Source organism: Chenopodium album, chromosome 6, assembly GCF_948465745.1.
Source record: "Chenopodium album chromosome 6, dcCheAlbu1.1, whole genome shotgun sequence".
Lineage (NCBI taxonomy): Eukaryota > Viridiplantae > Streptophyta > Magnoliopsida > Caryophyllales > Amaranthaceae > Chenopodium > Chenopodium album.
This window is the reverse complement of record NC_137839.1, coordinates 64,864,579-64,936,667: the sequence shown is the minus strand read 5'-3', so window position 1 is coordinate 64,936,667 and position 72,089 is coordinate 64,864,579. Positions and strand designations below refer to the sequence as shown.

The 72,089-nt window shown below is 38.6% G+C and overlaps 2 protein-coding genes across 2 annotated transcripts; one reads left to right on the top strand and one right to left on the bottom strand.

Annotated features, from left to right (window-relative positions):
• The first annotated feature begins 32,128 nt into the window (after positions 1-32,128).
• Positions 32,129-33,520, top strand: LOC145637063 (uncharacterized). Its single transcript, XM_081688576.1, has one exon. It carries the CDS (start codon positions 32,129-32,131, stop codon positions 33,518-33,520), a length of 1,392 nt encoding a protein of 463 aa, XP_081544702.1.
• Positions 33,521-48,359: 14,839 nt separating this feature from the next.
• LOC145637062 (dynamin-related protein 3A-like) lies at positions 48,360-56,890 on the bottom strand. Its single transcript, XM_081688575.1, has 20 exons — positions 56,378-56,890; positions 55,229-55,511; positions 55,089-55,117; positions 54,902-55,002; positions 54,674-54,743; positions 54,526-54,585; positions 54,255-54,372; positions 52,526-52,582; positions 52,153-52,262; positions 51,939-52,031; positions 51,762-51,854; positions 51,519-51,656; positions 50,918-51,004; positions 50,706-50,802; positions 50,031-50,082; positions 49,895-49,970; positions 49,545-49,691; positions 49,412-49,464; positions 49,117-49,216; positions 48,360-48,891 (listed from the first exon to the last, which is right to left on the bottom strand). The coding sequence occupies exons 1-20, from the start codon at positions 56,888-56,890 to the stop codon at positions 48,730-48,732; spliced, it is 2,439 nt and encodes an 812-aa protein (XP_081544701.1). The 3' UTR covers positions 48,360-48,729.
• Positions 56,891-72,089: the final 15,199 nt, after the last annotated feature.

Genomic DNA, 72,089 nt, shown 5'->3' with positions numbered 1-72,089 from the left:
ATCAGATACAATATGGCCAAGGACTACTCCCTCTGTCACCATAAAGTGACATTTTTCCCAATTAAGGACTAAGTTGCACTCTTCACATCTTTTCAAAATTTTAGCGAGATTAATTAAACATGAATCAAATGAAGAACCATATACGCTAAAATCATCCATAAAGATCTCCATGATAGACTCTATGAAATCAGAAAAAATACTCATCATGCAACGTTGAAAGGTAGCGGGTGCATTACATAAACCAAAGGGCATTCTACGATATGCAAAAGTGCCATAAGGGCATGTAAAGGTAGTCTTTTCCTGATCTTCAGGGTGAATCGGAATTTGGAAAAATCCCGAATACCCGTCCAAATAGCAAAAGAATTTGTGATTGGCTAACCTCTCAAGCATTTGATCTATAAAGGGAAGAGGGAAATGATCCTTTTTAGTGGCGATATTTAATCTACGATAGTCTATGCACATACGCCACCCTATTACAGTTCTAGTGGGAATTAATTCATTTTTTTCATTTGTTATCACAGTCATCCCACCCTTCTTCGGTACTACCTGCACAGGACTTACCCACTTGGAGTCAGAAATAGAATAGATAATACCTGCATCAAGTAATTTCATCACCTCCTTCTTGACTACTTCCTGCATGTTGGGATTTAATCTTCGTTGGGGTTGAATGCAGGGCTTGTAATTTTCCTCTAGATGAATCCTGTGCATGCAAAAATCAGGACTAATACCCTTGAGATCATCAATACTGTACCCTATAGCCTTCCTATGGGTTTTGAGGACCCCTAGAATTTGGGAAGATTGTAGGTCAGTGAGTGCAATACTGATGATCATGGGGTGTAATTCCTGTTCATCTAGAAAAACATATTTTAAATGAGAAGGGAGAGGTTTTAGCTCAGGTTTCTTGACCTCTGCAGGTTTTGATTCCTGAACTAAATTTACTACCTTCATTGTCTCCTTGGGGCTTAACTCTTCTAAGGAAAGAGCCTTTTCAATATCCTGTACCTCATTACCCCAAACGCTTGCATTATTGCTAGATAAATTCCCGCAGAGAACTTCCTCTAAGGGATCCTTCGCAAGAACCTGTGGCAAGCTATCATCACAAATATCGTCCATTATATCAATTGTATCAATGTAGCAACAATTTTCCTCTAACATAGGCCCTTTCAAAACCTTCCCTAAATTAAAGGTAACATTATCATCACCTACAGAAAGGGTTAGTTTACCATTTTTCACATCAATAATCGCTCCTGCAGTGTGGAGGAAAGGCATACCTAATATAATGGGTATTTGTGTGTCCTCTGCCATATCTAAAACAACAAAATCAACCGGAATAAAAAATTTACCAACTCTAACAGGTACGTCCTCTAAAATACCTAAGGGGTATTTTACCGAACGATTTGCCATTTGCAAAGTTATATTAGTAATTTTTAATTCTCTCATATTTAATTTAGCGCAGATAGATGATGGCATGACACTGACACTAGCACCCAAATCACACAAAGCTTTATCAATAAAAACATTCCCAATGTGACAAAGGATAGAAAAACTATCGGCATCCTTTAATTTAGGAGGGGATTTATTTTGCAAATAAGCGCTACACTCCTCTGTGAAAGCTACAGTTTCTACTTTATTAAAGACCATTTTCCTAGTCAGAATGTCTTTCATGAATTTAGCATAAGCAGGTACTTGAGTGATTAAATCAGTGAAAGGAACTGTTACCTGCAGGTTTTTCACAACCTCTAAAAACTTACCGAATTGTTTATCAAGCTTACTCTTCAGTTGTCGATTAGGGAATGGGAGCTTGATAACTGGGCTCTGCGCATCTCCTCCCTTATCCTGCGATTTACCCTGCACAGAAACATTAGTAGGGTTAGTATCTATTTGTAGCCCTGCAGGGCTAGCAGGATTACCGTTTGGTATAGAGGAATCTAGATCAAGAACTGGTCTATCTTCCTTTGGCATAGGAGGTCCATCATAATGTGAACCACTTCTTAGAGTGATTGCATTAGCATGATCTGTAGGATGGATAGGTTGTGATGGTAGAGCTCCCTGCTGACGGGATTGTAGGGTAGATGAAAGTTGTGCAATTTGATTGTCCATGATTTTATTATGGGCTAGAATAGAATCAATTTGCGCATCCCTACTCTCCATATGCTTTTGCATATTGGCAAGCATTGCTCTAATTTCTGTCATGGCAAGGTCGGAAGATGATGAGGGTGATGCTTGGCTTTTCTGGCCGGCATTAGGATGATAATATTTTTGCTGTGGTGGTGTTTGCTGTTGTGGTTGTTGTGGAGGTAGAGGATTTTGTACATTGGTACTCCGGTATGAAAGATAAGGATGATTTTTATAACCGGCATTGTAGGAGTTGGAATAGGGGTTATTTTGCCTATAGGTTTGAAAGGCATTAACTTGTTCCATAGAGCTCCTACAATCTTGCTCCCAATGACCTACAATTCCACAATTTTCCCAGAAAGCTTCATGGTTAGCAACAGCAGAAACATTAGCTACAGAGTTAGGAGCAATAGTAAGATTATCTAATTTTTGACAAATAGATGTTAGTTGAGCTTGCAAAAAGGATACGGAATCGACATTATGTTTTCCTTTATTTGCAAACCCCCTCGGATTCCCATATTGGGAATTGTGTATTGCCATGTCTTCGATAACTTGTCCTGCATCATCCACATTTAAATTCATAAACTTCCCACTAGCTGCCGAATCTAGTACTGATCTAGAAAAATTTCCAAGTCCATTATAAAATGCTTGGATCAATTGCCATTGTGCTAGATTGTGGTGGGGGCACTCTCTCTGTAGATCCTTGAACCTCTCCCAAGCCTCATATAATGTTTCGTCGGCCTCTTGAGCGAAGTTCTGAATAACACTCCTTAGCACCGCTGTTCTCTCTACAGGATAATATTTATTATAGAAATTCAAAGCAAGAGTTTCCCAGTCAGTAATACCAAGTGCAGTTCTATTCAAACCATTAAACCATAATTTTGCTTTGCCACATAATGAAAAGGGAAAAAGAATCTCCCTGATTTGGTCTTGCGTGACCCCGGCTTGTCTAATGGTGTTACAATATTGGCAGAAATCTGCGATGTGAAGATTGGGATCTTCACCCTTAGCTCCGTTGAACTGCTTCCTCTCTATCATAGTGATAAATTGGGGCTTGATCTCAAATTGAACACCATCTAGATCCGGAGTGGGAGTAAGGTGCGGGAAATCTGTGAGCTTCGGTTGCGAATAATCACTGAGTTTCTTCTAGGTCGTCATCTCTGATTCTGAATTTGAAGGAATATCTGTGTCACTAGAATCAGGGGGAGGATCTCTTCGATCGTTGTCCTCCTCAAAACCCGCCAGAATTTGTCTATAGAGTCTCCTTTGCCTATGAAAAGAACGCTCGATCTCAGGATCAAAAGGGATGTCACCTGATCTGGAACACCTGCGCATAAACAAAGAACTAAAGACAAATATGAGATTTGCCTCAAAGAACTAATGTTCTCTGAGGCAAAAGGGGGGATAATCTAGACTACAAAAATATAATCAGAAAATAAAAATAAAACCGTTTCCCCGGCAACGGCGCCAAATTTTGACAGGGTAAAGTCGTATCCCCTAATAAAAAATAATTACCTATATCTCTAACTAAAGTAGATAGGGAAGTAGGGTCCAACTCCACAGGGAAAAGGTCTTTTTAATTCTAGTTTATTATTATAATCTAAATTATCTAAGTAACCAATAATTTTAGGTAAGAATTCTATACTACGAAGAATAAGTTTAGGGAGAAAAGAATCAATAATAAGGAAACCTAGGGTCACAGGTTCACCAATAATTAATATTCCGGGATAGAACGAAGTAATTAATAATTAACAATGCATAGATAACATGATTAACAGGCTCTCGCAATTTATTAATCAACATAGATCTAACAATCTCTCGCAATTTACTAGACCTAAGTCCCTATTAAAAATAGCCTTTAATATTAAATCAACATCTGCTCGATTCATCAATTCAGTATTGCTAAACATTCACAATCAAATTACATCTGCTCGATTCATAATCTAATTGCAAAGAATTAAAACAATTCAAAAGGAGATTATCATGCAATATCAATAATCAATAATAACAAACTATCCCTTCATATTAATTATGGATCCCCATAAACCCTAGAATGGAACTACTCACTAATCATCATAACTAAACCAATCAAGTAATTAATTAAAAGCATAATCAAGAAAACAATTAAAATAGCTGAAATTAAAAAGGGAAGAAATTGTACCAAAAATAAATCTAGAATTTAAGGAAGTATTAAGAACAAAAGTTTAGAGAGAATTTAAGAGAGAGAAAAAATACTAAGTAGAGAGTGAAAGTCTAAGGAAAGAAGTAAGTAATAATTCCGTACAAAACGTAATTTAAACCTCTCCTAAAACAAGAATTAAAACTAAACTAATCAGCTTCTAAGAAAACACGCGCCCAATCGGGCGAAGGGCCGCCTGATCGGGCCCGCCTTTTTTACAATGCCTTTACTGATGTGCCGCGCCCGATCGAGCTTAGCCTACCCGATCAGGCGCGCCTCTTCCTTGAGGGCCCTTATGCCTATAGGTTTGAAAGGCATTAACTTGTTCCATAGAGCTCCTACAATCTTGCTCCCAATGACCTACAATTCCACAATTTTCCCAGAAAGCTTCATGGTTAGCAATAGCAGAAACATTAGCTACAGAGTTAGGAGCAATAATAAGATTATCTAATTTTTGACAAATAGATGTTAGTTGAGCTTGCAAAAAGGATACGGAATCGACATTATGTTTTCCTTTATTTGCAAACCCCCTCGGATTCCCATATTGGGAATTGTGTATTGCCATGTCTTCGATAACCTGTCTTGCATCATCCACATTTAAATTCATAAACCTCCCACTAGCTGCCGAATCTAGTACTGATCTAGAAAAATTTCCAAGTCCATTATAAAATGCTTGGATCAATTGCCATTGTGCTAGATTGTGGTGGGGGCACTCTCTCTGTAGATCCTTGAACCTCTCCCAAGCCTCATATAATGTTTCGTCGGCCTCTTGAGCGAAGTTCTGAATAACACTCCTTAGCACCGCTGTTCTCTCTACAGGATAATATTTATTATAGAAATTCAAAGCCAGAGTTTCCCAGTCGGTAATACCAAGTGCAGTTCTATTCAAACCATTAAACCATAATTTTGCTTTGCCACATAATGAAAAGTGAAAAAGAATCTCCCTGATTTGGTCTTGCGTGACCCCGGCTTGTGTAATGGTGTTACAATATTGGCAGAAATCTGCGATGTGAAGATTGGGATCTTCACCCTTAGCTCCGCTGAACTGCTTCCTCTCTATCATAGTGATAAATTGGGGCTTGATCTCAAATTGAACTCCATCTAGATCCGGAGTGGGAGTAAGGTGCGGGAAATCTGTGAGCTTTCGTTGCGAATAATCACTGAGTTTCTTCTGGGCCGTCATCTCTAATTCTGAATTTGAAGGAATATCTGTGTCACTAGAATCAGGGGGAGGATCTATTCGATCGTTGTCCTCCTCAGAACCCGTCAGAATTTGTCTATAGAGTCTCCTTTGCCTATGAAAAGAACGCTCGATCTCAGGATCAAAAGGGATGTCACCTGATCTGGAACACCTGCGCATAAACAAAGAACTAAAGACAAATATGAGATTTGCCTCAAAGAACTAATGTTCTCTGAGGCAAAAGGGGGGATAATCTAGACTACAAAAATATAATCAGAAAATAAAAATAAAACCGTTTCCCCGGCAACGGCGCCAAATTTTGACAGGGTAAAGTCGTATCCCCTAATAAAAAATAATTACCTATATCTCTAACTAAAGTAGATAGGGAAGTAGGGTCGAACTCCACAGGGAAAAGGTCTTTTTAATTCTAGTTAATTATTATAATCTAAATTATCTAAGTAACCAATAATTTTAGATAAGAATTCTATACTACGAAGAATAAGTTTAGGGAGAAAAGAATCAATAATAAGGAAACCTAGGGTCACAGGTTCACCAATAATTAATATTCTGGGATAGAACGAAGTAATTAATAATTAACAATGCATAGATAACATGATTAACAGGCTCTCGCAATTTATTAATCAACATAGATCTAACAGGCTCTCGCAATTTACTAGACCTAAGTTCCTATTAAAAATAGCCTTTAATATTAAATCAACATCTGCTCGATTCATCAATTCAGTATTGCTAAACATTCACAATCAAATTACATCTGCTCGATTCATAATCTAATTGCAAAGAATTAAAATAATTCAAAAGGAGATTATCATACAATATCAATAATCAATAATAACAAACTATCCCTTCATATTAATTATGGATCCCCATAAACCTTAGAATGGAACTACTCACTAATCATCATAACTAAACCAATCAAGTAATTAATTAAAAGCATAATCAAGAAAACAATTAAAATAGCTGAAATTAAAAAGGGAAGAAATTGTACCAAAAATAAATCTAGAATTTAAGGAAGTATTAAGAACAAAAGTTTAGAGAGAATTTAAGAGAGAGAAAAAATACTAAGTAGAGAGAGAAAGTCTAAGGAAAGAAGTAAGTAATAATTCCGTACAAAACGTAATTTAAACCTCTCCTAAAACAAGAATTAAAACTAAACTAATCAGCTTCTAAGAAAACACGCTCCCGATCGGGCGAAGGGCCGCCCGATCGGGCCCGCCTTTTTTACAATGCCTTTACTGATATGCCGCGCCCGATCGAGCTTAGCTCACCCGATCATGCGCGCCTCTTCCTTGAGGGCCCTTATGCGCGCAGCCGCCCGATCAGGCGTATGCTTGCCCGATCGGGCCCGGTCTTCTTCTTCGAGGCTTGAACTTCGATTGGGCTAGATTTCTCAGCCCAATCCATATTTCCTCTCGGGTCTCGAATACTTGGTCCAAATGCCTCGTGATCCCAATTACCGAGCCCTTAATCACCGGCTCTCACCGATCTTGGGCTCCAAAAGTGGTCGTGTCCTTCTAGCTTCCGTAGTCGATCCAATAAAGCCCGGGAAAATGCTCCAAGAGTACAATTTCCTGTAAAATACAACTAAAACTACGAAAACACTAGAACACACAAATTAGTAATAAAAGTGGCCCAAAAGAGCCAAAAACACTACTAATAACGACCAAGGGACGGGGATAAAACGCTATATAAAATAGACATATCAGATATCCAACCCCCATTGAGCAAATGGAAGCGGATTCAGCACCGGCTGAAGCTCTTGGGCTGGCTGATGGATAACTGGCGCGAATTTTTGGCATTTTTCGCATTTTCTGACCAGCTCCTTAGCGTCTGAGATCATGGTGGGCCAATAGTACCCCGCCCTTAATGCTTTGTGGGCCAAGGTCCTTCCCCCAATGTGGTTCCCACAGATGCCGAGATGGATTTCCTGAAGGATATAATCTGCATCCGTTGGTCCCACGCACTTCAGTAATGGGGCTAAGAAAGATTTTCTCAGCAGCTCCCCGTTGAAGACGATAAACCTTGAACTGGTCCGTTTCAACTTGGAGGCTTGAATTTTGTCTTCGGGAATTTCTCCCCGAAGCTTGAAAGCTAGGATGGGATTCATCCAACTTGGCTCTCGGTCAACGCAGCACACTTTAGGTGCTTCGTCGACACTTCTTTCCCGGCACACTTCCAGATAAACGGATCGGTTCAGCTCAGTGAGAGTTGAACTAGCGAGTTTGGAGAGTGCATCGGCTTGAGCATTCTGACCCCTTGGGATCAGCTGAACTTCAAAAGTTCTCAGCTTTGCAATAACTGATTTGATCTTGGCAAGGTATGATATCATTGAGGGCTCTTTAGCCTCGTAACTGCCACCAATCTGATATGCAACTAGCTGAGAGTCTGTCTTCAGACAAACATGTTCGGCTTCCAGTGAGATGCACAATTCTAGGCCGGCAATGGCCGTCTCATATTCGGCTTCGTTATTCAAAGCTTTGAATGAAAATTTTAGTGCGTACTCGAAGGACTTGCCTTCAGGAGAGGTTATGACCACCCCTGCCCCCGAACCATTCACGGTGGAGGATCCATCCGTGAACACGGTCTAGGTTTTCTTTTCATCATCCAGCGTTTCCTAGTACAAGCATTCGGCCAGGAAGTCCGCCAGAGCTTGAGCCTTTATGGCTGCTCTCGGCTGGTAGCTGATGCTGAATTCTGTGAGCTCGAGAGCCCATTTGGCCAGCCTACCAGATTTTTCAACCTTGCCGAGAACCTTTTCCAGCGGTTGATCGGTCAAAACCACTATCTGATGACAATCGAAATAAGGACTTAACTTCCGAGCAGCTACCACCACTGCATAAGCAACTTTTTCAAGTAAGGGGTAACGGGTCTCGGCATCCGTCAGAGTGTGACTGACGAAGTAGATCGGTTGCTGAACCTTATTTTCCTCCCTCAGCAGCACTGCACTGATGGTGGCTGGGCTGACAGCCACGTATAAGTACAGGGATTCTCCCTCCACTGGGCTAGCCAGCGTTGGGAGTTGAGCCAGGTGCTCTCGAAGCTGCTTGAAGGCTTCTTATCCGAGGCCCTGGAGATGAACCTCGAGAGGACTGCCATTCTTCTGGTGAGCCGCTGAACATCCCTCTTTGTTTTCGGCTCGGGAAGATCGAGCGCTGCCTGCACCTTGGCGGGATTGGCATCAATCCCTCTTTTGCTAACCATGAACCCAAGGAATTTCCCTAACTTCACGCCAAAGACACACTTCTTTGGATTCAGCTTCATCTGGTGCTTTCTTAGGGTGGCGAAAGTTTCTGCTAGGTCCTTAACATGGTCTTCATCTTTTTTGCTCTTGACGATTGAATCGTCAACGTAGACTTCCAAGTTTCGGCCTTTTTTCTCCGCAAAAACTTGATCCACCAATATTTGGTATGTTGCCCCTGCATTTTTCAATCCCAAGGGCACCATTTTGTAGTTGTACATCCCGGCGTTTGTAACGAATGTCGTTTTTGCTCGGTCGTCGGGGTGCATGAAGATCTGATGATACCCAGAAAATGCGTCCATGAAACTAAGCAAGGTGTGGCCACTTGTCGAGTCGACTAGCTGATCGATCCTCGACAAGGGATAAAAATCCTTCGGACACGCCTTATTTAGGTCCGTGAAGTCAACGCACATTCTCCAGGTGCCATTTGCCTTCTGAACCATCACAACATTAGCCAGCCATTCTGGATACTGACAGGGTTCGATGAAGCCTGCATCCAGCAACTTTTTGACCTCGGCTGCAATATCTCGGTTCTTATTTGCGGAGTAGTTCCGCTTCTTTTGCTTAACTGGTCGACACGTGGGGTCGACATTAAGCTTATGGGAGATGAGGTTTGGACTTCTCCCAGGAATGTCAGCTGCCGATAAATCAAACACATCTCGGTTGTCCCGAAGGAGTTTGATGAGTTTAACGCGGACTTTTGGATCAAGATCCAATCCGATTGTAACGCATTTTTTGGCGTCTCCTTCGGTCAACTCGACCGTTTCGGTCTGATGGTCCAGCTCCATTGCCGTGGGGCTGGACTCCTCATTATCTGGCCTGCTGTCTATGTCAGTAGGAGTTCCAGATTTTTTCTTTTTCGGCTGGCTCTCTGAGTCTTTCGGCTCAGATGATGAGCTAGCCTTTTCTTTTCCTAGCCCTTTTTCTTTGGCCAAGTCACCTTGAGCCGAAGCACTTAGGCCTTTCGGCTTTTTCGCGTTCGGCTGATTATCTTTCTCCTCCTCATCCTCGTCGTCCTCTTTTGTACGACTGGTGGACGGCTTGAGGTAGTTGCTCCTTCGGGCCTCCTTTTGGCTGCCCTCGATCCTCTCGGGGTAGCCGGCATCCGAGACATAGATCATCAGCTAATGGTATGTCGAGACTACCCCTTGGATCTCGTGAATAATGGTTCTCCCCATGATCACGTTGTACACGGAAGGAGCATCGATGACCAAGAATTCGGTCATGACGTTCCACGCAGCCTCATCGCAGCCGATGGTGACAGGAAGTGTTACCTTCCCGTCTGGATAAGTTGAGGCCCCGTTGAATCCGGATACCGGGTAGGGTACCGGCGTGAGGTGCTTGGGCTTCAGCTTAATTTGATTGTAGGCCTTTCGGAACAAGATTTTTGCTCCGCTGCCGCCATCAACAAGAACCTTGCTGACGTCGTGGTTGGCCACCGTGGCGATAATCACCAACGGATCCTCGTGAGGGAACATCACCCCTCGACAGTCGGCAGCTGTGAACGTCATGTTCGGCACCAGCGACTGAGGAGGCTGAATGCTGGCGTTGTTCACCTGATGGGTCAGAGCCCTAAGGTGACGCTTGTGTTCCCTCCGAGAACATATTCCTCCCGAGATAACATTAATTGGAGGAAATTTTCCCTCCGCATTTTTGTTGTTCTTCCGGGGGAAGTCAAGTTCTTGCCGAGAGTCCTTTTCGGATTTCTCAGCCTCTTTTTTCTCGCGGTGATCCGCGATATATTTTTTCAAGTATCCTTTCCGAACCATATCTTCAATTTGGTCCTTCAGCCAGATACACTCTTCAGTGTTGTGTCCCGGTGATTCATGGAACTCACACCACTGATTTTTATTTTTTCGCTAGTACCACTCGGGGAGCGGTCTCGGCTTCCTATAACTCTGCTCTTCCTTCGTCACGCTGTAGATCTTAGCGCGAGGAAGGGCCAGCGGAGTATAAGACTCATATCTGCCTGTGAAAGGGGCAGATTTTTCCATCTTCGGCTCACTGGCCGAAGATTGCTCTGAGGCTTTCGCCTTTCCTTTTGTCTTCTGGCCCTGGCCCTCAGATGATTACTTTTGCTTCCCACTCCCAGATTGGGTTTGGGACTTCGTCTTGTTCCATTCCTCCGCTCGGATGAATTTATCCGAGGCGTTCAGAGCCTCCTCCAGGGTCTGCGGGGTGTGCATGACCATGAAGTCTAAGAACTTTCCAGGCTGAAGGTCGTTCTACATAGCAAAAACGGCTAGCCCTTGGTCCAGCTGAGAAACGCTTGATGACTCGTTACTGAAACGAGTCAGGTAGTCTCGGAGACTCTCGGTCTCCCCTTGCTGTAGGCCCATGAGCTCTGCAGCGGTCTTCTCTCGGCGGTTTTCCTTGGAGAATTTTCTCTTGAACTTGGTGGACAGGTCGTCCCACCCCGTTATAGAGCCTTCCCTTACTCCCTTGTAGATCCACGCTTGCGCGACCCCCTTGGGAGTGGTGGGAAAATATTTGCACCAGGTCGCTTCGGACCTTGGGTAAAGATGCATGTGCCCCTCGTAAGAGGCGATATGGTCCTTCGGATCCGAAGTCCCATCATATCTAATGTGCGACGGTATTTTAACCGGAGGCACATGCTCTTCCAGAATCCATTGCTCGAATGGAGAACTGGTGGGTAGCATCACGGCCTTGCCTTTGTTCCTGGCCGAAGGGACCGCGCTCCGCCCTCTTAGAGAGGTAGGAGTGGTTTTTGTCCCTGGCTGGGAAGTTCGGGCCTCGGCTACAGGGAATGAGAGGCGGCTATGCACACTCGGTTCCTTGCCGCCGAGTCGGTCGAGCACGCTTCGGCGAACAGTCTCAAGTCGCTCTCGGTGGGCAGTTTTCGGCCGAGAGGCTGAGCTGCTGCTCTTATGAGTTTCTGGCCGAGGGGTAGAGAATCCTTTGAAAAATTGAGGGTTCTTTTTCCTCTCCCTTTCGGTCCTCCAGGTATCCTCTTCCCACTCTTCCAGCTCCCGGAAGGAGGGAGGCTTCCCCCCTTCTTGGTCGAGCTTCCTCCGCTGATGCCTGGTATGTGGGGGAGTTCGGTCACGAGGTGGAGGCATATTTTGTTCCCTCATTGCCTCCATGAGCACCGCCAGCGCTCTTGCCACTTCTTCCTAGCTGGGCCCCGTTAAAGGGGTCCTCGGCTGAGTGTGAGAGTGAGAGCGGATGGTCAAAGGTTGGCTTTGAGGCACTGATTGAGTCCTACGATCGGACTGACTTCTGTTAGACCGAGGGGGACTCGGTCTATGATGATAGTTGTGAATTACGGGAGAAAGGGAATCCTCCTGGTACGATCCTTCCCCCAAACTAGCACCCTTCGAAGAGTTCCGGTCCGGCGAAGGTGATGGTGTAGGAGTTTTAGGCCTTTCGCCCGCTCCTTGACTTAGTCTTTTGTTCTTGCGGTTCTTAGCCATTGCTACTAAGATTTTTGCAAGATGATTTTGATTGGCTGAAAGATTCTTTGAAAGTCTTCCCCACAGACGGCGCCAAATTGTTTCGGGTGAAAACAATGGGACCTTGCCAAAGGTCCAATGAAGTGGATGAAGACTGGTCCGGTCCAAATGATGCTGGGCCGAAGGTTTCCTGCACAGCAGACACACGTAAACTAGCCTCGGGGGTGGATCCGAGGAAGACCCCTCCGATGCCGAAGTCAAACAGTGTTTAGAGAGAGAAAGTTATGCAAGAGATTTAATGCTTGAGGCTTTACGTGAATATCCGACAAATGATGTAATTGAAGGCTTTTATACCTTTGCATACAAAGAGAGGAGAATAATTGGGCCCCAAATAATCATGGGCTGACCATAACAATTTGGACCAATTGACTTATTGCTGACTTGGCTTGATTGGAGGCTTGGGTCTTGACCTTGGAATATTGGATCATTTAATGACTAGGCCCAATTAGCTTAATTGGACCCAAACAACAATTTTTCATTGAAGATTGAATTGCACAAATCAAGCAATTCAAGATCGAATTTGATAGATGCAGCATACACTTGATCATCTCGACCAGCAGTTTTTATTATTTTTGAAAGCAGGAAAAGGATACATATCTAAACTATTTAATATGTTTGTTACAAAACAACCTCCACATTCTAGGAATTCTTAACTTCACTAATACTCAATCAATCATCAGTAAGAGTATCAAACTGACACATACAAATGCACAACCGATGAAAGCTTGACTTATACGGGCTGTATAGCAATAATGGCTTCACCACCAGGACAAAATGAAAACTTCTTACGGTTTCCAATGCTATAGAATGCTTTGCAGAAGAGCGCAATATCACCAAGCTCTGGGATGTTAATTTGGATCATGACAGTCTTTGCTGGTTCAGTAAGAAAATATATATGACACTATGACAGGGACCTTGTACAAATAATGCAATTACTGACAACGTATGCGATTTGAACCATACATGATGATTCTTCCCTGCTGCCATTTGATCATTAACCTGTGCAACCCACAAGAAAAAATAAATTAATATCATACTACATAAATAACTTTGTTCAGTCCTTTGTAGTTAATAAAATGATGTTTGATATGAGATTTGAACATTACGTACTCTTGGATTTTTATACATCCAATTAGTCTGCAGAGTTCTGGCTGTCACAAATGTTCTTGGCATGTTCACCGAAACTGAAACTGATTAGACGACGAAAAAAGTACAGATTAGAAACAGGTTTAAGGCTTTAAATTGATGACATGGTAGACTTGTACATTTAAGTTTATGATAAGGACCTATTTTAGGCGCCTTAAGTATATCGAGTTGGTCGAAGATCATCTTCCATAGACATGGAAAACTAGTCTCACAGAAGATTTTGATGCTAGGAATCCTCTCAATTTCGATATTAATTTCGGTAAATGCTACACTGATTTCTGAATCAAGATCTGCACGGGATATACCGGTAGTATCATAATATGCCGGTAAAAGAGTGTCGTGCATCTTAAAGCCCTCGTTAATCATTGAATAATTCATGTCCTTACCGGCATTAGTCTCTACCACGTGGAGAGCTGCTTCTCGGAACGTGGCGTGTCCCACTGATACGTGGAGAGTTGCTTACTGTCGCGTAGGCACCTGCTATTTACAAGGTCGGTGTGCCACCTATCTATATAGGTGGCACCTGCTTGGTTGTGTTCCTATAAATACCCAAGCAAGTTCTCATTTCAAAGGTAGAATCTCTCTCTCTCTAAAACACTTTCTATCTCTTCTTTCACTTTCTTCACTTTCTTCTCACAAAGGTACTGACTTTAGCATCGGAGTGGTTATTCCCGGATAACCCCCCGGGCTATCTAATCTGTATTGGCTGTGTAGGTGAGCAATTGGACGGTAAACCATTACCAGCCCTCAGACATTAACGGAAGCAGAATCCAGCAGGAACAATTGGCGCTAGAAGGAGGGGTAGTAATAACTTCTATCGTCCAACAGGACCTCTCACAGTCATGGAAGGAAGTAAGGAAACTTCAGTACCGGTGCCAGAAGTTGATAACCGGCAATACGATAACAATGTCCTTAATGCTAACACGAATAAAACCGTACTACCAGAAATCATGGTCGAAGATGAAACTCATCTCCTTCACGGTAACACAATGAACAGGCCCATAACACCTGACCGTAGCAGAGCAGTGACCCCAGATCCCTTGGAAGGGTTTACCCCGGAGGAGCTGAAGATAACGGCCAAGGTCATGCGGGCTATGTCTAAGAAAAGAAAGGAAGCCGAGTTAACGGCAGGGGGAATGCGGGATGAGGTACCAACAAAGCCGCTGATAGTGAACTTGGAAAGTCAGTTCAATTAGGCGGGACAACAACAACCGTTAAGAAGCCGGGGCCGAGAGACCACACCGGCCGAGCGCCAACTCACACAAGGCGCCCAGGTGGGGGATTCAGGTTCTTATCGGCATGAGGTTTCTAGTGGCTTGGAAAAGCGGGCAGTCAGGGCGATCATCAGGCCCAGAATATCTCCGTTCACACAAGAGATACTTGACCAACAAATGGAGAAAATAAAGATGTCGTCCTGTACGTATGACGGTAAGGGGGACCCAAAGCAGTATGTGGCTGCGTTTGAGAGTCACATGTTGCTATATACCGACACCGATGCTGTGTGGTGAAAAGTTTTCCCTACGACTCTTACCGGTGCCGCTTCGGATTGGTTCTCCAATATAGAGCCAGGATCAATTGACTGCTTTGAGACCCTGGTGGAGTTGTTCACAGGTCAGTACATAAGTAATAGTGCGAGACAAAGGACATCTGGCGAGCTCATGGCTATTCAGCAACGAAAGGATGAGTCACTCAGAGATTTCGTTAGACGCTTCAACAACAAGGCTAACACTATACCAAAATTGCAGCAAGAAATTGCCGTGATGGCATTGATGAATGGGCTAGGGGATAACGACTTCAAAAAATATATGTCGCGAAACTCTTTCCCAAACTTAGGGGTAGCATTTGCCAAAGCTCATGAATACATAAAAAGTGAGGAGCTGCTGAAAACGAGCAGTCAGATATCGTCGGCAGAGCCCTCCAGAAGGCAAAGTGTTAATAGCTCGAATTCCCAGATGGGTGGGGTAAGCAGGGCGTTGCCGCAAGGCCAGCAGAGATCCGGAAGGCCGACAAGGGGATTGGGTCGTTATAGTAGTTATACGCAGTTAAACACCCCCAGAGCGGCAATATATTCAATAAACCAGAATAGAGAAGATTGGAGTCGACCGACACCGATGATAACGAAGGGCCGGGACGTGAAGAAATATTGCATGTTTCATAGAGATGTGGGTCATTACACTGAAGAATGTGTTCAGTTAAAAGAGAACATTGAAGATCTCATAAGGAAGGGGCGATTATCCCAGTATCGTACTCAGGCATGTCCCAGCCGACAGCAAAATTCACAGCCTAGGCAAACCGAGTACCGAAAGCAGGGAGATCCATCAATGCAAGATGATACTTACAAGCAGAATCATGCGGAAACATCCAGACAGGGAGGTAATCCGACAGGGCGCAAAATAACAATCGACGTTATTACGGGAGGGCCAGTATATGGAGGTTCCGTAAGCGGGGCCAAGAAGATTTTGTCGGAATACCGGCACCTAGTGAACGCTTTGAGCGTAGAGGAACGACCTCAGCCTTCTTCCATGCTTTCGATATCTTTTTCGGAGGAGGATGCTAAGGGAATAATTTACCCTCATGATGATCCGTTGGTGCTGATATTGACGATAAACGGAGCAGATATCAAACGAGCACTCGTTAACGGCGGAAGTTTCGCAAATATCCTGTTTGCTAAGGCTTTTGATGCCATGAGGATTGGCCGAAAATACTTGACGCCAGTGTCTTATCCTGTAATAGGTTTCAACGGATCAACGGTGCGACCTGAAGGTAGTATAGTTCTTCTGGTTCGAATGGGAGAGGGTCCGGTAGTAAGAGACGTTATGGCGGAGTTTTTGGTGATTGATGTGCAATCCGCTTACAACGCCATTGTCGGCAGGCCTCTAATTCATGACATGCAAGCTGTGGTCTCAACGTACCACTTGACAATGGTGTATGTATCCAACACGGGAACGACAGAACGCGTACGGGGTAGTCAAACTATGGCAAGAGAGTATTATGTATCAGCACTCAAGCAGCCAGGCCGACAACCAACTTGTGAACAGACACCAGCCAAGCGAAAACGAATTCCCTCTACACATGACTTGGGTATGGAAAATTTTGATACTCGGCCGGTAACTGCGCCACGTCCTTCCCCAGGAGGCGAAACTGTAGAGATCGAATTGCAGCCTGGAGTTCCCGGTAGGGTAGTGCGTGTCGGATCCGATATGGATGTCAACACGCGCTGCCATTTGGTAGAATTGTTGCGAGAAAGTGCTGACGTGTTCGCTTTCTCGGCAGACGAGATGCCAGGGATACATCCCGACGTCATAGTACATAAGCTAAATGTCGACAGGAGGGCAAGACCTGTTCGATAGAAGAAGAGGAACTTCTCAATAGAGAAAATGGAGGCTATTCAGTCAGAGGTGAATAAGTTGCTAGCGGCAGGGTTTATCGAACCTTGCACATACCCCGAATGGTTAGCAAATGTGGTTATGGTGAGGAAGACGTCAGGGAAATGGAGAATGTGCGTGGACTTTACGGACTTGAACAGAGCCTGCCCGAAAGATTGCTATCCCTTGCCGAGGATAGATAGATTGGTAGATTCAACCTCTGGTCACGCGCTATTGAGCTTCATGGACGCTTTCTCCGGATATCATCAGGTCAGCTTATATGAGCCGGATCGAACCAAGGCGGCATTCATTACCGACTCCGGAGTTTTCTACTACAGGGCTATGCCGCTTGGATTGAGAAATGCAGGGGCTACGTACCAGAAGCTGGTCGACAAGGTATTTGCGAACTAGAAAGGAAGAAATGTAGAGGTGTATGTGGATGATTCAATTGTGAAAAGCCGTTTGGCTACAGACCACGTCGCCGATTTGAGAGAAACTTTCGAGACACTTAGGCGTTACCGGATGAAGTTAAACCCAGAGAAGTGCGTGTTCGGCGTGCGGTCAGGAAAGTTTCTCGGTTTCATGGTGAGCGAAAGGGGGATAGACGCCAACCCCGATAAGATTGAGGCGATTCTCAGTTTACCAGAACCAAAGTGTATAAAAGACATACAGAGGCTCACTGGTCGAATGGCCGCGTTAACGAGATTCATCAGCAAGTCAGCTGATAAGGCCTTACCGTTCTTTGTGATCTTGCGTCAGAACAAGCTATTTGAATGGGGGAAGGACCAATCCAAGGCGTTTCAGGCTGTGAAAAATCACTTGAGGTCCTTACCCACCGTTGCAAGGCCAGAACAAGGAGAAATATTACAGCTTTATATCTCCGCGTCGGCAAAGACGGTAGCGGCGGTGCTCCTGGTAGAGCGGCCAAAAACACAACTGCCAATTTACTTCGTGAGCCACGTCTTAAATGCTGCCGAGAGAAGGTACCCGTTAGTAGAAAAGACCGCGTACGCAGTGGTTGTGGCCGCACGAAAGTTACGCCCTTATTTTGATGCACATGCAATTGATATCTTAACGAATCAGCCGTTAGAGAAATCTTTGCAGAAGATGGAAACGTCTGGCCGAGTGCTTAAACGGGCTATCGAACTGTCTGAGTATGTTATTACGTATAAACCAAGAGTATCAATTAAAGCCCAGGCCTTGTCTGATTTCATTGTAGAAACGTCCTATTATGAAGAGGAGGATGCTATCGGCGTATGGAAGGTATCAGTTGACGGCTCTTCTGCTTCAACCGGCTCAGGAGCTGGAGTAATTATGATCTCTCCCCAGGGAGATGTGTTCGAGTATGCCGTTAAGTTCAAGTTCAAAGCCTCGAATAATGAGGCAGAATATGAAGCAGCGTTGGCAGGAATACAGTTATGCATATCTACGGAAGCAAGGCGTATTGAGATGACAAATGACTCGCAATTAGTAGCAAATCAGTTCAATGGCACTTACGAGACTCGAGAACCGAGCATGACGGCATATTTGGCAAAACTCAAGAGTGTTACATCTGGTCTGGAGTATTACGAAATCAAGTTGGTCCCTCGAGCAATGAACGCACAGGCAGACGCTTTGGCTAGACTCGCAAGTTCAAGCTTCAATGACTTAGAAATGACAGTTATGGTAGAGGTTTTGAAAGAAAGAAGTATTGATGAACAACCTCCTAAGGACGTATGTTGTACAACTGCGGGACGAGAATGGTATGATGATATCTTGGCTTACAAGGTACATAATGTCCTTCCTGCCGACAAAACGGAGGAAAGAAAGGTCCAGAAAGACAGTGTCTGGTTTATCATGTTCCGAGGTTTGTTGTATAAGCGGGGGTTTTCGTTACCGCTGCGAAGGTGTATAACGGCTTATGAGTCGGCAAGACGGATAGAAGAAATACACGAGGGTGATTGCGGTAATCATGCGGGAGGTCGGTCAATGTCCTTGGAAGCAATGAAGCGGGGCTACTATTGGCCGACAATGAATGCAGATACCATGGAATATGCTAAAAAATGTGATAAATGCCAGAAGTACGGGCCGGTAATTAATCAACCTCCCAATGATTTATCACCTATTCTTAACCCAATCCCGTTTGCTCAATGGGGGATGGACATTATAGGGCCGTTTACATCGGCAACAGGTGGCCGTAAGTTTTTTATTGTGGGGATAGACTACTTCACCAAATGGATAGAAGCAGAACCGGTAGCAAAGATTACAGCGAATGAGGTAAAAAAGTTTATCTGGAAAAGCATCTTTACGCGGTTCGGATTGCCGGTAGCAATGGTGTTCGATCACGGATCGCAATTTGACTGTAGCCCGGTAAAGAATTTTCTAAGCATATATAAAGTGAAGTTTGCGTATGCGGCAGTATGTCACCCGCAGTCAAATGGCCAAGCTGAGGCCGCTAACAAGCAGATACTAGGGGCAGTTAAGAAAAAAGTAGAAGACGCTAAAGGCTTGTGGGCAGATCTGATACCCGAGATTTTGTGGGCGAACCGTACGACAACAAGAGAAACTACGGGGGAATCTCCTTTTAACCTCGCTTTCGGCTCAGAGGCAGTGGTTCCGGCGGAAGTGGGATTACCTTCTTTTCGGGTACAACACTTCTGCGAAAGTCAAAATGATTTGTTACTCCGACAGCTATTGGATTTTCTACCGGAAGTAAGGTTGGCGGCTGCCATAAAATATGCGGCATACAAAAACCGAATGAGCCACGCTTATAATCGGCGGGTCAACTATCGGCCCATGGAAGATGGTGATTTAGTTCTACGTAGAACGGCGGCAACCGGAAAAGGGAACGCAGAGGGTAAATTTACTGCAACCTGGGAGGGGCCTTACCAAATATATGAAACACTTCGGCAAGGGTCTTATCGGCTAATGACCCTTGAAGGTGTACCCCTGAAGAATGTTTGGAACGCTAGTGTATTAAAGAAATATTTCATGTGAAATGTAAATGTGTCCTATTTTACGTAGTATAAATTTTGATGACATGTTGTCATACGTATGTTCTCGGCATTTATTAGTATTGTAACCTATTTCAAAACTTATGAAATACAATCGCATTACCTACTTTCGATACGATCGGATCACAGCCTGGCTAGCTGACTCGGTCGTTCAAGTGAGGGAAGAATAATAAAATAAGATAATAATGGACCTCAAGGGGAGTTGAAAGTGCGGTCTGATCCACTGCCTTTGCTCAGCCTGACAAAGGTTGGATACTTTATTCCGGTATGTTTCATATCCGATGTTCAACATAAGCATTACAGAGTTTTCCCAGAATTTGTTTACGAATAAATTCTGCCGAAAAACTCGGGGAGTATTATTGGTAAGGTGTAACTTGAAAACACCGATAACAAAGTTGAATGCATTCTTTTGGATATTATTGGTAAGGTGTATCTTGAAAACACCGATAACAAAGTTTTCCAAAATTTTATTCGCAAATAAAATACCGAGAAGTGTAATTTTGAAATGCCGAAAAACGTACATTCGTGTTAAAAATCAAGGAATAACTAAAACACGATTCAAGGAAGGCAATCATTAAATATTAGTTAAAAGGTAAGTAACGGCCATAGCATAAACAAAATTCGCATGACAGTAAGGATTATGGTAAAGAAAAAAAAATAAACTAACTGATTAAAGAATAATTGTGTTAAGTACAGACATACGCAAATAAAGTATTTAAACGTTAAAAGAAACAAGGTTGCATAATACAGACGGAAGTAATTGTGTGATACATAGAAACAGGTACAGACAAGCATAAACATTATAGCCCAGAGATGACTGCCCTCCTGATTAATTTTTGCCGGCCTCCTTTGTTGATTCAGCCGCTTTAACAGGCTCTTTCTCAGCTTCTTTGTCGGAGGAACCGGCAGACCCATCTTTACCAGCATGAGTGGCAATAGGGCTACGAATAAGGGCGTCATCAAACTCCACTTCCGGCAATTCGCGCGGGTCTAAATTGGTTATCACAGCATGCGGGGGGAGCTCGTCAAAGTACTCACTCTCATAGCTGGTAGGAGAGTGGTTCATTTCTTCGTTAAAAGCCCTCTCGACGGCCTGCCATTTCTTCGAATCCCACCCCTCCGCTTTGCACACACAACGATGCGCAGAGACCCAGCCGGCAGTATACCGGTCAAGCAGCAAATTGGCGTAAAGGTCGGTCTGCAAGAACCAATTAACGGCTCGGCGTCTGATTCCCGACTTGTCATGCTCCATTTCCTCAATCTGGCTGGCCAGCTTTGCCTTAGCCTCCCTCTCGTCCTTCAGACTCTGCTCAAGGCTGGCTACCTTCTTTTTTAACAGCTCCTGGTCTGTCAGCTTCTTGTTTAGCTCCGACACTTGCTTTTGCAAGGTCTTCATATCAGATTTAACTTTATCGCGCTCTTTAATAACGACCTTACAAGCGTCGTCAGCCTTTTTCAGCTTGGTCTCAGCGTTATCGGCGGCGCGCTGATAATGTTGGTACATGTGTACCACTTCGACAGCGGAGTTGACGGTCTAGTTAACGATAACAGAAATTGTCGTTAGTAAAAAAAAATGATGACTGATACGAATATACAGGTAAGAATGTTGTCTTACCCGGAGCATGTTGTTCATCAGCTGACCGTAGGGAGCGGCAATGCGATTGACAGGCCTGTCGGCTGGCGTTGCCAAATCCTTGAGTACCCTCCACCCCATGCTTCCGCCAGTCGCAGGGTCGTCACAGAGAATAGACTCTCCGCGATTAACGTTGATCCTGGGGTGTCATGGGTCAACGGCAGCACCGAAAGGCACAGCCAACCCCTCAGCGACTTTTTCCGGGATTCTAACATGCGGAATCTCGATGAAATCGCTGACAAGAGTAGGGACGAAAGCGCTCTTGCCGGGACCGCCGGCGCGCGTCGATAGGACCGCTGGCGTCTCCTTGTGTGGAGGCTTCTCAACGTTGGCCAGCTGGTCGGTTCTAGCTCCGCTACTGCCGGCGCCAGGAGAAGTCGGGTCCCTTAAGGTGACCGTTAACTTCTTTGGCGGATTGGGTTCAGTCTCGTCCTCTAAGTTCACAACCCCTTCCGGCCAAGTCCCTTGCGCATCCTTTTCGAGGGGTGCCACCTCGCTATCATGCTTTTTTTGTTTTTTTTGTTGTTGTTGCTCTCGGTCGGAGGGCTCGGACGCCCTCTTTGACGCATTCCCTCCCCCCCTTTTCACGGCTAGGGTGCGAGGTTTGGTAGCACGTTCGGTAGGAGCCATATCCTGTACTCTTGTTCTTTTTCTTTTACAAGCTCTGGTGGCGAAGGCAGGGAGAGTGTCGTATGATTTTCTCGGCCGATCTGGGCACTGTTGTTTCACTCGCCCGTCAGAATGCAACCCTAATTGGCTAAAGTCAAGCTTGTCGATACCTGGCGAAAGACAAACCGATAATAAACGTCAATAAACCGATATGGTAAAGGTAAGCTTGGGCGTAAAAACAAGTGTAAGTAAATACACACAGGCAGGTACGAGAATAAGCAGGCAACACACTTATAAATTAATTCCAAATCACGAATACAGTGAAGGTAAATATAAGCAAATGTATATAATTTATAACTGCATCCATACCAAAAGCATCAGTATGGCAAAGACCGACATGAGAAAGAGGGGTGTTGCCCAGTATGTAATTACAATGGGGCAACCACACCCCCGGAACGGCTTTATTCTTCTTACCAGCGCTAACATATGTACAATTAAACCATTTAAAAGCTTTTTTCTCCATCGGTCCTAACTTTCTCGACCGTATGGTCTCAAACATGCTGTGTGGGTGATGAAATGTCCTACGGACGGTAAAATCGTCAGGCACACTCATAAAGTAAAATTCATTCTTCCAGTTCTTGCAACTGGTCAATTTTGGCCACACTGTACATTTACCGGGAGCGGTAAAAAGGGACCACCATCCGGGTGACTGACTATCTCTTTTTATCCAATGTAATCTCCGAAATAAGTTTAGGGTAAGAGGAAAGTCCATAAATATCATAACCCAGACAAGAGACACAATATTTCGGATGGTCGGAGGCGTTAACTGTGCAATTGAAACATTCCAAGCCCTGAATATTTTTTCGATGTAATGATGGAGTGGAAACCGTAAGCCAAACTCTAAATGTTTCGCATACACAACAATGTGGCCGGCAGGACAGTCCAAAGCCGTTTGACCGTTGTTTGGTAGTCTCAGTTCGTAACCATCTGGGAGACGGTAGAAGCGTTTGCCATGTTGGCAATAATCTTTTTCGGTGGCTGTCTGCAACCATACCGGATCCACAACTGCCTCAGTTATTTCATAGCCGCTGGGAATTTCTTGAGGTTCTAGATACTTCGGATCATCTTGATCTGAGTCGTATTCCTCGTCGAGACGTTCCTCTTCTGCAATCTGAGCAGCAAGGTTGAAATCTGTAGCAATTTCCTCGTCGGTCTCGTCGTTTTCTTCCTCATCACCTTCTCCCTGACCACCCTCTTCTGACCCACCTGCATCGTCTTCGTTACCGATGCTTTCACCCCCGCTTCCTTGCCGTTCTAGGCTATCTTCGACTGACCGGATATCCTCTTCTCGGATATCCGAAGCTTCAAGCCCAGGGTCAACCATTTCTTCATCAACAGAGGGTCTACTGCTTTCACCAACCTCACGTTGGTAACTTGTATGTTTCGTTCTCGGCATCCTGTCAATATTAGTGCCGTATTGATTAAATAAATCCAAATTTGACCTTAAATGATATTGAACGCTAATAGGCTCAACATCGGCAATCTCTATGTCCTCTGGAATATCGGGGTTGGTAGGACGCAAAGCCTTCTCGGCGTCAGCCAGAAACTTATGACGGTAATAAGCTTCTCTTTCTTCTACAGAAGTTAAGGGTTTACAGAGTCCAACCTCATTGGCTTTACCCGTATTTGCATGCATTCCAGAACCAGACATTCACAAATAATGAAATAAACGCAAAATCTACTTAACCACAAACCAGTGAGAAATCGAAAAGAAAGTTAGGGTTTTTTTACCTCTTTTTGAACTCAACTCTTGAAGCGTAACTCGGGAATTAAGTGTCCTCCGTTTACAAACACCGGTCACAACACAACTGAACAAACCCTTGACAAATTGAGCCTTGAATCGCAGAAATATAAGCGCAATACGAGCGAAGTGAAGTAGAAATTTTTCGAAATTTTTTCGCAAAGGAAATGAAGGGTCAAAAGTACGAAACTCGATATTTATACTGTCCAAATGAAGCGGTTGATGTGACATTTACTACATGCAATCCAACGGCTGTAATAAAACGCCTTTTCAAAACTAACCTACTTCGATGACTGACACGTGCCCCATTACTTTATTACATTTTCCCGCCAAATCCTGGGGGATAAATTTTTAAATGTGTAAAATCGTTTTACCTCCTATTTTCGGTTTCATATTTAATTCACCCAAACCATGTTGGCATTATGCTCGGTTATTGAGCAACTTACTATCGTCAATTTGCTCACTTGGGGGGCAAATCGTAGATTGTTTCATGTGTTTTATTGAGCAAATCACTATCGTCAATTTGCTCACTTGGGGGGCAAATCGTAGATTTTTTCATGTGTTTTATTGAGCAAATTACTATCGTCAATTTGCTCACTTGGGGGGCAAATCGTAGATTTTTTCATGTGTTTTATTGAGCAAACTACTATCGTCAATTTGCTCACTTGGGGGGAAAATCGTAGATTTTTTCATGTGTTTTATTGAGCAAATTACTATCGTCAATTTGCTCACTTGGGGGGCAAATCGTAGATTTTTTCATGTGCTTTATTGAGCAAATTACTATCGTCAATTTGCTCACTTGGGAGGCAAATCGTAGATTTTCTTTTCATTTTCTAAGCATTCTTGTATGATGTATTGTACATGCCACCACCGTGTTCCATTACAAGTGAGCACGTCAGTTTTACTGACGCCCTCACTTGGGGGGCTAGTTGTACGGGATATACCGGTAGTATCATAATATGCCGGTAAAAGAGTGTCGTGCAGCTTAAAGCCCTCGTTAATCATTGAATAATTCATGTCCTTACCGGCATTAGTCTCTACCACGTGGAGAGCTGCTTCTCGGAACGTGGCGTGTCCCACTGATACGTGGAGAGTTGCTTACTGCCGCGTAGGCACCTGCTATTTACAAGGTCGGTGTGCCACCTATCTGTATAGGTGGCACCTGCTTGGTTGTGTTCCTATAAATACCCAAGCAAGTTCTCATTTCAAAGGTAGAATCTCTCTCTCTCTAAAACACTTTCTCTCTCTTCTTTCACTTTCTTCACTTTCTTCTCACAAAGGTACTGACTTTAGCATCGGAGTGGTTATTCCCGGATAACCCCCCGGGCTAGCTAATCTGTATTGGCTGTGTAGGTGAGCAATTGGACGGTAAACCATTACCAGCCCTCAGACATTAACGGAAGCAGAATCCAGCAGGAACAAGATCTCCTGGAAAATTTATCAGAATCTTAACAATCAGCCAACAAGTCAAAAATCCGAAATTTATTCGATTAGTGCCATATTCAGTTCTTAATTAAAATGGATGGGATTGAAGTTATCATGAGAAGTTCCATTATTATAAGCCTAAGAATTCCAAATTAATTCTGCATTCTAGAATACACAAATCTGTATAACATGGATAATTCTTCTAGTAATTTAGTAAAGTGTTAATTCATAAAAACTCAGACAATTCTTGGCGTTCAAAATTGAATTCAAGAAATGAGATTGCAAGTAACAAATTTCAAGAACACTAATCCAATTTACATTTGAACTTGAACATTTATAACATGGGTTTCTTCTAATAATCAATTATTGTACAATATTGAAATTATATCAGTAACTCGTATAAATTTATATATGAAATGATTCATGCATGCATTGTAAAAGAGAATATACAAAAGAAAAATGAAGTTGTACTCAGAAATCAGAAATTCTGTTTTAAGAACTTCTTTAAACAGGAAAATTAACAATAATCTTGAACTAAAATGAAACTTAATTAATAACAGAAGAATATATAAAAAATTGTTACCTAGTATGAAGGTTAGCTTATTAGACCCATCAAGATGAAGAATGGTAATGGTTTTATGATGGTAAAACGCAGCATGAAACACGATATCATAAATCCGAATCGCTTGAATAATCTTGCCAAGAATGGGTTTGGTGCAATGGAAGTTGATCAACCTAGATGACTTCCAGAGAAGACGAGCAGCAGCTTGAGTTTTGGTGTCACGAACCGTGATCTCAAAACCTTCTTCAGTGATGTCTACCCTTCCTATACCATTTGTGTTAAAGCTTCTATCACATAGTGATGCAATTGTGTGAAGAACTTTTTGTGATGGGATTATCTCAAAACTAATTACTATTTCTTGGTTTAGATCAATAGGTTTGGCCATGGTTGAAAAGAAGGAAATTTTTGTTAGTTGTTTCTTGATGAAGTTAGTTAGAGTATAACAGAGTTAGTTATTAGTATATGAGGGGAGAAGAGAGGGGTTTTATAGGCCTACTAAACTTACCCGCCTAATATATTGGATGTATTTTGACTAAAATGTTTATCACCCAAAAATATAAATAATGCAATTAATAAAGAAACGAGATTAGTTCGATTGATAATTTGATCAAAACTAGTTTGGATATGAAGTATTATGCCTGATTAGAGGTTGAACCAATTCAATATAATATATTACCTCCGTTTCTCACAAATAATACCCCTTTGTTGCGAGTAATATGAAGCGGAGGTAGTATTCACATACGGTTTTATACTAGAGGTGTTCATTTGTGAACTTGTGGCGGACACAGGTTGGGCCAAGCCTATATTTTTGGCCAATTGGCCTAGTAATTAATCCATAGAGGTTGGTTGACACACCCTGATTATAGGGAGATTGAAGAAGAAACTTGATTAATGGGCATAGTTTTGAAGAGAAATCTAGCTCAATCGTTATGCTTTTCGCTACGCACACCAATTAATGAGAACAATAAGAGCTCAAAGTAAACAGTTGTTGCTCATGCCTAAATTAGTTTTGAATGGCCTGTGTTTCAAGGAGTTTAAGCAGCTGAATATAGTTTTATGACTTTATCTATCTATCCATCTATAAATGTTCTTTTTTATGAACTCTTTCGAGTTCTGATGTTAATCGATCTGCTTCAGCATATCTTGCTTATGCTCCTTTTCATTCTAATTACACCAATGTAAACTTATTAATGCGCGCTACATTGAGCGACTAGGGACTCAAAGAAGTCTCTTACTGCAGCTAAAACAAATAGACAAGTAGCTATACATATAATAAGGGAAATTCCCTGTTTCTCATGGTGAGAAACGAAATTTGTTTCTCATGGGGGCATTTTCGTGTATAAATCAACAACTTTTTCATTATAGTTGAATAAAGTTGCTAGTTTATTTACGAAAATGTCATGTGAGAAACAAACTTTGTTTCTCACCATGAAAAAGTGGGGCATCAATAATAATGTTGCATCAAAAATTTAACTATGCATGCATAAATTAAGCAATATAATTCAAGAATTTGACTAAGCATACACTTTGATCATCAACTCATTCTTTATACTTGCAATCAGGCAAACTTTACATATCTATATACCTTTTTCTTACTCAAACTATGTAACATTCGCATTATTTTCAACATTACACAATTACCAGTTCCAAGTACAAATTGCTTGCAAAGCTGAACAAAGTTGTTATAGAAGTAGTATAAAACTACACTATAAAAGCGTAAAACCAATGTTAAGTGTGTTGTCAATGTGGCCAAACTCTGAACCTGAAAAGCTTAACTTATACTGGCTATGTAGCACGCAATGGCTATGCAGGACGATGGAGACTGGGGTGTAGATGAACGCGAAATCACTAACTTCTTTGAGGCTATGCCAAATCATGACGCTCTTTGCTGGTGAGGCAAGATAGCATATATAAAATGGAGCCAACAGACCTAATGCCTTTCTCATTGCTTCTACATGGCTCATAAATGTGCTTTAACAAGTCTAAGGTACTCTTATATGCTTTATTTCCTTAACAAGTCTAAAGTATGAAAGTATAAGCATTAACAAACAAACAAACAAAATCAGACCAAAGGATATGGAAGTGGGTGACTACCTAGCTACCTCTCATCACTTCAGAGTTGATATAAAAATTAGAACTCTCTTTCGGTTGTCACATAATTAACAGCCTAGAATAATATCAGAACAGCATATCCCATGAAATAAACAAATGAGATAACAGTTACTAAAAAGAACCTAGAAACCAATAGATAAGACACGCAGAATAGAAATTATTAGTAGCAGTGAAGTTAAGTTCCCTACCAATTATAGTAAGTCACATGGTCTGATTGGATACATGCTCATAGAGCTGAACCCAAGGAAACTCCTTCTTGTAGTTAATATAAGAATCGCAAGAAGCTTTGCATGTGTAGGTAGCAATAGTAGCCCAATCTAGGAACTTTTCAAAGGGATCTTCCTTTGGTTCAGTGCCAAGATAATACAGCAACTGCGGCATAATCTGAGACAAATGAAGTTAATTGAAAAACTTGTATATAAGGCAAGTTAATAGATATTCATACAAAATGGCGTGATTCTACAAGTGAATCGCTGTTTCCCTGATGTGTGTATTTTGCTCATAATTAGAGATAAACAGCCACAGAAATACTGCTAAATCTATATCTGAACAAATGAGAATCGCTGTCACAAATAATGGTTTATCACTGAATTTCATATTATGTCACTACTTTACTTTATGGAAAGATGATATTAAATATAATTGACATCTTAACTTAACAAAGCTTTTTGTGGGAATTTATCATACTGCTAATCATGTAAGAACTAATTTCCAACAAAGTATTCAGAAGCGAAAAGGATGGCAAGGGTTAACCTGAAATTTGAATCCACATAGGGTCTTCCGCACAACTCTGGCCACAAAGGTTCACCATCATTTAACCAACACCTTTGAAACAAGGACAGAAAAATTAATTAGCAAACAAAAGATAGAAGTTCCAAGAACTGAGTTCTACAGAGACAGCTATGTTTGGCCAATGTACTATCGGCCTTTCCTCAGCTAGTTTATCTTTCTTTTTCAGACTGACCAACAAAATCATCAAAGAGGGTGTTATCCTACATTTGACACCTATACAACTGATGAAAGTTCTCTTTCAAAAAAATGAAAAAACTGATGAAAAATCAAGCAACCCCAATAATTTTTTATCTTCTGAAATGGCACCATTGACTAGTTTTGATCCATTTTATGTAAAATAAATGTGATACCCTTTTAAAACTCAAAATTTTAAATAATATAGCATGTAAAATATAAAAATCAAGGAAATATAATCATACATCACTTTAAGTTCTACAGGGTATGGCATCTGTTTTAGAAAAACCAAATGCAAAGTAAACTTGAAGATTCCTTGAAGGTCATCACCCTTTATTTTTGCAAAACAGATGGGAAATGGCTATAAGTCAGATGTTATTAAGTCCACATGGTAACTAGGGTTTCGCAACAAATTTACTTAAAATTTGGATTAGCAACCTAACTTTTGGAGAATTCTAATGAAACATTTTTTTTCCAACTTCCAATCTATTTCTACCACGTCTGTCATATATGCGGCACATATATATTTGCATTCTCAAAACTTATTACCTCAAAGCTTAGGCACAGTCTTTCTGTATGTGCTTTTGAAATGAGGCCAAATTCTTCTTCTTATTGTCGCCCTGCTCATTCAAAAAGTGAAACTTCTAAATAATGTATTAAAAGCTAATAACTTTTGTTGATGGAGCTAAACTTTTACTTTGTAATTAATATGTTTACTTACACTTAAGTCTTAAAATACTGAGTTCATAACTTCATCCTTCCCTTGGATGGATATCAATAAATTACCAGCTTCGTCACACTCTTGAGGATTCGGCCTTTAAACCCTGATATTTTAAGTCAATCTTGCACTCAGGCCATAAAGTATTGCTAGCTGCTGAGTTACATAAATTATATAGTAAGATACTAAGATATTTGAAAAATAATTCCTTATATAGTAAAATACAAACCAGCATTACTTCTAGAGTTCTAGTACAGGATGCCAAAGGTTCAGAATTTGTAGTATTGAAAAAACTAGCCACTTAATAACCTCTTTCAATTTTTGCTGAAGCAGAATGACCAATGTGCATGTCAGAGTTCGACAGCCACTTACAATCAGCCTTGCAACGTTGCCAGTGGTGCATCTGCATAAAGAGGAGAGAAGCTCAGCATCTCCAACCAAACTCATGAGCCAAAAAACAATAAGACTTACATTATGGAGATGAAATTGACCTGGTGAGTTTTGGACCAGTATCGTAACCTTTGACAACCACTACATTTTTCGTCTCCTTTCCATGTACCACACCATGAACAAAGCGGAGCTACACCATCAAAAAGTCAAATCCATGGTATGTTCATGCATTAGATAAGGTGAAACCAATGTATTCAAGAAATGCCTAAAGCTAAACTGAGATATACATTCTTTAGTCATAAGCAAGAAGCAGAAGAGAAGGCCTGCTGAATAAGGCAGTCCACTGTCAAGAACAATGCTGATTGAAAAGATGCAAATTCATGAAAAGAATGTACCATTTCTATCATGAAAACTGGAAAAGTACTACGGATTACAACAATAAAGGCAGAACTACAATTTGCAAGTAGCATTCTAATAAACGCTGACGTGTGATTTTATCGCTCAGGCAATAGCTTTTTACTATACACACAACACGCATAGCAAGCAAAGTTCAAGATTCCTATGAAAGCCATGATTTTCATTGCAGAACAGAAAAAGTACAACAACAATAACATCACAAATTCACAATTGAACTACAATCGGAATTAAAATCTTAATAAATGCTTACAACTGTTAAGCTTCACCAGCCTAACTAGAAAGCACAACTAAATAAAGGAATCTCGATAAATACTAGTTACTTGATTTCCTATCACACTAACTGATGCTGGCATACTTGGACTACACAATAAGACTAAAACTTAACTTCTAGTTGCAACTGATAGGAACACCCATTGTAATGATTGTCCTTGTGTTGGGCCCGTATTATAATACGACCCATTACATTTAGGGCATCAATCCAAGGCCAATGATACAGCAAGAATGAGCAAAACGGCTTGATTAGAATAAATAAGGCAAGTAGCATCATTCATATCAATCAAGAAGATACTTGCCAAAGATACACCTACAGAACAGGGAAGAAGATAAATCAAGAAGATCTTCCCCATTTTGAATATATTCTGAAGATATGTGTAAACCCTAGAGATCCCTAGGTATAAATAAGTGTAATTAGGCATTCTCAACATTCATGTACGCACACATACTCAAAATATATTAGAATTACTCTACTTTTGCCTACGGAGCTTCATCCCTGCTGAAGAAGGAGGCTTGTCCTTACTCAGTATTGTATTTCTGAACTTATCCTCTTTTCATAGTTGAATTCACACTGCTTACTTATTGCCTATTTACTGTTTATCTATTGCTTTATCAATCGTTTATAGTAAATTAATATACTTTTGGTAGTATGATTGTTATCACCCCTCAAACCTAGCAGATTCTCATATGTCCTTGTTGAGATTTGCCTAAACAATTTGGCGCCCACCGTGGGGCTGATAATCAATTAACCTACCAATTTGCCAAAAAACCAATACAAACACCATGTCTGGGCACCAAGTACCCTTTACCATGGCCGAAATCAATTAGGGAATGAACGCATTCCGTCGAACCTTAGACCAACAAAAGAGCCAGATTGAAACAATGTTGGCCCAAAAGGTTCAAACCGAAGCCAAACTCACCAGTCTCACCAAACAAAATGAAGCCCTCCGTAGCCAAATACAATCAGACGCTTCTAAAACCGTCAACACCAGAAAGAACACTGAAAGTATAGCTATGCAGCTTGATATGTCAGGTACTTTTCATACCCCTAACGGGGAAAAAGGATCTAACACTAGGGAAACAGCCCTAGATCTAGACTCTTTGAATGCAGGAACCCCTAAGCAGAATAGCCAAGAAGGATCTGAGGAGGGAAAGATAGAGAAAGTAGTCAAAGAGTACCTCAAAGCAATCGAGGCCAAGATCGCCAAGATCCCTGGAATGCCAAAGCCCATGGAGGAAGAGGCGTCAGATGGCTATATAGAGTCCCCTTTCTCAGAAGAGATCGCCATGGTAGAAGTGCCAAAGAGATTCAGCACACCCAACATGGCCATGTATGATGGAACAACAGACCCTGATGAGCAGGTGTCCCTCTACAAACAGAAGATGATGACAAGCTCAATCCCTAGAGACATCAGAGAGGCTATCATGTGCAAAGGCTTTGGAGCCACATTATCAGGTCCAACTTTAACTTGGTTCATTAATTTAGATAATGGGACAATTCGATCTTTTGCAGGAATGGTAAACCTATTCAAGGTCCAGTTCGCCAGCAGCAGAAAAATAGAGAAGCAGTCATCAGATTTATACCGTGTTGTGCAGAGACACGGCGAATCCTTGAGGGATTATCTCAACAGGTTCAACAGGGAAAAGATTGGGATACACAAGTGTGATGCTCCTACAACAATTGAAGCGTTCAGAAGAGGGTTGCTAGACCATAGTGAGCTCTACAAGGAATTGACCAAGTATCCCTGTACAACCTTTGAAGACGTACAAGCTAAAGCAATGGCCCAAGTCAGATTTGAAGAAGATGCACATGCAAGAAAGACTCCAGAGCTCAGAAAGGACGAAGATCGCACGTCAAGAAGGAACAACAACTTTCCCAGGAGAGATCATCGATTCAAGCCGTATCAGCGTTCACACTTTGATGAGAGATCGGTCAACGCTGTCGAAGGAGAGTTTTCTGATTGGAGGGAAGATCCTGAACTTCCACCAAAGTTACATGAGTATTGCTTCAATGTCAACCCTGCAGGAGTAATAAGGACCTTAAACAAGATGGGAGATACTGTACAATGGCCTAGAAGGAGTGATAGGCCTGGGGAGAAGAAAGATCCATCAAGATGGTGTGATTTCCATTCAGATATCGGTCACACTACTGATGAATGTGTCGCGCTCAGAAAGGAAGTTGCATACTTGCTAAAGAAGGGCTACCTCAAAGAACTCTTGTCTGATAGATCTAAGGCTTCAGGGAAGGATAGAGAGTCCAAGCAAGGAGGTCCTCCACCTCCACCTCCAATTGTCAAAACCATCTGTTTCATATCTGGAGGGTCAGAAGTATGCGGTTTAACATACTCAGCAGCAAAGCGACATGCAAAAGAAAGCAGCAAAGAGCAACCAGACAAGAAGGAAAAATCCAAGATAGACATCCCCATCATGTTTGAAGAAAGCGATGCAGTTGAAGGTCATCATGACGGTCTAGTGATCTCACTCCCGGTTGGAAATTGCATGATCAAGCGAATCCTAGTTGACAATGGAAGCTCTGCAAATACCATCATGCTAGACACCCTGAAGCATATGAACATAGATGAGAAAAATATCGTCAACAAGTCAACAATGCTAGTAGGATTCAGTGGGGAAACCAAAAAGACAAGTGGGGAGATTACATTGGCAACGTACGCAAAGGGGATCAACCTACAAGTCAAGTTCTTAGTAATCGACACTCTGTCTTCATACAACATGATTTTGGGAAGACCCTGGATACATGAGATGAAAGCCATCCCTTCTACATACCATCAAGTCATTAAGTTTCCTACTAGGTGGGGAATTCAAGAAATCAGAGGAGATCCTAGGGAGGCTAAAGAATGTTACAAGATAGCCCTGAAAGCAACATCTGCGGAAAAGAGTTCAGCATAGCAATCAGAGGGTCAGCTGGGCCAAGAGAAATTGAGCATATCAGAAGAACAAGAAGCTACAGAAGTCCAGTTGAACCCCAAACATCCAGATCAGAAAGTCAGAATAGGATCAGAGCTGAAGGCGGAATTCAGATAACAAATTTACGATTTCCTAGAAGAAGAGAAAGATGTGTTTGCTTGGACCCATGAAGACATGAAAGGCATTTCCCCAGAAGTAATCACCCACAAGTTAAACGTAGATCCAATGCATACACCAGTGAAACAAAAGAGAAGAAAATTTGCGCCAGAAAGGAACAAGATCATCAATGAAGAAATTCAGAACCTACTGAAAACCGGGAAGATCAGAGAGGTAAAATACCCAGAATGGCTCGCCAACGTAGTGGTAGTCAGGAAGAAAAACGGGAAATGGCGAATCTGCATAGACTTTACAGACATCAACAAGGCTTGCCCAAAAGATCCATTCCCTTTACCTCATATAGATGCCATGGTAGACGCCACAGCAGGACACGAGTTGCTATCCTTTATGGACGCCTACAGTGGTTACAACCAGATCCTCATGCACAAGGATGACCAAGAGAAAACCGCCTTCATTACCAGTCAAGGGATATACTGCTACAAAGTGATGCCTTTTGGATTGAAGAATGCAGGAGCAACGTACCAGAGGTTGGTAAACAAGATGTTTGAAGAACAGATTGGAAACACAATGGAAGTTTACATAGACGATATGGTAGTTAAATCCAAGAAGGCAGAAGATCACGTCAAAGACATTAGAGAAGCATTCGACATCCTGAAACAATACGGCATGAAGCTAAATCCCACAAAGTGCACATTTGGAGTACAATCAGGAAAGTTCCTAGGATACATGGTTACACAAAGAGGAATAGAAGCCAGTCCAGAACAGGTCAAAGCCATCCTAGACCTAGAGCGACCAAAATCCAAGAAGGATGTACAAAGCTTAACAGGAAAAATTGCGGCACTAAACAGGTTCATCTCAAAGTCTTTAGAAAAGAACAGGGCCTTCTACGAAGTACTGAAAAAGAACAAGGAATTCAAGTGGGAACAAGAGCACGATGAAGCATTCCAGAAGCTGAAAGAATACTTAGCCAACCCGTTGATTCTCTCCAAACCCAAAGAAGGAGAGCCACTTCAGCTATACCTTGCAGTATCTGAAGGGACGGTCAGTGCAGTTCTCACGAGAGAGGAAGAAAAGGAACAGTTCCCAATTTACTACGTAAGCAAGACCCTACTCAGTGCGAAAACAAGGTACACATCACTAGAAAAAATCATTTTAGCTTTGTTCACTGCTTCAGTAAGGTTACGTCCGTACTTCGAGAGCCATTCCATACAAGTACGAACCAACTATCCCATCAAAGCTATCATGAGAAAGCCAGAGATGTCAGGAAGGATGGAGAAACGGGCCTTACATCTGAGCAGGTACGATATACAGTACAAGCCCAGGACAGTAGTCAAATCACAAGCCTTGGCAGACTTCGTGGCAGACTTCAGCCCTACACTTGAAAAAGAAGCGCCAAAGGAAGTACTGGCACTACAGGAACCAAAAGCTGCGCAGAAATGGATACTCCATACAGATGGCGCAGCAAACATAGGCGGAGTAGGCTTAGGAGTAGTACTGACATCACCCCAGGGAGACAAGATAGCACAGGCAATAAGGTGTAATTTCAAGGCTACTAATAATGAAGCAGAATACGAAGCACTAATCACAGGACTAACTGTTGCAAAAGACATGAAGATACAACACCTGGAAGTAAAAATCAACGGGGAATATGCAGCAAAAGACACTAGGATGATAGCTTACCTAGAAGTCACAAAGAAGCTCATCAAGGAGTTCAAGGAATTCAAGATAGAACAAGTACCCAGAAACTTGAACACCGAAGCAGACACACTGGCAAACTTGGGATCAAACATCAACCCAGAAGAATTTGGAGTCATCCCACTAGTGCACGTACTCTCACCGGCCATAGAGAAAGAGTCAACCGTGAGTGTCTACGAAATTCAAGCGAGCCTTACAGAAGAAGAAGACAATAGCTGGACAACGCCTTTGAAGGAATACCTCTTGGGCAACACGAAACCAACAGGAAAAGTAACAGCTCAAGCATTCGCTTAGAAAGCCTCCAAGTATTGTCTGATCAGCAATGTACTCTTCAAGAAATCTGCAACAGGACCTTTCTTACGATGTCTGGAAGAAAGAGAAGCTCAGCAAGTCTTACAATCCCTACACAGCGGAGAGTGCGGAAATCATTCCGGAGGAAGGAATCTAGCCAACAGAGCACTTAGAATGGGGTACTACTGGCCCAACATGAGAAAGGACGCAGCAGAGTTCGCCAAGAAATGCCTAGCATGCCAAAAACATGCACCCTTGACACACAAGCCATCAGAAGAATTACACCCAACGTTAACACCTTGGCCATTCATGAAGTGGGGAATGGATATAGTAAAGCTACCCCCGTCATCAGGACAGAGAGTATACTTCTTAGCAATGACAGATTACTTCTCCAAATGGATTGAAGCAGAAGCATACAAGGAAATCAAGGATAAGCACGTCATCTCATTTATAAAAATAAATATTCTAAGCAGGTTCGGGGTACCAGCAGAGATCATTACAGACAATGGATCCCAGTTCATCAGCAACAAAACCACCAAGTTCTGTAAGGAATGGAACATCTCCCTTATCACTTCTACACCAAGGTACCCACAGGCAAACAGACAGGCAGAATCAAGCAACAAAGTTCTTATAGGCAACATGAAGAAAAGGTTGGAAGGAGCCAAAGGAAAATGAGCAGATGAGTTACCCAACATACTGTGGGCAGATAGAACGACTCCTAAAGGCGCTACAGGTCATACTCCTTTCTCATTGGTGTACGGATGTGAAGCAGTAATCCCAACAGAGGTAGAAGTACCTACAGCAAGGTATGGGTTAATGACAGAAGAAAGGAACCAAGCAGAACTAATCCACAACCTAGACACAGTGGAGGAACTCAGGGAAGACGCACAAATGAGAATGGCAGCATATCAGCAAGAGGTAGCAAGATCCTTCAACAAGAATGTCAGAACCAAAGTCTTTAAGCTAGGCGATTGGGTTCTCAGGAAGGTATACGAAAACACCAGGGAAGTTGACAGGGTAAAGTCGTATCCCCTAATCAAAAATAATTACCTAATTCACTAACTAAAGTAGATAGGGAAGTAGGGTCGATCTCCACAGGGAAACAAGTCTTTTTACTCCTAATTAAATATTATAATCTAAATTATTTAAGTAACCAATATTAAAAGTTGAATATGAAACTAAACTAAAAAGAGTAGGAAAGGGGAGAAAATAATATATAAAAGGATCTAGGGCATAGGTTCACCAATAAATAATATTCCGGGGTAAAATAGGGTAATCAATCATTGACATTGCATAAATAACATGATTAACAGGCTCTCGCAATTTATTAACCAACATAGATCTAACAGGCTCTCGCAATTTACTAGATCTAAGTTCTTATCGAAAATAGCCTTTAATATCAAATTAACATCTGCTCGATTCATCAATTTAATATTGCTGTACTTTTACAAGCCGCAATTGTAAAACATTAAAACAATCCAATAAGAAATCATCATGCAATACCAACAATCAATAATAGTCAATCATCAATGCATCAATTAACCAGATTGTAAAGGGCTCTCGCTACTTATTACAATCACACAATTAAATTACCGGTATTAAATCTCATCTCTCGAATCTTGACTTAACCATTTATAAATTAACTTGCCTATTGAAACTAGACCTAAACATTAATTCTCATCTCTCGATTCTTGAATCAATATTGTCAAACTCATGCATAAAAGACAGGCCTAATCTAGTCACAGAGCATTAATTCAATCAATAGGAAATTAATCTAGCATTGATAATCAACAACAATAATTTACCCCTTCATATTATTTATTAGATCCCCATGAACCCTAGAAATTAAACTACTCACACATAATTAAATATAAACTAAGCAAAGCAATAAAATAAATCATGATCAAAGGAATAAAATAAATAACTAAGATTAAGGGAAGAGAAATCGTCACCAAAGTAAATCTGGAATTAATTTAAAGAAATAATAACAAAGGTTTAGAGAGAGATTAAGAGAGAGAAAACTAAGTAGAGAGAGAAAGTCTAAGAGAAAGGATTAAGAGAAGAAGAAGTCGTAGAAGAAGAGAGAAGAAGATCTCCCCCCCAAAAGAAGAGACGATCTAAAAACGTATTACGGAGGAGTATTTATACTCCGTACAAAAATCCTAAACTAAAACAAATTAATACGACTCTAATTGTTTCCTAAATAAACACGCGCCCGATCGGGCGAGGCACCGCCTGATCGGGCGCGCCTTTTTTCACCTCTAATAACAATCTCGCGCCCGGCCGGGCGCGTCATTTGGGCCAATATTTGGACTTCGATTGGGCTCCAATTCTTCGGGCCAATCTGGGTTTCCTCTTTGGGTCTTGAATACTCGGTCCAAACGCCCCGGTATCACCTCTACCGAGCCCTTAATCACCGGTTCGATGGCTCCAACCGGCCCTGGGCTATAAAAACTGGTCGTGCTTCTCCAGTGCTCGTGATTGCTCCAAAATATCTCGGGAAAATACTCCAAAAGCATAAATCCCTGCAAAAGTCAACCAAATCTACGAAAACACTAGAAAACACCAATCAGTAATAAAAGCGGCTCTAAAGAGCCAAAAACACTACTAATTATGACCAAGGGACGGGGGTAAACTACTATATAAAATGAATACATCAGAAGTCAATGCAGGAAAGCTAGCACCCAACTGGGAAGGACCCTATGAGATCACTAAGGTAGTAGGTAATGGAGCGTACAGACTCAGAAATGCAGAAGGAAAAGATGTACAGCGAAACTAGAACGCAGCACATTTAAAACTATATCATTTCTAAAGAAAGGTACGTAGTTGTCATTTCAATTTTGTCTTTTAATTTACAAAAAAAAAAAAAAAAAAAAAAAAAAAAAAAAAAAGAAAACACAAAAACACAAAAATCTCCAACAGCCAAAATCAGCACGAAAGGTACTCATCTCTCCCTATTCTTTGTCAATTTGACTTATGATCATTACGAGTACTGACTTTGGCATCGGAGGGCCGTTGGGGAAACCCACGGCCACCCCTCACCTTCTTCTGTTTTGCAAGGAACATTACTGACATTACTGAGCAAGAATGAAACAAGTCACCGCAGAACGATGATCAGTCATCCTTAAACAAAACAGACCTATTATCCTTTCAAGGCACGCGAACACATGTAAGCAATAATACAACTGTAATACAACTGTAATACAATTGTAATACAACTGCAGTACAATCACAACACACTATACAGAAACAAAATCAACACAGCAAGAGGGACAGTAATACTTAGTTGCATTGCAACAAAATTAAACAAATTATCCAGCTACAGAAGTGTAGCACAAAAGACAAATTATCCAACTGCACTAAGGCAGTAAACATAAACATCATTCAAAAGCTTTACATTTTTTTAGGTGACGCAGCACCAATTAAACTAATTCTCCCCCATGTTATCAGCAGGGACCACTTCTTCAGCAACAGGCTTCATAACTTCTGGAGCATCCTTGACTTCTTCATTATGAGGGGAGTTCACTTCCTCATCAGCAAAGCTTAACAGCAGTGAGCCAGGAGCAGCAGTCGCTTCAGGAAACGCCTTTTCGAAGGAAGCCTTATCACCATCATAATCCCAGGCCTCATGCTTTCCTTGCTGAAACTCCTCCATCATCTCAAGACGCGCCTTCCTATAGTAGTACGTAGCAGAATCAATGGCCTCATTAGCAGCTTCCTTCAGAGTACCCTTCAGCCTATCCCGCTCAGCAATGCAGTCCCTATGCTTAGTCCGTTCAGCCTTCAGGGCCTCAGTAGCAGCCTTGTACTTATCAGACAGAGCATCACGCTCCTTCTTCATAGCCTCGTACACCCGAGTAAATTCTGACACCTTGCCTAGAACACCCAGGCAAGACTGAAGGCTCTGCAAAGCAAAGATAAAATGTGAGAAGCATAGCTCAATAATGTTGATTTTATTAAAAAAAAAATTTTCGGAGTATACTATACCTGGAAGGACTGTACGGCCGCCTCTTGAGAAAGGTCAGCAAAGGTCATCGAGGATTGACGATCCTTGAAAGAAGGAAATAGCAAGGTATCCACATGCGGAGCCAGAAAATCAAAAGAAAACTCAGCAGCATCAACATCAATAGGCATCTCCAGCTTCCTCTTGAGACCAGCGCGAGGCGGAGGTGGAGGAGGGACACCCTTTGGAGCAACCATCTTGATAGGAACAGTTTCAGAAGTCTGGGGGGACGAGCGAGACTTGAGACGACCCAAGATGGAAGATGAACTAAGAAGATCATGAGACCTTAGTGACCTCGACGTATCTACAAGGAACACAGAGGAATTCAAAAAGTAGCACAACAAGAAACACATTGATACGCACAACAAGAAACACAACAAGTATATACAGCAAGGGTGCAAATTGTATCAAGTAGATTAACAAGTGCATTCAGTAAATAAGTATATTTAGCAAAGATACAACTGATTCAAACAAATTAAAAACCCACAAATTGAATCAAACAAAAGCGAAACAAACTTGCATCAACCACACATCCACAAAAAAAACTAATATAGCAAAACATCAAAACGCACAAGAAAGAAAGAAAACAGACCCTGAGACATAGTCGGGGCAACTTTCTGTTCAGAATCAGATTCGTCCAAAGACTTAATTTGAATAACTGCTTCAGGCTGCGTCAACTTGATGAAAGATCTTTCGTCTGCACTCAACTCGTACAACTTGTCTATCAAGGACGGAGACTGAGAGCGCTGCTTCAATTTACTCACTGCAACCAACAAGCAAATAAGCCCAAATCAACAAAGAAGGAGAGAAGAACATAGAGGAATAAGAAAACAAAATACCTTCAGCCTCAACAGTGTCAATCAAAAAATCACAATCATCACCCAACGAGTCAATCCTCACAAAGAAGAACTTGTGATACCACTTCTTGTCAAACGCCTTCTCCAAGTCAGTCACCAAAGGACCAACACCATCCTTCAGGCGAAGACCAACTCGACCCTTACCACTGGTCCTAATAGTATAAGGGTAACACAAATCCCTTACATCAAGTTCTATACCCAATTTTGCACTCAGCAAATCCATAACTCTCAACACCCTCCAAGTTTGGGGCAGTAATTGACAAGGCGAAACCCTAACTCTAGAAAGGAATTGACGAACAAGAGCAGAAAAAGGGAAAGTATGCCCAATTACAAAGGGATACTCGAAGAAACACACCCAACCAGGAGCAGTCCAGTCAGCCCTCTCCCTAGAAGATGGAATTTTCACCACAACCCCATCAGGAAATCGCGCAATAGCAGCGATATTCTGAACCTCCTCCTTCGTAATAGTGGAAGGATAGACATCTTTGACAGGAAAGACGTTCTGCGCCACCAAGTTTGGCTTTTTCACACCCTCATCCACCCCAGCAAACATCACTTTCACATGATCACCCATCGCAAAAACAAGAGAAAAAAAAATACAAAGTGAAAAACAGAGCAAATAGAGAAGAGAGAGAAAATACCTGATTGGGGCAAAGCAATTGAAGTGATTAGACAAGAGCCTGCACACCCAATAAATACCAAAGACGGAAATAAACCGCCCTTCACAGTTATCAAAGAAACTGCCTTAAAACCGCCACCACTTTCTATTTTGCTAACCGTTGGAACAAATTCTAAATTTCAAAATATTTTCTAAGCATTTTCTTTAGGTAATTTTCACTTCCAATACTTGGAAATAAAAATTAGGGGCAATTGTTGGGCCCGTATTATAATACGACCCATTACATTTAGGGCATCAATCCAAGGCCAATGATACAGCAAGAATGAGCAAAACGGCTTGATTAGAATAAATAAGGCAAGTAGCATCATTCATATCAATCAAGAAGATACTTGCCAAAGATACACCTACAGAACAGGGAAGAAGATAAATCAAGAAGATCTTCCCCATTTTGAATATATTCTGAAGATATGTGTAAACCCTAGAGATCCCTAGGTATAAATAAGTGTAATTAAGCATTCTCAGCATTCATGTACGCACACATACTCAAAATATAATAGAATTACTCTACTTTTGCCTACGGAGCTTCATCCCTGCTGAAGAAGGAGGCTTGTCCTTACTCAGTATTGTATTTCTGAACTTATCCTCTTTTCATAGTTGAATTCACACTGCTTACTTATTGCCTATTTACTGTTTATCTATTGCTTTATCAATCGTTTATAGTAAATTAATATACTTTTGGTAGTATGATTGTTATTACCCCTCAAACCTAGCAGATTCTCATATGTCCTTGTTGAGATTTGCCTAAACACCTTGCATTCGTAGAAAGGAATCTTGAAAGGCAGTTGGCAACGGAAAATTTTCACACTTCAATAAGGCAAGCATGAAAGGTCAAAATTCTATATATATCTTTTGAATAACATGTAACTACATGGGAAACTTTAGAAGCTTAATACCTTCGAGAAACTGCTTCTCTAGCCTTCATCTTCTGTTCATGCTAATCTTTGTTGAGACAATCCATTGATAGACACATAAAGACAAAAGTTGTTCAATAGTGAGCATATTCACTTCCAATTATTGGTGCATTAACCTGAACCATATGGAAAAAGAATTATAATTTAAACTCTTTTAGATTTAAAATTTTAAATCAAGTCGCATATATCCATCATATGATCCTAATAACGTAGCCAAAATGCTTCGAGAAACTGCACACGTAGCAGTGTAAATTGAATAGAACCCAAAGCATGCAGGAAACTGAAAGAAAATTATACCTGGAGCACAAATTGTAAAGGCTCTTCACAAAAATCGCAAAGACATGATTTTTCAGTTGGCAAATGAATTGGATCCAACCAAGCCTAGTTACAAAACAAATCATCACAGAAAATTAACCAAGAATATGTCACTTCAGATAAGCAATGCTGAATTAAAGCTGAGTGACCGTGATTATGGGTATGTACCGGTGTTCCACCAGCCTTGTTGGGAAATGAATGACGAAGATGAGATTATATTTTCTTTGGCTATTTCACAAAACCGAGCCACAGGGGTCCTTCACTTTGGTTATCATCACTACCTACATCAGTCACATCATCATCTGTATCGAAATCAATGTTGATAACATCTGTATCATAATCATTAAGGTTGGCATCACAGTCAGATTGATCTCCTTCTTGTGGGACAATGTAACTTCCATTCAGGTACGTCTGCAGCCAGTCTTAAAATCTTTTAGTGACTCTGTCCTGTAACCACCTTTTCTATCCATCTGTAATTGAAGAAGTAAGCAATTAATAGCATCATCAAGAAAACAGAAGTTATCATAAATTAGTATATGAACAATCAACATTGGACTTTTAAGATAATGATCATTATGCAATGGACAGCACACTGTAAATCTGACGTCTACCAAAATAACTCATAAAATATGGTTTTTAAACACAATGTCCATTTCAATATCTATGATCATATCCGGACTGCATAAGTCCCATAGTGGCCACAGACATATATGAAACATAACCCATTGGTAAAAACCCTAATCTTGGATACCATGTTTATACTACTTCGTTGTAAACATAACAAAGCCACACAAGGAAATTAAAAAAATTAAAACATGCTATAAGTCCCCACAAAGTAGCTGATTTTAATATACTATTAGCATATGACTTACTTATGAATATACTCACTCTGTTCTTACAAAATTCAAGAATAGAAGAAATATATATTAATGACAACAACAATAATCATGGCTTATACATGGTATCCTAGATCTTTACACAAACAAGAAGTAGATTAATAAAACATCACAATACCACATTCCCATAATAGATATTATTTGAGCATAATGCAACTTCATAAACAGCATTCCACATAAAAGCATAAGAATTATACCGTTGAGCTGGCATTGGATAAATTGTTTCCACGGAAAATCTGCAACTGTCTTTTCTTACTTTTAAACAAAAAAAACTAATTTTGCAATTGTATTTCCGTTGAAAAGTGTTTTCCTTGGAAATCATTTTGCATTGAAAATGCATTACATTCAACCCAACACAGCCTAATTCAAAGCAAAACTAAGAATCGCAAGCAGACAATCTACCAATGATAAAACGCATAAAAGCAAGCTAAAAGAATATAAAACAAAGCATTACATGCTAAGTTACCTCGACACCCTCATATGTCTCAAAAATCCTTTTAAAACTTTTTACTACAAAACGGCCAAGTCCATTAGACACTATTTATTTAAGTAACATAAAAATACAACTAATCTCATAATCCCACCACATTCAGCTTTTCAAAAACAAGAGAATAAGCACTAAAACTTGGAACTTTGCATATATATCTGGGTACTAGGCTAAAGGGTAAAGGAAAAAACATTGGAATTGACAAAGAGAGCAAATCAAAAGCAACCCCTTCATTTATCAATAACTTATACTAAAGGCGATATTTTAATCACAACTATATATTTTATAACTTATAATAATAGTCATTTCCATTTTGACAACATATTTAATCCAATATTACTCAATTAAAATTTTTACATATATACTAGGAAAATTTTAATTACAAAAATACTAACATAGCTTTAAAAAAAATAAGCGATTGGAATATATTGTTTTCCAATATTATTATAATATTATCAATATCAATTTTAAAGAAAAATCATTTTGGTAGCATACTTTTTACGGAGTATTAATAACTTATACTAAAGGCGAAACCAGGAATGACACTTGTCATTTCCTGGTTAAAAATTTTCCCGCCTTTTTTTTTTCCTTTCCTTTTTAATTTTTTTGCCATATTTTCATGACAACTATATATTTTATAACTTATAATAATAGTCATTTCCATTTTGAGAACATATTTAATCCAATATTACTCAATTAAAATTTTTACATATATACTAGGAAAATTTTAATTACAAAAATACTAACATAGCTTTAAAAAAATAAGCGATTGGAATATATTGTTTTCCAAGATTATTATAATATTATCAATATCAATTTTAAAGAAAAATCATTTTGGTAGCATACTTTTTACGGAGTATTAATCTTAAAACTATACATAACGTTTATAAGAACAAAATAATTTTGTTATAGTATACTTCATACATAACATATATTTGAAAATTAAATCTAATTGTTCTAATTATTAGCAAACTAAAATATATTTAAAAAGTTGATTACGGAATACTAATTATCCTAAAGTAAAATGAACTCAAATAAAATTTCATATTATGCCGATCAAAGTGTGTCAAAAATTTAAGGACAAATGTATATGAGTTCGTATATGGGTACTAACCTAATTACCTAAGCTAATAATTTAATTTTCTTATATAAAACGTTAAATCTTCTAAGTTTCTATTACTATATATTTTTTTATACAATCCAATTCAATAATCTTTACATTTAATTTAAGTTATTTTGTTACAGATAAATTTTTTGGATAAATTATTGTTGAATTAACACCATATTTATTTATTGTAAAATTTAATTATGACCGTGCATGGCACGAGAATTAACCTAGTTGATTAATAAAGGCAACAACTTCAACATAAAGTATCATTCTTTTTTGTATCAGATATGATTTTTGAACTCATAATTCGTGATAAAACTCCAAATTAAATGATAATCTGATATTTATCAACCACAATTTCACAAATTAATTAAAGTGCGAAAAGGAATATTATCAATTGCTTCCCACAAAAAAAGATTCCAACTTCAAAGAACAAACGGAGTATTAATACACTCAAATAAGCATAATTAGCAGAAATTTAAGCCATATTAATTTGAAATTAAGTGAAATTAAAGGGTTTAAACAAGAATTATATTGAGATAATACATTCATAGCATAATTTGCATAAGACCACATAAATTGAGTTAAAATTAACTACTTTGAAATTGGAAAAAATCTTATATAAGAATTAAAGGAGTATGGGAAATATGAACTTACAGCGTAAAATAGCCTTCTGTTGTCCGAGCCATCTTTATTAATCGACATTTTTTTTCAAATGCGTCATTACGTGAAATCTAATGCTATTGAGAGTCTTATTAAAAATAAAAAAAATAAAAATTTATCATGAACTACACGCTTAATAGGGGTATTTGGAAACAACTACCTACTAAAAAATTTAATCAAAAAAACTACCTTAAATTTAAAAAGTTAGAGTAACACTAGCCATTTGCATTTTCCGTCGAGAATGTCCGGCGCATGGGCCCACTTTTTCAATTTTTTTTTTCTGAAAAGACACGATGCAATTTAATTCAATTTGAAAAATTAGGGTTAAAAGCAATAAATTCAATTTTAAATTAAAAGCAATAATTTTTAACCACATGGTTTAAATTAAATTGGTTGAATTTTCAGAAGAAAATTTTAAAAAGTGGACCCCACATACCGGACTTTCTTATCGAAAAATGCAAATGGGTAATGCTACTCTAACTTTTTAAATTTAGGGGTAGTTTTTTTGATAAATTTTTTTTAGTGGGTAGTTGTTTCCAAATACCCCTATTTAGCATGTAGTTCCTGACAACTTTTCCAAAAAAAAATTAATGCTATTGAGAGAGGAGGTAATGGGGTATGATATTGAGGGGGCGTTTGATTCGCGGATTATAGGTATTAGGTATGGGTTTAGAATGACCAAAACCCATACCATATGTTTGGTTGTCAAAAATATGATTTTTAAACTCATACCTCAAACTCATAAGGTATGAGATTTAGAAACCTTGAGAGGAAGGTGGGTTTGGTTTATTCCATTCTCTTGGGTATCAAATATATAAAAGTAAAGGGATGATATTTCATTCCAGAATTAAACCAAACACATGGTATTAAGTATTAAGTTCCAACCTGATACCATTTTAACCCTATTCCTTATTTCAAACCTATACCACTCTGCGAATCAAACACTCCCTAATGGCCCGTGCATAAGGAAGAAGGAAATGAGATGACATTGATTTTTATTTTATTTTTTTTAAAAAAAAATTATAAATAATAGGAATGGTCAAATCTAATATATATATATATATATATATATATATATATATATATATATATATATATATATATATATATATATATATATATATATATATATATATATATATATATATATATATAAAGGGGAGTTTTTTCTCGAGTTTTTAGAGAGCCACATAGGATCTAACTTTCTTAGTGTGCCATGTAGGATTATAAATTTTAGTACTAACCAATTAAATAGGAGATTATTAAAATCTTTTGTAATTAAATAATTCCAATGCCACATAAGCAAAATTGGCGAATGAGATTTTCCAATTTCGAGTTTTTAGAGAGCCACATAGGATCTAATTTTCTTAGTGTGTCATGTAGGATTATAAATTTTAGTACTAACCAATTAAATAGGAGATTATTAAAATCTTTTATAATTAAATAATTCCAATGCCACATAAGCAAAATTGGCGAATGAGATTTTCCAATTTAAATGAATTAAATATCAAATATTATCTTTTGATATTAGGAATTTTATCTAAATATATAACAAATTTTAGCACATAAATATATGTATAAAAAAATTATTTTTAAAAATTCAAACAAACCGTGCATCGCACGGGCTTCATCTTGTATATCTATATTACCCACTAAAAAGAGAGAAGTTGGTCGACAATGCTTAGCAATAGTATTTTGGAAAAGGCTACACATACAATGGTTGTATACTTGTATATGATGGCCTACATACAATCATTGTTGGCATCATTTAATTGGTTGTATTTTGGGGTCCACTTTTCTAATCTCGTTTCCCCCTATTTTTTCTCTCTTATTATTTTCCTCCCTTTTGACGTGACATACATACAATGGTGTAGTATGTGGACTACCACATACAACCATTGTATGTGTAGCATCACTCGTATGTACTTTGGGTGTGTAGTCAATATTCACTTCATTCATTGGGTTGCATTTTGTTGTGTCATCAAACTTTCTCCATAAAACACCAACACACAATCACGATACGGTCCAACATTATGGTTAATTAGTTATAATGAAATTACTCTAGTAAGGTTATAATGAAATTACAACGCCAACACACATAAAACCAGCCACAAGGACCCAACATATATGTTGGGATGTAAGTCGTAACCGGACCATTGTATTAGTTTCAAGGCACAACAAAAATAATGGCAACACACAATCACAATACAGTCCAACATTATGGGCATTGCATATGGGTTGGATCAGTGCGTATAATGACTTATAAATTATAATACACGCAAATTTTAAGATGCACCATGGTGCACCTAGCCTATACTTTTGAACATTTAGTAAACAAATCTGAACAATTGTAAATTTTAAACATGTAGTAAAAATATCTGAACATCGCAAATTTTGAACATTTATTTAAAAAATATGAACAATCGCAATGCATCACACCTATACTTTTGAACATTTAGTAAAAAAAATCTGAACAATCACGAATTTTGAACATTTAGTAAAAAAATATGAACATCGCTAATTTTGAACATTTAGTTAAAAAAAATCTGAACAATCGCAATGCACCACACATATACTTTTGAACATTTAGTAAAAAAAATATGAACAATAACAAATTTTGAACATTTAGTAAAAAAATATGAACAATCACAAATTTTTAATTATTGCAAGTCAAACAAATTTTGAAAGAAGTTTGTCTAACTCGTAATAATTCAATAGTTTTGTAATATAAACTGAACATTTACTGTATACAAAATGAACATTTCTTTATAAAATATGAACATAAAAATTGCATGTTTATGTTCATTTTTGTGACGTGTTCATATTTTTTTTTACTTGATGTTCATATTTTTGTAAAATGTTCAAATTTTTTTCACTAAATGTTCAAAAGTATAGGAGTAATGCACCTATTTCTAGGTGATACATGGCAAACCATTACAATGCATTGGTTCTATGACCAAACCCTTCCTATCCAAAGACAAGCAGCCATGAGGCCATGACTAGAATGAAACTCATTATGACAGGACCATTGCCCTTTTACAGAAAACAATTGAAAAAACAAATAAATTAAAAGTGACAAAAAAAGAAGAAATCTTTGTAAGACGACGTGCTTGTTCTGAAAGGCTACTTAGAGTTGTCTAATTTTTATATCTGCCTAATTGGAGCCAAGTTACACAATATCATGTTGCTCCATAGAGTAGTATAATCTTTGAGCTTTTTTACTCCTAGACAACGATACACTTGAAAATTTGTTGCTGCTGCTTTGTTGTGGTTGGCTTTGGTAGCTATTTGGCTTCGAGGATGGAATGTTGGACTCGAATTCCTCAAGGGTCTGCAGCAGCATCAAACAAACAACAGTTCAAATCATTATACTTCAATTCGATCTGATAACATGATCCTTGTACTTCAGATATACCTTTGTCAAAATAAGTGAATACTAAATGCAGATGCATTAACTAATGTTTCCTACAAACTCATAACAAAGCCTATTATTAGCCTTAAACAGCTAACTGTATTTCACTAAAATGGAACGGAGGAAGTATAACACAAGACACACCTGAACAGCCTGCTGCAACACCCTGTACATTTCACTCGTACGCTTTCTCTTCTTCACAACCTCAGCATTTTCCTCCAATAACTCTTCAAGTAGTTCCTCCCTGTCATGAGAATAGTCCAATTAAGGCTTAAAAATTCAATCACTAAGGATTCAGAAATGGTATCAATGAAATAATCAGTCTTTTTTTGTAGCCTCTTCAATCGTTCAATGAGAATATATATGGGAAATTTATTGACCAACAAACTTGTTTGAGTTCATCCATCCTGCTTGACGAATTAAGATGAAAGTGAAGTACCTACAAATGGCCTGAATGAAGGTCGAATGAAGGTCCCTTTTTATACGATTGACCTGAGCAAGTTAAAGATGACTATAAACTTGGGAATCAAAAACTAAAAAAATCCAGAGAACAGAAGTTTAAGCACTTGTACCAGAAAGTGCATTATAGCTTTGGGAACATCATCTTCAACTTTCTTTCTCACAATATCGAAGTAAGATTTTAATAGCATTCGTGTTACTAGTACTTCTGTTAGCTCATCTTCTGTTGGATCCTCTGTAGGCCTTATGGATGCTAAAGGCTGCACTTATACCAACCAATATGTTATCCCCCGACAAGAAGAAAAACAATAAGGGTCAAATCTCTTTAGCTTAATTTCACTTCAATTCAGTTCAGCTGTTCCTAATTTTCTTTTCTCATAAACAATTCAGTTCAGTTCAGTTAATTCAGAACAGGCAGGCCCTAGAGGGCGACAAGAGATACACAAACTAAAAGGCTACATACCTCTACCAGCTTAATGGATGATGGAGTTTGGAAGGTAGTGTCAGATTTATATCGATCATTTCCAACAGGTGTTCCACTAGATGACTGGTTCCAAAATTTAAACGGCATGCCCTAAAATGTTGCTGAAGGATCTGACATGGAATTATTATTTGCATGTGTAAAAACTTTCTTTTGAGATGTCTGCCCACCTATCACATAAACCAGAACCAGAAATTAGCAAAAGTCACGGAAGAAAGATGAAAAGCATATGTTAGAAAAGCATACAAAAACCATCTTAGTTAGAATATTAAACAAAGATACTCAGAAGCCAATAAAAGAGGTTAGAAGTTTGGTAGTTTAATAAAGTTTATCTAGTGAGACGGTCTCATGGGATAATTAGCAACCAGCCAACATACATTTTTATAGCATGACTGAAGGCCTGTTCTTTTCAGCTTAATTTCAGATCAGCTCCAATCAGTTCAGTTCAGTTCAGTTCATAATTTCCTTCTCTCATAAACAATTCATTTCATCTCTATTCAGTTCAGTTCAGTTCAATTTTGCTTAGTAAATCAGAACGGGCCCTAAAACATGAAGATCATTCCTATTACCACAAACAGTTAGACCTTTGTAGAAAACTGAAATAGGGTACTTTAACAAAGCACACAGTAATTCAAATAAGAAGAATCACATTGCAAAAGTATATACATTTGTCAATAGCATCATGCAAGAATAATTAACTGTGTTCTAGACTTCTAGTGAATGATAACATATTTATAGAATTTTACCTAATATATACATTTGCACAAGTCGCATGTTCATTATGAGGACTTACCAACTGATCCAGATCTCTCAACCACCACTGATTGATACTTCTGAGAGTTCTGACTAGAACGATCTGGTGAAGCCAATTGTTCAAGATCAACAATACCCTAAAATCACAAGCAAAAATGCAACCTTAGCCATTGATGATACGTATTAAAGACAGTTATATTAACCACAGGATATAATATGTTTGCTGCTCGCTAAAGATGGGGAGCATTGTACCCTAGAAGCACGGATACGTTGTTTTGCAACCACTATTGCCCTTTGTCCACCAATAAAATTAGGGTGAGAAGTGTTTATGTCATCAGCCTGAAACAGAGAATATGACAAACCATTATAAAAATTAGAATCATGCACACATGTACAAACACCCATTAGTCTGAACTCTGAAGAGTGATGTTGTAGACCAGGTTTCTGTTAGATTCTCCCACCATGCTAAGACTGCATAAATATCCACTGCTAACGGGATTAAGGTAAGGAATCAAGAAAATAGACTCTAGGCATTGAAGTTCATTCGTCTCATAGTTCATCCCAATCTATTCCAGATCATTTAATTTTATTAAAGTTGGCACATGGCAAAACAGTTTGGTGATTGAGTTGGCAGCACAAGCAAGATCATGACAACTTTACACTCAATTTAGCAGTGTTGTTCTTGCATAAAGCGGATACTTTGGGGAGATCAAAGATTCAAAGCGTACATCATATAATCTCTAAGTAATTGAGATAATTATTACTGTGGTTATGAATGTCCACATAGATATAGGCATATAGCTACACATCAGGGTGTATAGTGTGGCAGCTTAAGATAAGTGATAATACAAACCTCCATGAAGATTGTGTCCACAATCCTCTTCTCCACAGGTTTCATTGAATTACAGACAAAGTCCAGCATCACTGCATCCATACGCTTCTTTAAACCTGGAAACCTTCTCAACTCCCTTGATTCACAAGAGTGACTCATCTGCATCAAAATGTAATTTCCCAAAAAACTTGAGCACACATTGAACGCATAATGACTTACTAGCATAATTATATGCAAATAGACCAAATTAAATTTGCTTCAAACCTTCATCAGTTCATCGCATGCAAATTGAAGACACTGGAGACTAGGATCTAACAACCTTTCGATTTGTCTTCTTATCAAAACTTCAAATGGCACCTGAAAACATAATGAAAATTTATGCTATCATGGATATGTTCATGAATTTACAACCAGATAATCAAGTAGTTGCCATATACTCACCTCTGGAACAAATAATTTATTTCTTGGGCCCATAGAATTCTGAATCGCAATTATGATATCCTCATCAGATAGATCTTCACAAGGATCAACTTCCTTCAAACAGAAAACGGAGATATGAATGACTTTTGAACATTAATACATACCACCATTTTTGCTATGCAAATACTACTATTTCATAATACCAGAGTTAAAGCTGCAGAAACATTCTTCATACCTCTAAGGCTTTTATAAAAATTGACTGGAAAATGTAGCGAATCCTAGCTCCTCCTGTCAGCTCTTTTGTTGATGTCTCGTGGTTCTTTCCCTCAATCAATGAAGAGAAAGCTGTTTCCAAAGCATATACTTCATTAAAATATAGTATACAACTGACAAACTCAAAACAAGAACTCAAAAAAATAGACTATAACATAACAATCTGCAGGAATTTGGTCGAATATATAATATCTAAGTGTCAAAATAAACAATGATGTATATTAAAGCTTCAAGACCCAAATTTTGGTTATGTTGAAGCTCCAAGCAACACAGACAAAAATACTCTCCTTTATGTATCAGATAGAGGGGATTATAGGAAAAGGAAGTAAGTTTACCATCACTATAGCTCCGTAGGATGTCCAGCACAATTATTCCGCAAAATACAAGTTGATCTATTTGATCGACATAACTTGTAAATCAACAGGGCAAAATTGTCTTTTCCATCATTAAACCTGGGGCAATGATGTAATTGAACACTGTTTGACTCAGCAAGCATGCCACTTGTGCGCGTCTACGTGTGAGCTCCTTGTAACACCGTTTGCCCAGTTGATTTTTCGCACCCTAACGACTATTTCAATCGTTATAACATCACCTACCATATGGCCCATGCCCATAGAAACCATCAATGCACCAAACAACCATCAATGCCCATCCTTGTAATACCTATTTAGTTCTTGAAATTCATTATGTCTTGTTATGAATACAATAAGCGTAATTATGTTGATCACCTTTGTTGCATTTATAAAGTTTTATTGTGTATATAGATGCATTTCATTTCTATTGGATTTTTATTGTCTTATATAGTTCATAATATTCACTTTTCATTTGCTTTGTTTTTGATACCGATGTTTATAATTCAGGTGTTGCTTAATTATTTTACAGACCTGTTTAGTGCTTGTTATGAATATATTAAGCACAATTATATTCATCAAATGGTTTTGTGTATTCTACCTTGTATTTATAAACTTTATGAAGGTACGAGTAAACTCATTAGTGATATTAATTTTCATTGTTGCATCTATAGAGTTAATTAAAGTACGGGTAAACTGTAGGTTCCTTGTTGACATTAAATTAACCAACTAGCTAACAAATGGCTTGAAAAATTGTAAACTCCAATTTAACATATGGCTTGAAAAAGTATAATATGGCCTTTGTATATTTAGCCTACATTTTAAATGAAAAATCTGGGCCAAAGACAAGCGGCTTAGCACGCCTTGTTAGTCCAGTTGAGTTTTTTCAAGTATATAAAGGTTTTTATTTTATTTTTTGTAACAGCTTTTTAAGTATATAAAGGTACCTTGATTGAATGTAGTAGCCTAATCTCACTTTCACATAATATGCCTTATTGGCACATCCAATATTTTAAACTAATTGAACAATTGATGCGATACCAAAATCACTCACCTCAATCTTCTAGTTGCGAGTTCACTCATGTGGAAGTATGGACTAAGAACAAAGCAGCAGAGAGGTAAGTGCGGATTTTTGAATTCCACATGATATGTGGATATGAACAAGACAAATCCATGGGATGAGGACTTCACGTTTGTTGACGGTGCACCACATATTATTGTAACGCCTCTTTGCTACCATTAACTAACAGCGTTAACTACCTTCCTTCCTACTCAGCAGCTGAGTAGGTGACACCATTCATGGCCCTCATTATGTGGACGAATGCTGTTCACTTTATTTACAAAAGTGCCATGTTGATTTACTTGTTAAATTGATCAACAAGATCAATGGGGGCGCGCTCCAATTATTCCTTGTTTTTCCTGCAAAATGTCATCAGAAAAGCTGGATTGGTAATTGAACAAACAAAATAATTGACTTAAATTAATGATTCATTAACTTCTTACAAAAAGAAACTATCTTTCTAGCACCAATTCTAAACAAGGAACACAGCCACTATGGAAAAATAGATAGGATAAGAAACTCTGAAGTAAAATATCTCATTGTATACTTGGACCAATGCAATTTTCAGACTAGATGTTGTGAGCGTAATTAAGAGCATGATACACTGAAAATGATAAAGGGTATTGACTGAGTAATTAGAAAGAGTGGTTGCACCCACTTTGGAATCCATGGCATCTCCATATGACCTCATTTCTCCTTCAACAGATCGAAAATATGACTGAAGTTGGGACCTTAAGGCTGGGAGAGTTGCTCTTATATGGTGCTCAAGAATCTGAAAAAAAAATAAAATAAAATAAAAATTAAAAAAAAAATTAAAAAAAAAAAAAAAAAAAAAAAAAAAAAAAAACAGAATAGAAGACATGTTTGTATGGTGACTAAGGATAATAAAAATAAAAAAACACACTAATCAAGAGATAAGAATGACCTCATTCAATTTCTTTGCTAGTTGAGGAATGCCACAACGATCTCGAATACTATGATACTCCTTCAATATTAAAAGGTATCCAATGAGCTTAAAGCAATATGATGAAAATAACTACTTGTATTAGACAGATAAGGAGACAAAGATTTACAGGATGATCCTGGAAGAATTGTTCCTCATAGTTAAGCGCTTCACCAACACTTTTATTCTTGTTAATGTCTTGAAATTGCACAAGAGATTATAAGCATACATATGAGGGGAAAAAAAATTGCATATTAATTACATACCCACGTATCTATTCATCTACTGAAAATTACCATATAAAGCTAGATACAGAGAGCAGACAACATATTAAATAAGTCGAGTTGGAACATATACCGCTTGACTTCGATTAACCACACCAATATAACCTAGGTGAAGGGGGATAACTTTTCCACGGAGGAAGTTGCAAGCATTAGTACCCCTATCCATGATATCAAGCTGCAGCAAAACATATGTCACACATTTACCTTCAAAGGTCGATATGATTAGCTATAAACAGAGAAATATAACCGCGCAAAAAGTACCTTAGTGATGACTCCAATTGTCCTGTTACCTGTCAAAGTGCATGAAATATGTCTATGAAGTCATAAAATCGAAATGGGAGTGGAATCAGACAAGATATTCAAAATAGGCATGTAAATGTTAAATGAAATATATATAGTACCCTTAGGATCAGCTTGTTTGGCCATTTGAATGGCATCAGAAGTTGCCAAATCAGAATTTGCAGGACTCACTGCTAAAATGATACAGTTTTCTTGCTGAATATGGTCCATTATCATCTTCCGAATCCTGGCTTCTATGTCACTAGGTTGATCTCCAACAGGAACCTTAGTGATCCCTGGTAGATCAATCAGTGTTATATTCAGAATATTTGGTGACGAAATCTTTAACCTTATTGGCCTGTCTGAAACTCCTTTATTCTTTCCTGCTTCTCGCTCCGTCTCAGCCTGCAACCACATCACAGATGCTAGATAATCTCCCACATTAAGCAATATGGTTACTTACTAACTTAAATTAGTGAGTTGATTCTGAATGCAATATGTTGTCAATTTGTTAATATTTTCATAACATTGAAAATGGGATATATGCAAGAAAAAGTTATATACTAGCAAGAAACAGTTCAAATACTGACAGGCCTATGATACAAACATGAACAATTAGATAAGTCACATAAATAAATGGAATTGTGTTGTTAGCATATATAGGTTGGATTCCCACAATCGAAAACTACTTTATCGGATTGATAGCATATATAGCTTTAAAATATAAATGGGGTTTAATAATTCCTAGCATATATAAATAGGATTCACAATTCAAGTAATTTTCTCTTAATCATGAATGAATTACAACTGAAAATTCTGTTTTTGTCACACAATTGTACTGTAATGCCATATACTCTATAAAATGACTAAAGATTGAGGAAAACTAATACAAACATAAACAATTAATAAGTAGCATAAATGGAATCGAATTGTTAGCATATATAGGTTGGATTTAGCATATATACGTTGACAACATATGATTAAATTGGATATCAAATGTTAAAATTATCATATAAATCGTAAAAAGCACCCAATTTTAATTTGGAAGTTTCAATCATTGACTAAATTTCGTGAACATATAAACATTTAAACTAAATTCATTGACAAGTACACGTATAAGTTGTTAGGTTTGTTACCCCCTCCATCCCAAATTTATATACGGCGCACGTAATTTTTTTTGTTTCAAATGTAACACGTACTTAAATTGAGACAGAGCAATTACAAACCTAAACGATCAAACAATAATAATACAAAGCACTAAAAACACAAACCTGAATTTCAGTACGAATACGAGCGAAATCATAGAACCGAGACTGAGGCATATGAAGAAATTCCCCCCACTCTCGATCATCATCAACGACACCACCACTACTACCATTACTCGTACCATTGTTGTCATTATCATTGTCACTAGTACTCGCTTTGACAGTACGACGCTCAAGCTGTAAAATAAGAGGACGACGAGTGCAAATATCGGAACCACGAGGAAGAAAGTCACGACCAACAAGTGATTCGAGAACACTGGACTTGCCACTACTTTGACTACCAACAACAGCAACATGAGGGAGAGGGATTTTAGAGAGTTCGTCGGAACCGAGTGGCGAAAGAATGTCTTGAAGTTTGTTTATTATTGGGATTACTGATGATCCTATTGATGGTAATGGTTTTCCTGCATTATTAGTATTATTATTATTATTATTAGTAAGAGGTGTTGAAGAAGAAGTAGTATTTGATTCTTTCTTTTGTTGCTGTTTGGTTGTTCGAGATTGAGATTGGCCTGCCATGGTGAAAGGAAGAATATGATGGGAGAATTTTGTGATTTTTTTTTTTTTATTAGGGTTTTTTGAGAGATGAGGGTTTTGAAGAGAGGAAATGGAAATTATATTTTGCTTTACTTAATACTCCGTAATGAATTTCCCGCTTAAACTCATTGGATATGGTCTTTTTTTTTTTTTTTTTTTTTTTTTTTTAGAGTTGGGAATGGGAAAATAACTAGTTCTTTGTCCGAGCAACGTTTGAATATTCACTAAAAATATATTTTTATAAAATACTTTAAGTTTGTATTTGTTTATAGATTTTGTATACATTTAAATATCAAATTAAGTTATTAATTTCATATAGATGAGGCATATAGAGTAAGATTTAAGGAAATCAACCTAATATATAAATAAAGTTTTTTAGTTTGGTAATTTGCTATTAGGAACGATAAATTTCAGTTTAATTGATTTAGAAATTTTAAGGGTAAAAAATCACTACTTTACTATGGCTCTTATTTGTTGTTTTATTTTTTTTTATTTTTTTATTTATTCATCTCACTCTTTTTTTTTTTTTTAATATATTTATTCATAAAAATAGTGGTAAACTAAACGCCGCCCTCGAATATCTGACTAACGCCCACAAAATAACTTAAAAAGACATAGATAGCCTTGTTATAAAAATAATTATTTTTACATACACGGGTAAATTTTAGAGAATTATTCTCTTCTTGTGTATACCGTACTATTCAATTTGTCGCCCAAAAATAACAACAAAAATTACTCTAAATTTTATTTAGTAAAAAAATTATGGAATTGGAATTATACCCAAGAAATTAGATTTATCATAATAATAACTACAACAATAATAATAAATGGCACATAGGACTCCAATGGTTCAAGCTTTTTCCTGATTTTTTTTACTAGGGGAGCCAACGCGCACGATGCGCGCGGAGCGGCTCGCCCTTTCTTGTTTATATTGCGTTGTTTTTTATTTGCTTAATACTTTCATTTTCTGTTAGATTTTTTTTAAAAAAAAAAAATCAATCGGGTGTGTGATGGTGTTTTGTAAAGGCAATTGTAAATTAGTTGTGTGTGTGAATTGTATAGTATATTACAACCTAAGTTGTATGTTTATGCTGCGTTGAGTTGGTGTTGTAACTATCATGTTGGAGTGGTGCAATGTTCTTGTTATTGAACTTACAGGAGGTGTTTCTATATAACAGCCTACGTTGCCATTTATTATTCGATGTCAATTAAAGAGTTCTTACATGACACATAAATTTAGATGAAGCCTAATATTACGAAGTTGTAGACACCCATTTGTGTCTCCCCAAAACCAAACCCGGTGATGAGTACCTTTCACGTCGAATCATAATCGAATGAAGTGAAAGTGTGGAAAGTTTAGTGTTGCGAATAGTTTTAATTTCTTTTCTTTTCTCTCTGTTTTTTAAAAACCTATTTTAAGAAAACAGTCAATCCAGTTCGGTTGGTCCATGATATGGGTCCAATAGTAGTGTGGTTGGATAGGGCTTGAAAAGAGCTTTCCAATGATATATTATAAGCCCAATTCCGATGAATATTGAGGAAGTTATGGCCAATTTACTGAACTGGGCTCGGTTTGAGCCTCATATGCGGCCCAATGATCTAGAGGAGGGCCTAATATAGATTTATCATTGCTAATGCAATTAGGAATGGTTTTAGTCTTCTAGATTCTTCTAGAAGGTTCTTTTCATTCCTAACTCAATTAACATTGATAAATTGACCTTTGTTGACTTTTTAGAGTTTTAATCAAAATTAAAGAATATTTTTAGGAAAATACGATTTTATCCTCCTGTACGGCAATTTCTATCTGATTTTAGAAAACGCGTCAATATTTTGGTCAGCGCCAAACGCCAGCATTAGCGCCTGACGCTAAGCTTGGCGCCTGGCGCTAGCGTTAGCGCCTTGCGCTAATGTCAGCGTCTGGCGCTAACCTCCGTTTTACGCGTCAGAACTCTGTTTTGATTTTTTAATCTTTTTGGTTGATTTTCTTTATAAATAGCTTCCTAAAAACTCCGTTTTGATTCTCAATTCTCATCAATTTTCACCAACTCTCATCAAGATTCTCTTGATTACTCTCTCTCTCTCTGTTCTAAACTAGCCTTCTCTCAAATACAAAATTCCGCATTCGCAAGACTTAGATACACCTAGCCATATTCGAAGTTGTATTCGTCCTAGACGTGAAAGGTTTTTAATTTCTGAGGGTTTGGTCCCAAATCTCTCTTTCAATTATTTAATTTAGTTGTTTTGTTTTATTATTTTCCTTGAAGTTACCACTAGTAGAAAAAAAGCATTAGGGTAAACGTGTGTATTTTGTTATTAGAAAGAGGTACGAGGCATCCAAGTAAGTATTTTAATGGTTTAATTGATATAATGATATAGAAATCATGTTTAGATTATTATTTTAATTCCTAGTATCATGTTTAGGGTAAAGAATAAGTTCCTTAAATCAAGTATGATTATTATGATGCTTTCTATTTCTCTTCCTAATATTCATGTTAGGATTAAAGCTTTAATCTTTATTGTTTAGTGACATGCTAGGGTTTGTTATTAATCTTGTTAGTATCATGCCTAGGGTCTTGCTATTATTATGCTTTGTTATTAACATGATTATTTTAATTATGATTATTATTATTTATTATTATTTTTATGATGATTATTATTGTTGTTTCTTGATGATATATTAATTGTTATTGCTTGATCACGCCTTTTATGCATGTTTAAAGGGAATTGGTACTTGTAATCACGCTTAATAAGATAATTAATAATCTTGTTTAGGGTTAATATAATTATAATTCAAGTGATCGCCAATAATAGGTTTATTTGTGCATTAATACTCAACCAACATAGTTAAACTGGTTTAGGGTTAATCCTATTGATTGCATGTTAGTTAGAAAACGGAGATGAAAACGATCAGAATAAAGTAGAGGCCTATTTTTAGGGCAGGTTCAATCTCTTTTAGGTTGGATTTGTACCTTCATCCCCGAACTACCAGTCATGGTTCCTGACCTATTGGAGTTAACGATCTCTTGGATCGTTAAGGGGTGTAACCTTCACCCTGTGAACGGTTTACAAGTTCCTAAAACTTGTTGGCGACTCTTTTGCACTAGCTTCCTTCCCTTTGGATGCCACCGTACTTTAGTGTATGATCACAGTGGGGTTCAAGCTAGGGGTAATGCTTGAAATATTCCCTACAGAAGTACATAGATATATATCATGTTTTGCAAAAAGTGCCTTATAGGACACATTTTTTTTTTTTCCCTTGGTAGTACTAAAGCAATATAAATATATAACTAAGCATAAGGTAACTAAGGATAAGGGGTCGTTTAAGGAGAAACAACTGCTTGTTGTTTTTTTGTTGGAGTTGTTACATGTTTAGTCAAATTTCAATCTCCTTGATAGCCCATTTGAGGAACCCGATTCTAGTAAGAGAAGTTGTTGGTGCAATTTTGAAATTTATGGTCTTCGTCCTCAGGTTGGTAATAATGAAGTTACTGTTTTTGTTGAGTAATAATTCGATGTATATGGGCTTTGTCTTTTTTTTTTCTTTTTTTTTTTTTTTTTTTTTTGTTCTTACCGCCATTTTTTCTCACATATCTCTAAAGTAGGGAGACCAATGAGCTTTTCGGAGTCTTTAGCAAAAGCAGTGAGTCTTAGGGTCCCAGTGGCGTCACTCACATCGAATGTGAAATTTACCCTGTGTAAAGGGACATTAGTATTTTGGTTATTGTAGTTGTTGAATTGGTTGATTCAAATTGATTCTTACTTGACTGTGGTAGTGCTTATTTTTTTAAGCAGTGTAGGCATTTGAAAGTTGTGTCCCTTACTTCTTGGCAGCGCTTTCCACAGTTGTTACATCCTAGATAAGCAAGCAGATTTTCCAACTAAGCATCAGGGATTGTGGCTTGTATCCAATGACGTTCTTCTTGCATTGTGTTTCCAGCCTGCGATGTATGAAAATGAATTAGTTATCTGTTAATAGGTAGGTATTAGTTATGCAGCAGGGTGGGGGTTGTTGTCCTTTTGCTCAATTTCACTTATACTTTTTGCTGTTGTTGTTCTTGATGGTGTTCTGATGTGCAGTATTTTTATTGCCTGGTCAAGAAGTATTTCTTGTTTTTTTTTCATCCTAGGATGTTTTAAACGAATATAGTACAGTTGATTAGCATTACATATTGTATGTGCATTGTGTTTTTCATTGCTTACCATGTTCGAAGAGCATGTGCTTCCTTCCTCGTAGGATCTGAGATGATAGTAGTTGACATTGAGCTTGGAAGGGAGAACCTTACATGTTTAAAGGTTTTTAATTATTCAGTGTTTTAAGGTATGTTAACAATTTGAGAAGAAATCATAGGCTACCTTTATATGTGGTTGGTCGTAAGTGAGTGAAGGCTGCAACTATTGGGCTTAGCACCCAACCTGCAAGCTTCTCAGTGTCAATAACAGCAAGGCCTCCCCATATTGAGATGGTGAACGGCTGTTCAGTGCTGTTTATCATGGCATATAGAGCTAGGGATAGTTTTGGAGTTTTGTATAAATGGTGTAACACATTGTTATATTAGGTTGTTATTGTCATTGTTTATGTACCTTTGGTCAGTGACTATGATTTCACGTACATCCATCATGTTTCCTCCTGATGTTGGTACTTTCCTTACCTCTTCTATGTAGAGGACAACAACAAGCAAATCTATGTGACATGTTACATATGGTTAGTGATTGTTACATAAAGTGTCGTTACTAATAAAGTTGATGTGGGTTAGCACTGTACTTACCGAAGCGTTCATTTTTAAAGCTGATTTTTGGAATTGAGTTGATGGAGATATAATTTGGCAAAACTGGACCTGCAATTGGGTCTAGTGGTTTGATGATCGTTTGTCTGCCGAATGTCAACTGGCAGTCATTTTCTCTTTTTTGGTACTTTGGATCTATTGGTTTCAGTGGAGCATTAGCGATCTCATATTCTTTCCCTAGTTGGAGGAAGTCCTTGAAAGTGTTTATTTCATCACCAAAAAGAGTACCTCTAAGATGGTTACCGTGCACAACTTACAATAGTGTTATGTAAATTGTTTATATATATTGTACCTATTAATATGTAAGCGATTTTTAGCTGTTGAAGTTGTGAGTTGCCCTTTTTTTTCTTTTTCTTTTCTTTTTTTTTTTTTTTTTGTAATTTTGTTGTTGATTAAATCTGTGAATGAGATATTTTATTTTCTCATTTTTTTTAATTTAATGGCCGATAGCAGAATTACAAGCAATTGTATATTTTATAGTAGTGTTTTTAGTGCCTAGTAAGAAAGTGAACATACCTTAGTATCCTCAAATACAAGGCGTTGGTTGCGCTTCTTGTTTGGTGATTGTTGTGGCCGTGATTTTTCTATCAATTTGGCTTTTACTTTGTAAGCTTTGGTGCTTGGAGTTAGTTTCCCGAGTGAAGTTTGTTCTGGCTTCATGATTAAACTCTGCATCAACATATATGTACAATGCAAAACAGAAAGGGTAAGTTAAGAAATGATATGGATATGACCAATGTGATATAATACTTGTTTATTGAACAATACTGACCTTTTTTAAAAGTGAAAGAGACTTTGGATGGCGTTGGGAGAAATGACAGAGAATAAACCATGTATATATAGATATATAGTGTTGTTTAAGACCAATGTTTCAGTTTCAAACTTTTGCATTTCCTGAGCTTGATTTTAATTAGAATTTAATTGTATTGATAATAGGAACTAAATGCATAGAATTTGAAAAGAATTTTACTGTAGTTATTTGTATTTAGGACTAATTATTGATAATTATTTTTAAGTAGTATTGGAAGCTTCCTGTGACTGTTTGTTAACAAAAGATGTTGTGCAATAAATGTGCTATAACCTCTCAATTTAACAGCCTAATGGTTTATTTGGTTGGCAGTTCTGGTTGTCTGACATTGCCAAAAAAACGATGTAAGACATGGAATAGCATAAATCTACAGACTTTTTCTATTCCCACTATATGAACCTAAAATTGGTTAAAGTCTACTCATCAGTTACATTCATCAGTAATTCTAAAAAGTCTACAGTGACAAATATAATGGAATAGAGGGGGCAATTTTAATATAGCTAACAATTTCAAACAATATACTAAATTACCATGTGAAGGTAAGAATAGCTTCTAGCAAGGAAGATTATTAAGGATCAAATTGCACATACTTGAAGCATAGGATGCTTCTATGATTCACAGAACATAAAAATCAATAGTTAAAGACTTAAGAGTTGATGCACGTTACCCTTAGAAAATTACCTAATTATACTTAAAGTGAGAATGAAAAATCTTAAGCATGAAATGTTGAAAGTCTGGCGCATAAATGAAGCCGTAACAGTACTCACATCACATAAAATTATGATACTGTTCTAAATAGTGAGAATTCCCCAAAAGTAGCCAGAAAGCTGCATAAAATTCTATCAAAACCACTTTGTCACGAAATATTGCTTTTAAGAAATTGTGTCCCTGACTTTTTGTCCTTACCTTATTAAGTTTTATGGGTCTACAGTTATATTTCATCGAAAAGCGTAGTCTAAATTCAAAATAAGTCGATCATAGAATCAAAAGATTCCAAAGGATAACTGAGATGTTCACAATAATGTACTTTTAATAGAAAGTGGCTAAGATCATAGAAGCAAAACCTTTGCTCTCGGCAGATGGGATCTTTTGAGAACCTTTCCCACCTTCCTCAAGTGTTGCTACTGATATATCCACTACCACAACATGACTAACCTGTATACAATCAATGATAACCGAGATATATATCAATCACCTTCAGTATGCAGAAGAAAAAAATAAGCAATTAAATAGCATCAATAAAAGATTACAGGAAAGTACTTAAAGTAATTTTTTCTAAACTCTCATATGCTGGAATTCAGAGAGAGAGAGAGAGAGAGAGAGAGAGAGAGAGCATCAGACGTTTGCACCACTGAAGAAAGAAGAATCAGTAAATCCATTTGAAAACTCTCTCTCAGTCTCGCATTGCATAGGTCCTAAGCGATTGGACATTATAACATACGCGCTTGAAGAGTACTTGTGCACTGTATCATATCCTTGCTGATAGTAGCTCTTCAAGGTGTCCAAAGTCATAGCAGGTGCTACAGGCTCATAGATCAGCTCAATTGCTAGCCGTAGGCGTCGTTTGAAGTGCGCCTACGTTAAAGCATGTGGTGAATATGCTTGGCACTCATTGGAAGTGGGAATTGACATTACGATTAGGGACAACGATTAGGGACAAATAAAGTAGGGAGCCGCCAACAAGTTTTTAAGGAACTTGTAAACCGTTCACGGATCATAAAAAAGCAACCACGATAGGCAAAAACGATTGACCCGTGAAGGTTACACCCCATTCATAATCCATGAGATTACTAACTCCATATGGTTCGGAACCACGAAAGGAGGATCGGGGATGATGGTACGAAGTGAGTCATGGAGTCACATTCGCCCGTATTGGCCTCTACTCGATTCTTATATTGAAAAGCATTCCTGTGATCTCAAAGGCATACAAACAATAATTCAATTCGCTCCAAACTATTATTTAACTAAATTGGTTTAAGATTAATGCACACATAATTCTAAAATATTGGTGATCACTTCAATTAATAATAAGATTAAAAGGGATCCTAAACCGGTTGTCCAAATTATCTTATTAGGCGTGATTTTCAATTACATATTCCCTTTAAACATGCAATATGGTGATCAATAAATATAATAGAACAAACATTAATATTGGAAGCAATTTAACAATAATAACGTGAGTCAAATCAAATAATAATAATAATAATAACAACCCTAATCATGATACTAGCAATATTAAAAATAAAATAAGAGTAATTAAATTAATTAATTACTCACATTCTGCGCGTTCCTTTAAATTTCTACATCATGAATAAACTGTTAGTAACTTCAATGAAAATATAAAGTAAATGAAAATTAAATTAAATAAAAAGTAGAGTTGATTTGGTCCAAACCCTCAGTTATTTGTACCTTTCACGCCTTGGTTAATGGACGGAACCTCGGGTTAAGTATAGACTCCTTGGAGTGCTTAGGGGAATTATTATGGAAGAATAAGGAGGCTAGAAATTAGATTAAAGAGGGAGAAGAGGATGATTTTTGGTGCAAGGTGAGAGAGAATGATTATTGCTGCCCCGAACTACAGAAAGGAGGGGGGTATTTATAGGGAAAATGAGCAGAGGGAACACACGGAACCCTAAAAAGATAAAAACCCTAAAAAAGGCTACCGCGACATGGTAGATTCTACCGCGACATGGCAGATTCTACCGTGTCACGGGGGAAATTAGCGTGACGCGGGGAAAAATAGACTGACGCGGGAAATATTTGACCTACAGGAGTAAAAACGCGTGAAGGGATTACGCGGAAAAGACACGGAGTTGTCCCGTGTCACAGCACTGGCACCGTGACACGGGAATTACTGCCGTGTCACGGTAGTAATTCCCGTGTCACGGCACGGTTCCCCGTGACGCGGGAAAGTTTTAAGCACCGTGACACGGCAGAAAACGCTGTGACGCGACAAAGTCCACCGTGTCACGGCATATGGCGCCGGGTCACAGTACTTATGCCAAGTCACGGGGCACTAAAAAACATGAAAATCCCCTCCATATTACCGTGTCACGGGAATTTCTCCTGTGCCACGTCAGATCTTGTCGCGTCGCGGCATTTTAGCTGCTGCGCGGTAATTCCAGTTTTTTACGCGTTTTTAAAATCATCATAACTTTTGATCCGTAACTCGGAATAAAGCATATAATATATCATTGAAAATCTTATCAAGTATACTTTCCAACCCAATTATAATCAGGTCAAAATAATTTGTATATTTGAGTATATGGCCGTTTTAGTAGAAGGGTGTCGGTTTTGGGCCGAGTTTAGTGTTTTGCTCATATCTTTTTCGTTATAGCTCGGAATTGGGCTTATGATATATGGTTGGAAAGCTTATTGAAAGACCTATCCAAAAAAATAATAATTTGATCAAAATTATATAGCCATAAAATAAGTTCAGCTCGGTTTTGTAATGTAGATATGGAAAGTGGAAAGTAAGTTATGGTTTAGGGAAATGAGCTAGGAAATGGATTGGTTTATGAAATTTATTGGGTACAAACATGGACTTAAGCACTCCAAATATTAAATACTCAAATCGACCAATAATGGCGGTGAAAGGTGTTCATCAACGGGTTATGTTTTGAGGAGACATTTTTAGGTGTCTACACTAGCAGGTTAGACTTTTTTTGCGTATCTGAAGTCAAATGAGTTTGTGCAGTCTGACAACGACTATATGTATATGTAAACAGGATTTCAAAAGTGGAAATTATGATATAAGAATCTGATGCTTCCAATTCTGATCAAGTACCTGGAAGCTAAGAAGTCGATAACAGCAACACTTTACTGTATAGTAGCATCAATTTTTCCCCATTCAAGAGATCCATCTCTAGTCCCACTATGTTCATTCCCATTTTGTGAACTGGGTGCTGCGTGCAGGTCAACTATAACCTGGATACCATATTTTCTGCAAGTTCGACACATGCAAATAATACCATAAGTACCTAATTCACAAATTAGTAAGTCATTGTGAACAGAACATAGAAGGGAAAATAGAGAAAGACATACTGTGCCCAAGTGAAGGTGTTGTTCAAGGACTGCATAGACCCTCCCACAAAAGGCTTAGGGGGTGTCGGGTTAGTGGCTATCCACCATCCTACAGGAATTCTGACAGCAGTGATTCCATTCTGAGAAATGAACCTAAAATCGTCCTGAACAATGAATGTGTTCTAGTGTTCCTGATATAATAAACATATTATTTTTTCTGTCAGAATGTTCAAATTTTTAGCTAGAGAAGCTGGTTATATATAAAGCAAGATATTACAAGTGGATAAGTATATGTTTCTTACCTTCATAACCTCTGGGGCTTTTTCGGGGCCATAACCATTAGTAACTTGAAATTCGCCGAATGAGACTCTTTTGCGATTGAGCGCACCTACGAAGAGCAAAGCAACAAAAGATAAATAGAAAACACTAGAAAAAGAATGACACCGAAGTCTACTATTCTCTACTTTCACACACTGTGTACTTAAAACAGTTATATAGTAGCTTCAAGTACATAGTTGGCATGAAACCTTGAAGCATTACTACTTTAGAAGTTCATAAGCTTGAATCACATATATTTCCACCTCTGAATTAATTTCTGTCCCAAATCATAGTATGATACCTATCTTCTTCTTCCTTGCTCTAGCCTCTAGCTTTTAAATTTGTAAGCATAAGATCATTTATACTATTAAATTTTGACAGAACGTTTGAGGGAAAAGAAGTATTAAGCTACATATTTTACGGGGAAAGAAAACTGTGAAATAAGAAAAGATAAGAGAATTTCCTTTCAAATATTGGATCAAATGGCGTATTGCTTTGCTTAGAGGATCTAGAAGTTGCTATACTCTCATGTAATTCCTACCTTTCCCCAGATTTGACCATACTTCTGAAACAACAAATCCAGAAGCTGCAACAAAAGCTAACCCGACATTTTATGCCAAAAACATAGCGCTATGCTACTAGTAGTTGTGTTTATCATCTCAACCGATTTTGCATCATAACCTTAGTAGATATCATTCCAAGTAGAAATCTTAACAAAAGACACATAAATAATTAGGAAGTAGTTGCTTGTCATTTTCAGAAAAAGAAGTAATAGATTGTTTTTAAGAAACAATAATATTTTGTTTAATTTGAAGCTGAACTAAGTTTATTGAAATATTCTCCTTCATTTGAAATTTTAAATTGACTGAAATTTTGATTAGGGGACATCATGCAGATAAGCAAACCGAAGTTCCTGTTTCAATTGTTCCTGTCATACAAGAATGGGTTTGATTTTAGCAGCTACACATAAGGTGAATGACATACATTATAAAAAATAAAATAAATCAAGAGGCTCTAATTATACTGACCTTTAAGGAGATTGATGTGTAACAACTGATCGTAGTAAGATCTCAAACGAAAAAACATTTGTTGCACTGTTCACATGCTGATCTTTAGTTGTAGGTTTGGTCTGTACCCTTCCATGTTTAGAATTCCGGGCCCGAGAAAGGGCAACATATAATTGTCCATGAGAGAAGCAAGGTCGTTTAAGGTATATCCCTACTTGAGTGAGTGTTTGTCCCTGGGCCTTGTTGATTGTCATAGAAAAATAAAGCTTGATTGGGAATTGTTTTTGCTGGAACTGGAACGGGTAATTAGTGGAGGAATAGGGTCGCAAGTCAATGCGTGGCAGAAATACATATTCACCTGTATGATGCCAGTTGCAATTACACACTCAATCATGTTGGGATAGAAACTTTTGCATATGATTCATGTCCCATTGCATAAGCCAGAGGCTGGAGCAAGGATCCTCAGTAGAATAACGGGGCAATTTTACTTAGAACCAATTCATGTGGACTCATTCCTCCGGGGCATAAAGTTTTTAGGAATTCAATTGTGTAAAGTTTGCAATTTTTATCAATTAACACATCAAAACTCTTGTACGTTACAGCCTGACCAGGGTGTTTTGGAATTAGCAGAGTATTTGTCTCATCAACATCATCATTGAGGGGAGTCAAGATTGCAAGTTCAGCGAAGATGCTGGAACTGAAACCACCTGCAGTTAGTTCCAGGAATATTTGGCTGAGAAGCTGGTCTAGATAGTACTTTTCATCCTAAAATGGCATAACCAGTTGTCTTGGTAGATGAATGTCAGCTATCTCTTCTGTTTGCATACGACCGTCTCCTAAAGCAAGTAAGAAATAAGAGAATGCAGGATGTGTCCGGGATCACATGTTTTGACTAAGGCGTATTCGTTTGAAACCATGCCATAGATAAGAAGAGACTAATCTTACTTGTACGGCTTCTTTTTGTGATTTTTTGGGTACCACAGGCAATACTTGCCGAAAGTCCCCACCAAAGACGACAACCTTGCCACCAAAATCTGTACGGCTATCACATAAATCCCTAAGCAACAAGTCTAATGACTCTACATTTTCCTTGATTGCCATTGATGCTTCATCCCAAATAATCAAGGAGCTATCTCGTAGAAGACCAGCGAAGCTGCTTTGTTTAGACACATTGCAAGACATGTAAGTTGTATGATCAAGAGGGATTTTAAAACGCGAATGGGTTGTCCTCCTTGTCACTATGTTTGAGGTAGCAATTCCGAATGTAGCTCTTTGAAGAACTATTTTGCCCATTTTTCTAACAGCAGCATACAATGCACAGTAAAGGTATGCTTTTCCAGTGCCTCCTGGACCGTCAATGAAAAATTAACCGGGTTTGTTAAGCTGCACATGTTTAATCATGCAATCAAAGGTATCGCGTTGGGCAAGGTTGAGCTTGTCAATGGCTTTAATGTATTCAACCGGTATTATGGCGTTGAGTGCATCAGCAATATCCTTTGTTTCCGTAGTTCGGAGTCTGCATTTCTTATCAACACCCCTAGGCCAATTTCTTCCAAAGTTTTCCCCATTTATTCTAGGAAACGCTCTACCCCTTGCACAGTAACGACCTTCACTTTATCTTCCGTTCCTTGATTTTGGTGCCTGATATCTTCGGACAAATGAATGTAGTACTTCTACCAAAGAGCTAGGGGATCTCTTGGCATTCGAAAATCAATATTGTAGCAAATAATTTATGCAAAGCTTTTGGCATATGTGCAGTAACAGCCTCTGCCATACATTTATCAACGGCGTCATCTTCTGCCAGAAGACCAAGTTTCAAGGCTGCTTCCTTAAATGTTGCACAAAGGTGGCCGTTGGCCGTTCGTAAATCTTCAAAGGATTTTGGTCCCCTTACATTGATTAGTAGCTACCTGAGAAAATATCTTTCCCCTTTGGATGGAGCCGCAAATTCAGGCGCCCTATTGCAGTTCGCAAATTAGCCCGCTTAGAGCATGTTTTTGTAGCATGATTCCACACATATTGCTCACAAAATTCTGCATATGTGTATTTTGGTATGTTTGGGACAGTGTTGTTCATTCTAAAGAACTCGGTTAATGAAGTACAGGCTCGACGCCTATCTGAAACAACAGAGGCTAGTTGTTCATTGGTAGAGAACCTCACAATGTGCTGATTAGGCATGTGAATTTGCAATGTTACTACTGGGGGGCTCATTTCAAACAGGTCAAACCCAAAGATTCTCCATACGGCTTCACAAGGGGATACCCAACGGCCTGCTTGAAACTGCTCAATCTCATTTATAGGGCCTGATGAAGCTTGTACGTTATATGATACCCGATCATGTCTTTTATAAACGTATTTGTAAAGGTACTTAACTGCTTGAATTGTTGAACATACCTCCACATTCAAGTGGCAGTCAAATAAGGCAGATAGATAAGGGTTATATGGAACGACCCAGCGGTTGTCCAAACTTATCCTTCAAATCACAATAGACTCACCTATGTCCCGGTGTCTGCATTAAGGATACCCACTTTCATGGCTTGTTGTAATATCAGAAAAAGACTTAGGGTAGTCGTATTTGCACTTCCCTTCCATTCCTCTATGCTTCATGCATGGACATTCAGGGTTATCCTTCCCACATGGGCCATGTTTCATATGGTTTAAGACCACTTTTCGTAAGTGTGGGTTTTCATGGGAAGGAATTTCAGCGGACACGTACTTGTCAAATGAGTGTAGATGCTTTCTCTTAAATTTTGACTTTAAAATAATGAGAATATGAACATGTGGCAAGCCACGTTTTTGGAACTCAACTACATAAATGAACGCAGCCACCTCTCCAAACACTTGTTCCTCTTTTGTTTTTTTTTTTCAATGCTATAAGCTTTGCTCTAAAAACATGAGCGAGAAGATCGGGTTCGTTTTGTGCTTTTTCCCCGTGTGCCAACTCTGCTTTGATTTCTAGCCAATTTTGGTTGCAGGTCATTGTTATGAATAAGTTCGATTTCCTAAAAAGATGTACAAGAGCGATAACGCCGTTGCATATCACGAGCCCCCCCCCCCAAAGGAAGGAGGGAGGATAACACACTGACCTACATTTGATGCATTTGCTTCACCGCCTTCAAGTGTATCTACTAAACCCTGATATAGATCTGCTCTAATTTGTGCCTGATTTTGTCTATAGAAATCCTGCCGAGTATTCTCTATCTTCACATACATGTCTACAATATATTGCAAGAAAAGCCGCCCAGCCCGTAGGATGAAATTTCCAGCATGCATTTGAAACTTGTATGCATAGTACTTCCTACAAGAAATAAGCTTGCCTTTCTTCCCTCAAGCAGCAACTGCAATTCCATTAGTATTTATAAAAATAGTTACATTTAGATGATTAATATGGGAATGACATAAATTAAATAACATATTTTTGGTGTAAGTAGTCACAATTTGTTGTCTTACCAGAATCTTCTTTAGTTACCAAATCAGCTGCCTCTTGAACATTGTCTGAAATGAAAATATTTGAAAGGTCTTCCACCTAGTACCGTCCACCGTGAGACATTTTTAGTAAATCGTGATACCACCCACAGTCACCTCGAGGAAATAGAAGCGGGTATTGTAGTAGATCGTAACAACCATAATAATGATATATCCTATGGATCTTGTTTTATTTCCCATGAACAATGATATGTGGGCTGTTGCTTTGGCTAGATGAAGTACCTTAACTCCATATCACAGCTACTTATTTGGATGTCGGAGCATTGTAAACACGTTGATCAAGAACGGGGTGTTTATTGAACCTGATTTCAGTCTCTTCAGTGACTTCAATCTCTCGAAGATACTTGAAAAACTTGGCATATGGATTCAAAAGCATAATAGTCATGATCAAGGAAATTATAGTCGGACGTAAGTTTTGAAAAAGACCATGTCTATTTCTACGTCAAACATAGCATCATAGAAGTAAAGTTGTAAATATTTTAGTGGTTCATTTTCAGGCAACAGGTCAGGAATATTATGATAAATTTGGCCATGAACCTTCAAAGCATATATTCCTTTATGAATATCCCTATCCATTGATCCACCAATAGACCTAAAAGCAAATAGGTTATTGTAAAGGCGAGAATATGTCTGAAAAATGATCTGAATCATCGTCATTAGAAGTATAAAGTTTATCTAATTCAAGGGGTAAAGCATTAGAAGCAATTTCAACTTCACCATTACAACAACTAAAATGCAATGACTCAAAGGCTAGC

Coding starts and splice junctions, on each gene's coding strand:
- LOC145637063 (XM_081688576.1), top strand. CDS start 32,129: ATGGTAAACCTATTCAAGGTCCAGTTCGCCAGCAGCAGAAAAATAGAG.
- LOC145637062 (XM_081688575.1), bottom strand. CDS start 56,890: ATGGCAGGCCAATCTCAATCTCGAACAACCAAACAGCAACAAAAGAAA. Junction 52,583..54,254: donor TGCCATGGATTCCAAAGTGG/GTGCAACCACTC, acceptor TCGATCAAATAG/ATCAACTTGTATTTTGCGGA. Junction 50,803..50,917: donor AACGTATCCGTGCTTCTAGG/GTACAATGCTCC, acceptor TTGTGATTTTAG/GGTATTGTTGATCTTGAACA.